The 72,089-nt window shown below is 34.8% G+C and overlaps 1 protein-coding gene and 1 pseudogene across 1 annotated transcript; one reads left to right on the forward strand and one right to left on the reverse strand.

The window, feature by feature from the left end:
* Positions 1-14,884: 14,884 nt before the first annotated feature.
* LOC149799056 (uncharacterized) lies at positions 14,885-39,332 on the reverse strand. The gene is made up of 17 exons (XM_089958034.1): positions 39,186-39,332; positions 37,446-37,509; positions 33,887-33,992; positions 32,425-32,622; positions 29,460-29,589; positions 28,968-29,082; positions 27,915-28,015; positions 26,969-27,110; positions 25,269-25,422; positions 23,555-23,673; positions 22,008-22,128; positions 21,460-21,579; positions 19,718-19,760; positions 18,277-18,442; positions 16,267-16,360; positions 15,553-15,654; positions 14,885-15,230 (listed from the first exon to the last, which is right to left on the reverse strand). The coding sequence occupies exons 1-17, from the start codon at positions 39,208-39,210 to the stop codon at positions 15,138-15,140; spliced, it is 1,893 nt and encodes a 630-aa protein (XP_089814160.1). The 5' UTR covers positions 39,211-39,332; the 3' UTR covers positions 14,885-15,137.
* Positions 39,333-62,644: 23,312 nt separating this feature from the next.
* On the forward strand, positions 62,645-64,322 carry LOC149799057 (uncharacterized; annotated as a pseudogene).
* The last annotated feature ends 7,767 nt before the right edge of the window (positions 64,323-72,089 follow it).

The raw sequence follows: 72,089 nt of genomic DNA on the forward strand, positions 1-72,089 counted from the left end.
GTTCGAGTTGTTTTGCCGCATCCACCAGGTCCATTGAGATATACTGTCTTATATCTGGTTATTGGATCACTCAACGATGGTGCTTTCGACATTTCTGATATTTTATTACCCTCACGATAAAAATCTCTCACTGGAACATCTGCTGATTCTGTGTAATTGTGTAATAGTTCCTTTTTTATTCTCCACGAACCCCATCGTTCATCATTACTTGTAAATTTCATAACAGGTTCTAAATATTTACTTGAAATATAAAACGAATCCGTTGCGACTCTGACTGCGGTCTCAGGAAATCTATTAATCATCGATAATAAATTTATAGAAACATAAGCCAACATGGAAGATCTTAGATGAGTATATTGCGGGGATACGTCATTTATGTAACTAACGATCGTACCTAATTTTGTTCCGTCTGATAAATAAACACTCTCTCGATTTACAAATATATTTTTCGCCGTTGTATCAGCGATTATAAAATCGTACTCGGCATCATCTAGAATTAATCGTGCGTGATGTCTTTTATAATCATATGCACCACCTTGAGTAAATTTACCTATAATTTTTCTACCGAGATCTTTTGCGGTTTTGAGTTTATTAGGAATATCATCTTCGGAAACATCCTTAAACTCGCTAATAACTTCAGAATCTGACATGGGCAACCAAACTTTGGTCTGTGCATGATATGATATAATCGCCTCACTGACCACCAACGATGTCAGTATCATACAATCTAGCATATATCGTAACAAAACTATAGGTGCCCAACGTTTTTCACAAAAATGTCTACGAAACCAAACATAACAAATCTTGTGAAGATTTTCGTTAAACTCGAATGACTCAATACAGGCGAATCCAGTCAGATCAAAATCAGGTAATGGTCCATTAATTGCCACTCGCGTCATCTCGTTTGTTGGGTGACCAAATCTTTCAAAGTACGTAGAACAATCTCCGTATCCCAGAAAACTTCCTGGATAACATGCAACCATATCAACCGAAATAACATCATTGTAATTATATTTGGTATTCCATAATCCGCCATGTCCATATTCGACGCAACTTGCGCGTACGTCCTCGAGTAAATCAAATCGTGTTGGTTTCCATGAATTTCTCTCTCTGGCGAAATGAGCCGCAACAGATGGAACGGTAAAACAATTAGTTAGTAATTTGTCAGTATTTTCCGCGTGCTTGCACTGTAAAAACGTCGCAAAATTTTTCATCTCGTCATGGAGGGATTCTGTTCGATATATTTCACCGTTCGGTTTGACAAACTGATCAAATTCACCCTCCTCATTACTTTTAAATAACCATACCGATACAGGATCGGTTTTACTTATTTCGTTGATAAAATCAAACATACTATCTGTGGGGTAAAATCTAACAGTTCGATCACGTGGAAATATTGTTACTGCGTTAGTCCATGCGTGCGCGTTATGATCGATAATATTTATTGGAGCTCCTTTCGATTTATATTTCGACTGGTACAGTACTTCTCCCGTTATTGTCGCCACAGTTATTGGAAATTTTAATATTTTTCCTAACTCAGCAACATCTTTTATTGTAGCACCGGTATCCTTAACTGAATCAGCCCACGAGTTTATTTTTTCACGCCTTAAATCAGTTAATCCATTTCCACGCATCACGTTTGTAAAGTGTTCTATTACTCGTTCGGCTACACAATTTAACCTTGAAAATTTCATCGGCGCTAGTTTATCAACGTTGGGTTTTTTATTTATCTCATATATTCCATAAATAACCGCTGTTACAGGATATGCTCGCTCATAATACGGTTTGTCAATACCCGTCAGTAGACCCGGTCTGGAATTTTTACTTAATATGATAGTTTTATTATTGCCAAGGACAGGATCATATTTGTCACGGATAATCCAACTACCTGTTTCTGTTAATACAATAAATTTTACTCTGAAGAAATATTTTTGATTGCCCTCGTATTCAGCGATGTAGTTAATGATAGTTGCCGCTCGCTTGTCGTTCATTGTGGCGTCCGTGACTTTGTCGACACTGACTTTGTCAGCTTTCTTGACTCCGTCAGGGCGTATAATCTTGAACGTTGACCATGTATGAGATGCACCATCCGTGTAAAATTCTTTCTTGGCGTCGTGAATTTTCGAGATCAAACTTTTATTTTTCGGATCAACCAAATCTCGCACTGGCAAGTCAGAAGATAATCTGTCAAGGTTGAATTTATATTTAACAGGCCTAGTTTGGGATAATCTCTCAAACTCGTTCATATAATTAAAATAAATATTTAAATAAAGAAAATTATATATATATATATACAATGTCTCAATGCAGATGGTTGATGATCGGCTCAGTAAATCGATGCAACAAATCCTGCAGAAAGGAATTTTGTTGGATGCACTCACAAAACATACGACGAGGAAGTCTAGGACCAATACCATGTCTACGGTGTGGTATTGGAGTGCGAGGAAAAACAGAATTATGTGGAAAGTGCTGCGGAAAACGGTTCAGAGAACTTAAAAGATATTATGACAAAAAAAATAATAGCGGTGAAAACGCTATAAAATCCGTGAGGGATTATATATCAAGATTTCAGACAAACAATGATTTAAACGTATAATATTATTATAATGGAGCAAAATATATTTGTCCCACATCCTGTCATAACAAACTATGAATCAAATATTAATGGTATCATCAGACACTGCAAGTTGAAGAGACAAGTTGGTTATATTAATAATTTTGGTTATCTTAGATTTACAATTGGAAAGAAACATTATCTGTGTCATAGATTTACGTATGAATGTCATAATGGGATGATCAATGACGGTCTTGTTATTGATCATATTGATGGAAATCCTCAAAACAATAATTTATCCAACCTTCGTGTTGTCACATACAGCGAGAATAATACGCGCGGTAATACAGGAAGATGTAAGACAATCGGAAAGAGGGCGGTAATTTCCACAAACATAGAAACTGGTGAAGAAATAATATTTCGTTCAATGCATTCAGCTGCAAAATATTTTGATATTCACTCGCAATCAGTACAAAGAGTGGCAGAAAATATATATAAAACAGCTTTATCGAAAAAATATAAGCAGAAAATCATCTTTCAGTATCAATAATTATCATCACCACATTATTAACTATCATCACCACATTGAATTAATTTTTTTAATTTATGTCACAGTAGGTCCTCCATACACTACTGAATTTTTGATTATATAAAAGGGAGATTACTTTGTAATATATAGTTTTCTTCGTAGATTTTGATTTTTTATGATCGTAATTAGTCAGTTTAACTAATTACATCGTAATTAATTACTCGTAGAAGTATTATTTATGGTTTTTAAATATTTCCCATCACACAACATTACGAGAGATCATGACAATGTTATTGATCCGCAGGAAGCTGTGTGTAGAACAGAAACCTTTGTCATGGTAATCGATCTGCAGGTGTGTTCATGCCACTGCTATTATTGATTCGCAGTCTGCTTAGGAAAAATGCTGTTATAAATACAGAAACTGTTGTTATTCAGAAACCGCTGTTATAAATACAGAAACTGTTATTATTCAGAAACTGTTATTATTCAGATACTGTTATAAATACAGAAACTGTTATTATTCAGAAACCGCTGTTTAGTGTAAATATTGGTTCCTTAGCTATATAGCTAACTATATATTAACTTCCAAAACATATGTTCGTAACAAGGTTTGATAGCTCAATCAGTATGGTATTGGACTGTGACGCTCGCGGTCCAGGATCAAACCCCCATGGCTGACAATTTGTCGGTGGTGTACGCATAATTGCGATTTTTATAATAGTGGGGGGAACCGCAAAACCCCCCCCCCCCCCGCTCAGCAAAATTCCCACCCACAATATTGACTTGTGGGTGATACATATTTTCGTATCACCCACTGGATTAATTATTGTGGGTGGGTTTTTGCTGAGCGTGTATGTTTGTACTGTCCTTAGTTAAGTTATATGTTTGTGCCGTCCAATGCATAATCTGAGCTCGCTAATACACTCGATAGGGGCTCTTCATTCATTGTATATATCCATTTCATTGTATATATCCATTTCCTTAGTTAGTTATATGTTTGTGCCGTCCAATTCATAATCTGAGCTCGCTAATACACTCGATAGGGGCTCTTCATTCATTGTATATATCCATTTCATTGTATATAACCATTTCATTGTATATAACCATTTCATTGTATATATCCATTTCCTTAGTTAGTTATATGTTTGTGCCGTCCATGCATAACCTGAGCTCGCTAATACACTCGATAAGGGCTCTTCATTCATTGTATATATCCATTTCATTGTATATAACCATTTCATTGTATATAACCATTTCATTGTATATATCCATTTCATTGTATATAACCATTTCATTGTATATGTTGTGCTGTCCCTGAAACATCCCGACGAACTCGCTAAACACTCGATAGGTGTTCTAGGGATATTTTTTTTTATTTTAAAGATTTATATATTATATAATGAACCATGAAAATATCAATGATGTAATTGTTGCTATTAAAAAATTGAAAAAAGATGGAATTAATATATCTGATGAACTAAATCCTGAAAAAATAGTTTCTGACTTTGAGATTTTACAAGAACGTAAAACCCAGGGGACACACACACTATCATCTGAATACAGGCTCATGAAACGGATTCAGGCGGCAATGTTTCAGTCGCTAGCTACCGTAGAAGATGATCATGTGAAGGAGTTCGTTCCTCTCTCTGCCGCCGTAGAAAGAATTAAATCGTTATTATCCCACGAGTATGAGGCAAAGAAAACGATTAGTACTCGCATAAGACTATTAAGAAAAATTATGTTAGAGAGTAACTTCGTTACTGGTGAAACGATCCAGAGTAGTAATTTTGAAGATGACTGAGATCTTTGATCAGAAATATTATTTCTGAATTTGATGGGTTAGTTGGTACTTAGAATCAAAGATTCTGATTCATGCAATTTGCAATTTTGATGGGCTACTTGGTACTTAGAATCAAAGATTCTTATTTATTATTTATTTCTGAATTTATTTATTTACTGAATTAATTTGCTTTTTTTTACTGAAATTTAACAAAATTGTACAAATTTCTTAATTTTGACTACCATTTACCCCATCAAAAGCATAAAATTGTACAAATTTCTTAATTTGACTACCATTTACCCCATCAAAAACATAAAATTGTACAAATTTCTTAATTTTGACTACCATTTACCCCATCAAAAGCATAAAATTGTACAAATTTCTTAATTTTACAAATTATTTATTTCTGAATTATTATTTTATTTCTGAATTATTATTTATTTATTTCTGAATTAATTTATTTATTTTTACTGAAATTTAACAAAATTGTACAAATTTCTTAATTTTGACTACCATTTACCCCATCAAAAGCATAAAATTGTACAAATTTCTTAATTTGACTACCATTTACCCCATCAAATTTACAAAATTGTACAAATTTCTTAATTTGAGTACCATTTACCCCATCAAAAACATAAAATTGTACAAATTTCTTAATTTTACAAATTATTTATTTCTGAATTATTATTTTATTTCTGAATTATTATTTATTTATAACTCTGATGGGTGAGCTGGTAAACCCTCCATTACATGAATATCTACGATAAAAGTCCTCAGGACAGAAATCCTTAAGATTTCACATACAGATTTATTACAAGCTCTTCTTCACGTATGTCAATTAAGCGATTAAGGTGGTCTGTGAGTTTATAATTGATTCGTGTTAACATATTATTGTGACACCGTAAATACACAGAATTAGTTGGTTCTTGCACGATTAAACTTCCAGGGGGAACTTGTGGTGTGAACGTGTATAGGATGTATCCTTGCTGAGCTTGATTTGATCTTCCGAGATCTATTTGATAGCTGCCATCGATTACGTCACAAACCAGATTGACCGCGACCGTCGGTGTTATATTAACGATTCCCGGAGATATGTGTCTTCCGCCGCCGTGTGGATCATTATCATGTCTAAGAAGAGCTGCTGGTGGAATTAATTTTCTCCATGCATCGAGTATTTTAGGAAAAAACTCATCAATGACATCACTGACAGATTTTCTTAACTCGGTTACACTATACCCGGGAAATTTAAAATTTGGTACATCGGCTTCTGTTAATTTATATTTATCTAACCATATTTTTGCATGAGTTCCTTCAGAAAATTCTAAACTAAGCATCGCCTGAACTATTCGGTTATTAATATATTCCATATCTGATATAAGCTGATTTAATATTTCCACACGCGTGATGATTTTTTCACGCGATGACGCTGATATGTCAAAAATATGTTCGTTAAAATATTGATTCAGTTGATCTAGTTGTTTTTTACATTCTTGATTGATTTCCTGAAAATATTTAATAATCTCACTCCGATAAATAGCAAAAATATTTGCTCTTTCCCCGGAATTGTTAAAAGCCCATAACTCATCAAAATCGTGAATTAAAACCTTGCCGAGCATTGATTTATTTTTTAAAATACGTAGTTCTTCCCCGTATGATGGATTAATTTCATGATATGATTGTCTATCCGCGACATAATCAGACTTTTTCGGCTCTGGTGGTATCGGTGTTATCGGTGGTGATATTTCAGGCCATCCTAGCACGGATCTTATCGTGGATTGATAAATATCAACAGCATAATCAGGCGAGTTTATTTCAATCGTCGAGGACAGGGTGGGTTCATGAACATTAATTGATATTTTTGATTCTTTTCCCGTTATTGATTTTATTCTACGCGCAAATTCCTCACTGATCTCTTCAATCTCGTAACTGCCGGTTGGTATTCCAACAACAACCCAGTCAGGTGTTCCATCGGGTTTGTTGTTCTTAGCAAATACGAGCGAATTATTTGCTGGTGTACCATTAAATGATTTTGATCTGATATTTGGCCAGCTGTAATATACTCGTAATTGTGCTAGTGCTATTTCTTTTACTGGAATTGCAGTGGGAAAATTAACACTAAATTCAGTATTAATTGAACTTACCGAGATCATCGTTATCTTTAGCGGAGTTGTGTTGGTCACGATCTGCTGGAGTAATTCTGTCATTATTGATACTTGTATCTTTAATACCTTCGTCGTATATTTTGGTTATCATTGAAAATTCGAAATCAGATATAATTCCATCACTGAGACTCGCTGATAACAACGAGGATAATTTCGAGTATGCTACCGTCGCTGTATGTAATTTTATTTTGTAATCGGATAATTTTTCGTTCGTACAAGTACATATTTTTTTTGTGATGATATTAAGCACACCTGCAATAGTTGTTGCTGCTGAAATACAAATAGTTACAGCTACTGGTGCCATCGTTGTCAACGCTGATAATATTACACCGGTTCCAGCAACAACAGCGGATACTGAATAAACAATCACGTCGACGATAACTAATCGTCGTCGATATTTTTTTACTTTTACTGTATATTGTTCGACTTGATCTTTTAACGCCGCCTGCCATTCACGCGCTTGATTGTACCTGTATTGTGCACCGTCCATATATATTTTTATGCAGTAACCAATTGAGGTGTTTCAGCTACAAATTCCAAACACCACCAGAAGGATGTTGCGGTTAATTTCTTATCATCTGCTTCCAGAATAAATATTTCTTCGGTTCCGCTATTTAATACAACAGATACAACCCCGGAAAACCTGTCGGTGGAATGACGCCATGGAAACGTTGTAAATATTTCAAATTTTGCAGCACTAAACACAGACAGCCTGTACACGCCAGTGACTGTTGCGATATATTTGATAGTATTATTTTGCTGCGACCATGTTGCAAATCCCGATGATACCGTGCATACGATGTTTGTGATATGCCAGGGAGTTATTTCAGCTGGAATTTTAATCAGACTGGTTTTATTGATAATCTCAGGAATTCCCGCTGCGATGTCTAGCTGTCTTTGTTTGATCATGCCTAGGTCAGTTTTGATATCAGAAAGTTTCATGTCAATGGCGCGTGGAGTACCGAAGAATTTATCCATGGCATCATCGATTTTTTGAAAATTTCTTCGAAATCTTCCAAAAGCTCCTGCGTGAACGTCATACTCAGCCCGTAACGTGGATAATTTACCGTCTACGGTGCCATAGTTGACGTCGACGTATTTTTTTGTTGCTGCGTCTTCGTCAGATGTTGGATCTCTTAAAACTACTATTTTGTTCCCGTTCATGCTGAGTTCACCCATCATTGTGTCACCGGTGTTTCTCACGCGATTAGCAACACTTTTTGCAATTTCATCTCTGATGGTTTTAAGTGACATACTTGAATCTCTGATTCTACCACCGTCAGTAAACACGGGAATATTATCCGTAACTGCACCAAGTACTCGCCGGACTATATCATTCCATTTGATATTGCTGGTTTTTAGTTTACCATATCGATCCTGAAAAATAACAACTTCATCTGGGTCAACTCCAGCCAGGTTCATGATATCAGCGAGGTCATCCTTAGTCACATACTTCGACAGATCAACGTCGCCAGACTTTTTCTTAACGCGTGAAGAAGATCTTCCGTAAATATCAACCATTATAATAAGACCCGTTGTTTAAAACGCCTTACGCGCAACAAATTGGTTGCTTGTATAATCGTGCACGACTTTATGTGACGGCCTGGATGATTTTGATATAGCGTCGAGTACATTAATTACTTCACGGCCGCATATTGGCGGATCTGTCATTGTTTGTGTGGGTAGCGTTGAATACCAAACTTTGGAACCTCTGGTTGTTGCGTGGAGTGGTGCGACATACTTGATAAATTCAACAGGTGGAGCTAACCCGTATGAATCAAAATAAACAATTCCACGCGGATCAACCGCGTATGATACCCAATGAGTACCAGGTCCAGAACGTTCATCGAGATTAATAATACCTGTTTCTAGTTTGTTTGGTTGTTTCGGTAATTGATCTCGCATAAAAACACCTCTAAAGGCGGATATTTTTAATTTTTTAGCGGCATTAAGTAAATCAAAATTTGATGCTGGAACGTCTAACGAAATGATCCTGGAAGCCTTAGGCCTCTCCCCCAACGAGATCCTGGCAATCTTAAGCCGCGCCCCTTTTTTTGTATCCTTGCCCTGTTGCTTTCTTTAGTGCCATTCCAGCGGCTGTTCCAACAGCACCTAACGCGGCCGCTTTTGCTACGGCTGAAGCAGCTGCAGCTATTAATGCCGGAATGGCCGCGAGTAGTGGAAATATACCACCCGTTTTAACCATGTCTTTGATGGCGCTCGGGGAGAGATGGAATTGAACTCCAGTTTTTGATTCTAGGGCTTTATTGAAATGTTTAATCTGATTATTTGTCAGCGATAATTTGTTTGGACCACCACTAATATGATCTCGTTTTAGTGATATTTTAGTTCCGCATTTGTTGGCGGTTTTTGATTGAAGCTTTTTTACCTGACCAGGAGTCAGAGTAACATTAACATGACTATACGACATTTTTATATAAATAATATTTTTCTAAATAACACGATTAAATATTTTCCACCGGTGCATCAACGACCCTCATTCGACCACTACCACCTTCAAGTAACATGGCTTTGTCGCTAAGTATGACCGCGATCGCTCTGTAGAAGCCGGGAACAATTGGTGGACCGGGTATATCAGGAGGAGGGTTAGTAACATGAGCTCGAAAGTGTATATCAACAACAGATTGTTTGGATAAATCAAGATGTTCTAGTGAAAAATAATAAATCGGATATAGACCTGTAAAATCTAGTTGTGATATTTGCAAACCGGTATCTATATTTTGATCACGTCCCATGAATGACATTAAACGATGATATGCGCGCGCTACATGATTTTGATCAAAATTTAGTTGTATATCCTCGGCTGGTTCTTGATGTCCATTTATCCGTAAGGAAACTTCATTAACTCCAAGGTTATCAAATATCATATGTGAAAGTTGTTGATCATTTATCCGGTTAATATTTTGCAATGCAATAAAAATATGTCGTGGTGCAGAAACACCCTGTTGTGATGCTATATGCCATGTAAATAAGCCATTAATATTGCTTTGAGCAGCATCTGTGGTTACTGTTAACCATGATAGCAATGATTTACCGCCTTGATCCATAAAAGATAGTAATTTTTGTTCCTCAGTAATAGATGGAGTCATTACTGGCATCCACAATGAAAGTTTTGATATATTTACTTTACCAGCAGCAACAACACCAGCACCTCGCCAGATTGCATCATTATCATCACCTTTTCTTACGAGCACAATTGTGTGTTTAACTCCAAAGATGACCTTTCTAACATTTCTGCAAAATCCAAAGATGTGAGATAATGGAATTGCACACGAAAAATTTCTATTATCTCCCGACAGCGCTGATCGGCGTGTTGCAAATCCTAGGTTGTAAGTCGCATTAACGGTTCCTATAATATCAAAAGCAGCAGCTGGTCTGGCTGCGTGTTCAAAGTCAACTGGCTGTGGATCAACTGCAGTATCTTGTGGTGTCCGTACTTTGGTATACTGAACATGATCAGCGTTGTCAGTAATATCCTTGGCAAACATCATTGTTGGACCGGCTGATCTTGTAAAGTCGTCAGAATATCTCGCCAGACCAATTATTGTTGTAGCAACGTCGACATCATTCTGAATTGATTCAATATTTTTTCCATCAATCATGTATGTGGCGCCACTAAATAATGCCATGATCCCGTTGTTGACAAAACCAACACGTAAATTAGCAGCATATGCCGTATTAGCTACAACATCCGTTACAAGTCTACCTTCTACTTCAATAAACGCCTCAGCGGGCAAGAAATATCTACTTGTATCATGAACCTGTAATTCGATTCTCCCTCGCTGATTTGGTAGTCTTGCGTCATAGGAATAAAATTGATAATCACGTACCGACTCGTACTTAAGGACAGGTGCCTCCATATCAAATGCTGGGTCTGATTCGCGCCCGAACATTTTTATTATAGTTACCATTTTTCAAATGATGATCATCGTCGACGAAGACCGCTCCCTGCTATTAAATTTGCTGTTATATTTTTTTCTGCTTCTTCAGATATCGCCGCTAGTTTTTGATTTGCAGCCTGATTTATTATTTTACTTACGTCTGCGGGCATCACCTCAGTACTTGCCAGTTTCACCGGTGGTTGTTGTTTTCGTCGCAATAATCGTGCTAGTCTTTCCTTGATCGCCGAGAACGCCTTACCAGCAACATTGACAATTGCACCAGGAGCTTTATCACGAACAATATCAATAGCCTTCATCGATAATTGTTTTGCAACAGGTGCTACTTTTGGAGCTATCCTCGTAAATAATCCCTGAATAACATCACCAAGTCCATTTCCGTAAATAACACTATAGATTGGTAATCGTGAGTTTACCGCTCTAACCTGTGTGGGTTTACGATGATTATTATGCACAATCATCTTATTTTATTTACCATTTATCTAATCGCGGTGACTAATCATCAACGAGCTCATCAATAAGTTCTCGGTAAACGCCAATATCCATGATACCACCTTGAAATAGTCGCCGACAAATATCAGCTGCTTCATTGGTTATTTCTGGTGAATTATTTCCGGCACGTTTTCCTCCTATGAGAACTTCTAACCGTGACACGTCATTGAGGATATTATCAGGACAAATAAAATTATTTCCCAGACCACTGCCAGTAGCTCCTTCTTCTTCTGATTTCTTAAATAGTCTTAAGGGTGATCTTTTTTCCGTTGTTTTCTTAAATAGTCTTGAGGGTGATACTTCTTCTTCTTCTTCCTCACTTATTGTTCTGAGAGATTGTGATACTTCTGATCCTTTTTGTGCAAGATACATGTCTATGTTTCTGCGATAATCATTATATACCTCATCACTAGAGTAAACTCTATCTTTATTGTAATATATACGATATATCCATTTATACCAGATTTCAGGATCACTAATACGAGTGGAACTATATTCAGGTCTTAAAAGTTCTTCTTTTTTATTAAAACTTTCTACTGCAAGTTTTGATAACGTATTAATATCCTTAATTTTTTTTATGAATTTGATACCCACCTTGGTAAATTTATTGCTCAGCATAATCGTTCTTCCTTCATCATCTTTCATATCACCTATCTCAGCACGAAGTTGTCCAATTTCTTCAAGTATTTCCTCACCAACAGGTGGAGGCTGAGCCGCAGCTATTTCCCTGGCTATGCCAGGTGGAAGATCTCGTAAAATCTTCTTTGCCTGTTTAGTTCTTCTTGCTATTTTTTCAGCCTGCGCCGCAGTTTGTTTTGATACCGGAAGAAGATCTTCTTTGATGACTGTCGTAACTTTCTCAGGAGCTGCAGTGACGGGCTTAAACAGTTTTTTAGTGTCCTCTTCGTACTCAACTCGTGCTTCTTGCTGCGCTTGTAGATTTTTTCTAAATGAGTCTTTGACAGGAAGAAATTTTTTAATTGCTTCTAATCGTTCTCGAGCTGTTCTTGCAGTATGAGATTCTGGATGTATCATTTTATTATAACATAATAATTTAATTAATATCAGCAGAAGAGGAGCAGCAGAGAGGGGTGATGATAAAATTAAATTAAGTTAAACAGATATCATTAATATAATGAACAACTGTGCGTGGCTGCGTCAAGGAACCACTAACAATTGTAATAAAAAATGCCGTGGAGAATATTGCAAGAAACATAATTATCTTATAAAGAAAAACCTTCATGCTGGTCCACGAAGTTGTGTTGGATGTAACAACGGCGTTAGAGGATTATATCAGATTTGTAAAAATTGCGGTGGAGATCGATACAGAAGTTTGATGAACTATTACAGAAAAAGAAAGAACATAAATCCCAAAATAGAAAAACCACCATCAGAACTTGAATATTACTTGAAACATAGAACAAATTCCCATGATTCAGATGAAGATTCCCATGATTCAGATGATGATTCCCAAGACTGATAGCAGCAGAGAGGGCTCGTCTACAATTCTGTTTGGGACAAATAATAATGGTAGACGCGGTAATTGACCTCTATGAGTGGTCACTATTTTTTTTGGTAAAACACAAGGGTGACCACTCCCTTAAGTGGTCTGTTCACCCTCTCTGCTGCTAATGGTGACATAACGTACGGTTCTATCCCATTACGATGTTTTTCATCCAACAATAAGAATGGTATAGAAATCAGTACCCCCTGTAATGAAGAGATATATCACGGTTCGATCCTAAAATCATGTTTTAGGAATGGTATAGAAAAGTTAAAAGCCTTTTTAACAACGTCTGAAGGAAGAACGAATATTTGCTCAGAAACAACAAAAACAAGAAGGAGGGAACAAAAGCAAGAAGAGGAGAAAAATACACATGAAGAGGAAAAACAAACGCAGAAAGAAGGAAGAAAAAATGCAAGAAAGGGAAAAAGAATGCAAGAAGAGGAGAAAAAAAGAAGAAAAGAGGAAGATTTGAAATGGACTGAGTGCAAAACAGTATGTCTGCATACTGGACATTTCGACAGAATTAATGTTTCTAAGAGAACTGTATCAAGTTTATTTGGCGAAACCCAAGTGAAAGAGACCTACGACTACTTCGACGATTACCATCACTGAGACACCAGCATCGACAACAATTATTACCACCACTACACCAACACAGGAGTATAACTTAGGTGTAGTGAAGGTTTAAAGCAGTTAAAGATAATGATGTCAAGTCCATAAGTTTGATTGATTTTGTTTTGATAACCCAGACTGCCATTTTCATTGTCACTTAATTCTCCTCAATGATTGTCAAATCAAACCAAACTCAAATGTCTGCATTATAAGGTGTTTGCAAGTATGAGCGTGTGAATACCTATTCTCACATTCCTTTGAGTGCATGATCGTGTTTTCCAGTGTTGAACACAGGGACAGGATCGCTCTAACCTACCTGACTCGTGATCGTTATCCTGACACGCATACATGCTGCCGCAAACATAAAGCACACAAAGTAGCATATCATCACGATTTACATCATCACTTGAACATCCTGTTAAACTAATAAACATGCACATCGATTTCAACACATTTAAGAACTAACACGAACAGCGGTTGAAGTTAAGTGTCCCACAAACAGGCGGTTTTGCACTGATCGACATTAACGACATGAAAGATTTTTGTAACTACTGCGAGCCTAGCGCATACAAATTAGCGAAATCTTCCGATTTGCATTATCGTTAACGTTAGACAATAAAAAAGATAAACATTAATTTTAACATACTAACACGAGTAGTGGTTATAGTGCCTCACAAACAGGCAATTTGACCTAGCTATATGGGCAGCTTCTTTAATCCAATTTTGAGTTAAAAAATGTGTTTTTGTAATTGTTGTTTTCTTACAAATTTATGTTATTATTAGAAAAAAGATCATTCTATATTAAAGTTTAATCGAGGCCTATTTTATTTTGTGTTTGTTCTTCTGTCTCCATTAATCTTTTGGATACTAGAAGACTTGATTTTTTGACCTGTTCACATTTTGTCTCCAGTACACACGTCAGTTACTGTGTACTGCCCGTAGCCGTTTAAACCACTGTTCCTTTAAAGCTAAAATGTGTTGACAAGTTATTCAAATGTTTTACTTTTTATCTCAAGGCAGAGAATTTTCAATGGTTGTTTTGTTGTTTGAAAGTTAATAAATAGTCACAATGTGAGATTCGTAATTCGACACTCAATTTTCGCTTCTTAATCTAAGAAAGAATCTGTATTAATCTTCAGTGAAGGATAGGAAACTCAACCCTAGTGATAAAAATCGTGAGTCAAACACCCGGAAAAGCCTCGTATCTGACTCAATATTCTGACCCTCAGGTTATGCATATAATGGATTATATTAATCGTTTATCAGGTTTTCTTTCCCGTCTTGTCTTTGATTCACTTGCATACCTTTGACGACAATCAACTAGCTGCTATATCTTTCCATTGACTTTTATTTGGTTCTCTTCATGCAGACACAAAGCAAGCTTCAAAATAATAATAATAATAATAATAATAATAATAATGATAATAATAATAATATAATCTGCGACATGCAAATTACAGCCATCTGGAACACTTCTGACTTCAAATATTTTATATTGGGTAAGTACAAATTTCAAGTGTATCAAACTGATGAGTCCTACACAGAAGACATTCGATTCAGTGGCCCCATACTTCAGTCATATCAAACTGGACAAGTCCAAAGTTCAAACATATCAAACTGGGCAGCTCCAACGCCATTTCTGAACATGGCGTAGCAACGAGCAGTTTTGATTTCCTGAAGAAAAAGAAACAAAAGACACATAAAACAAGGTAAGCCTCAAATATTCGTTTCTATTTCTATTTAATGCTTCCTTATATCACATTGCAGGGATGAGTGACGATGCTTTAAATGGTGCCACTTACTGTAGAATTAATATCACTATAAAGAACACGTACCTATACTCACCACATAATTCACCCCCACCCAGAAAAGCTTTGATACAGAAAGCCTTGAGTTAACTAAATAATGGTGTTAATTAAGTATTGCTTTTGTCATACCTTACAGGTCTGTCGAAATACTGTAGAAGCATTTTCATGCGTAAGCAATAGTTTCTTACCTTTGTTTCTGTGACTTGCAACGTCACACTGACCCATACATTTATAATGGAGTTCGGGTTAAAAGTGGCGGTCCGTCCCCAGTCATGTGTACCATCTGATAACTGTATAGAGTTTTACCGAAAAGATGAACAGATAAGAAATTAATAAAATAATTTACCTTTTATGAATAAATCAGATATTTGAACTATTCGAAATATTTATATCATAAAATAGAAATCATTTTTAAAAAATTAAAAAAGTATACGAGGTCTAATTACATATAGATATGCTACGCTAGCTTGAAGTTAGCGTTATATTCCAGAATTTTTACAAACAATGGCAATACACATATCAATAAATTAATCATGCCCAGCCCTGCAAACAAAATCTTTTTTTATTGCTTGCAATTAATCTTAATATTAAACTTCTTACAAGAATTGAGAAAAACAACCTCTTTATGCGTAAAGACTATAGTTAGGGCAAAATTTGTAGGTCTTTGTTCGATTCTTTCAAGGAATTCTGTTCCGCTGTTATCTGTTTCGTTTTGTACAAGCATATTTCTTCACCTTAAACATATTTAAATAATTATTGAAATGAATTAAATTTCAAAGTGCAGATCTGCAACTGCAATATATTTATAAGAAAATATTATCTGTCTTCGTTTCTTTCTTTCTTATATGCTCAAACGGAACGACGTAAACCGCTTATACGATTTGTTTTACGAGATTAATTACCGTTATATCACAATATATACTGTAATCAGCAGGATTAGAAACAGAGATTGCACCCTGGCGTCTGCTCCAACCTTTCATGATGAACTTCTTTGTTCTGTAATAATAATAATAATAATAATAATAATAATAATAATAATAATTATTATTATTATTATTATTATTATTATTATTATTATTATCATTATTATTATCACACAGTATGTACATTTTACATGAAGCGTGTGCAGTTTAATATTTTTGATATTACTAAATGTCACAACATATCAATTTGTGTGATTCTGATTGGTTCAAATAAGCACATTAAATCTTTGCGCGGTATTCTCTTTACCTATTGGCTGTGATCGTAGGAAAATGTTCATAAACCGGCCTTTTGGAACTTTTTCTGTTTACTAATAGTATAAATATTTTAGAGCCATTTTTCGAAATTATTGATGATACGGAATTTTGAGAAAAAAAAGTCACGTCTTTCTGAATATGGCGAATTTTTCTCAACTGTGGCTCGCTACGTCATGTATTATCACGCTGCAAAACAAAAATGCGTTAAACTCCAAACAACGATAAAAGCATCAAATACAATAAAGGGTATTGGTCCACCGATAGCGTCCATGAGTGGTGGGGTGGGCGGTATTCTGTAGCAAGGAATTCGCCCTATATAAAAGAGTGGTTTAAATGTTAACTTCTAGAAGCAAATAAACTCACCTCTGTTCGTAGAAGAATGTAGGCATAAACCGGTCTCGCAACTGACAGAACGTTAGGCCTATCAAGCCACCATATTTTTAAGCGGTAAAATAGCTCAAACGATCTAATATCTCTTATATGATGCAGTTCCCATCGTCTCCTGTTCCAAATCAACTAATGGAAATATCCGGTTACAAATACATTACAGTAAGTATGGAATTTAATCGTCCAGTAATAATCATTTCAAATGAGTATCAAATAACCACTTGTACTGAAAGTGACATACCTTAGGTATCAACATTGTTACATTGGTAGTCTGACCTCAATGACTCAAACTATGTGACAACACACGGAACTTCCATACACATTCTGTGTTGAGAAGCGATGTTATCTGAGTCGATTGTTCCATTTATCGTGAAGGACAATTACTCATTTAATTCTAATTTATAAAAAAAAAAAATCTGTTTGAAAATGTATTGTTTATAAAACTGCGTAAAAGAATCGACAATAGTTTGGGACAACTTTGTTAAAAGCAATAAATAATATGTACGTCATTTGAGTTAAAATGAACGAAATTATTTCTTCTTCTTTCTATCTATTTCCATGGCAATAAAATTTATGCGATAAACACAATATCAAATGGGTCACGATTTAATATTGAATTTATGAGACTCGTTGAATAATGTCCAGAATTTGCGAGCCTTGACTATAGATGGCATACATTTAAAGGCAATAATAGAATCCTTCTCTTTGGCAATTGTTGTAATACAAGTGAGGAGACGGAGGAGGAACAGGAAGAGAAAGAATTGGGAGGATGACTTTTTTTTTTTTGTTCTAGCTACATCAATGACATTGGTGTTTGCAGAAAAGGGATTATATATTTTTGGTAGCTGTAGTTGTAATTGCAGGAGATGCTGTAATACTAGTAGATGAAATGATGTCGAAATATTGAGCCACGTGTCAGTAACAGGATATCAGCAACAGCAATGCAAGCAACAGTAGCATAAACAAAAATAAGACTGCAAGCATAACAATCAGAAGCAATATTGTACAAGTGTTACGAATATGAAGATTGCGACAAAAGAAAAAGAAATAGTTGCTAAGCAGGCAGGTATCACAGCTATCAAATACTAAAATTGGAGAAAACGCTCCCAGCATCAAAGCGAAATAGAAGTAGTTGGACTCAATTGCGGAAACGGTAAAGGGAGTTTTGATTGCGATAGTGGTCAAAGTATATGTTTTTGAGGTACTAAACATTGAAGCTAACAGTGCTGGAGATTTAGGAAGGCAAAGAAGATCCAGAAGGAATTATGTGGTAATAAGAAGACATACCCTGCTGCAAAAGTTATATCCTGATAAGCTCCGCCATTGGTGACTTCTATGTAATAACTTCCTTCGTGTGCTCCCGATTGAACTCTGAGAAATCCAACACCAAAGGAATACCAACTACTTGGATTGTTCTCAAAAGACCAGTCCGGAAGATTTGCTTTAAAGCAGCCTGAAAGCAAGGTAATGAAATAATTTCTAACATTCATTACCTTTTAAAGTTATTATTTCATCTGACTGTCTCAATTAGTGGTCCATGCGCTGTTGTTTCAATGTTTCAGTCTGAATATAACACACTTATGTTACGATGAGTCAGTCCTTGGATAACACGATATTATTTCAATGTGTCAGTCTGAAGGCAACACACTCATGTTACGATACAGCACGATATTATTTCAATGTGTCAGTCTGAAGGCAACACACTCATGTTACGATACAGCACGATATTATTTCAATGTGTCAGTCTGAAAGGCAACACACTCATGTTACGATACAGCACGATATTATTTCAATGTGTCAGTCTGAAGGCAACACACTCATGTTACTATACAGCACGATATTATTTCAATGTGTCAGTCTGAAGGCAACACACTCATGTTACGATACAGCACGATATTATTTCAATGTGTCAGTCTGAAAGGCAACACACTCATGTTACGATACAGCACGATATTATTTCAATGTGTCAGTCTGAATATAACACACTCATGTTACGATGAGTCAGTCCTTGGACAACACGATATTATTTCAATGTGTCAGTCTGAAGGCAACACACTCATGTTACGATACAGCACGATATTATTTCAATGTGTCAGTCTGAAGGCAACACACTCATGTTACGATGAGTCAGTCCTTGGACAACACGATATTATTTCAATGTGTCAGTCTGAAGGCAACACACTCATGTTACGATACAGCACGATATTATTTCAATGTGTCAGTCTGAAGGCAACACACTCATGTTACGATGAGTCAGTCCTTGGACAACACGATATTATTTCAATGTGTCAGTCTGAAGGCAACACACTCATGTTACGATACAACACGATATTATTTCAATGTGTCAGTCTAGTGACAACATATCATTGGATCGGTGTGTCAGTCTGCGGACAACATATTACTGGCTCAGTGTCCGTAGACAACGCTGCTTTAATGCATCAGTCAGTAGACTGTTTATTCAATGTGTCACTCTCTGAACAAGATACCTCATGATTTGCAACTATTAAGTACAATACTACAACTAAGAATGCAAACAGCTGTTTGCGCTGGAATAACTGTCGCTTTTTGCACCCACTATTAGTAAGATGGTAATGTAAGATGGTTCACTGATTGGGAGAATTACAAACAAAGTAACAGCAGTGTTTTCGGAATGCTTATAAAAACGAAAGAGACAATGTATTAATGTGTACGAGAAGGAAATACGTTAATAAGTGATTTGACGTCTTACCAGTAGGACATACAGAGTTGCTTCCCATTGCTGTGTCTGTAACCTGTACAAAAGAATTAAGTGGGGTGAGGAAACGAAAGTGTAAATCAAACCAGCAAACTTTGATGCGAGTAGACATATCGCGGACTAAATTCATTTGATATTGGTTCAACTGAATTTTTTTAAAGCTCAATTTGAACTATTTATTGATCATCGAAACAGAAAGCAAATGCCCTTAAGAATTTCATGACCTTATCATAAAAATGTCTGACCCTACACAAATGGGTAAGCTAAAATGAGTGCCAAGTAAATTTGGAAAACTGTAAATATTTATCGCAAATCTAACTTGAGTTACTTATATGGCTCGCAATGCTAAATCTCCAGACTTGTTACAAAATATCAATCTACAGCGTCATCGAAGCTCTCCTCCTCCAAGCATGGAAGACTTTGACTCCACGGTCATAATCCAAATCCGTTCCAAATACAGTATGTGTTTTCCTGCTTTCATGGTATTTATACAGTTTGGCTAAAAATCACTCCAGCATACTCTTAAATTGAAGACGTCGGTACATCTTATCTTTGTGTATTTGCTTGACACGTTCCTGTTCAAGACTTTAAAAGGTATTTGACTTGATGAAAACTTGTAGTTGTTTGAAACACTTTCATACCTTACAGACTGTAATCTATACCATACAGTCTGTAATCTCTACCTTACAGACTGTAATCTATACCTGACAGATTGTAGTGTATTCCGTACAGACTGTAATCCATGCCTGAGAGATTGTAGTGTATTACGTACAGACTGTAATCTATACCTGACAGATTGTAGTGTATTCCGTACAAACTGTAATCTATACCTGACATATTGTAGTGTATTCGGTACAGACTGTAATCTATACCTGACAGATTGTAGTGTATTCCATACAGACTGTAATCTATACCTGACAGATTGTAGTGTATTCCGTACAGACTGTAATCCAGACCTGAGAGATTGTAGTGTATTCCGTACAGACTGTAATCTATACCTGACAGATTGTAGTGTATTCGGTACAGACTGTAATCCATATCTGACAGATTGTAGTGTATTCTGTACAGACTGTAAGCTATACCTGACAGATTGTAGTGTATTCCGTACAGACTGTAAGCTATACCTGACAGATTGTAATGTATTCCGTACAGACTGTAAGCTATACCTGACAGATTGTAGTGTATTCGGTACAGACTGTAATCCATATCTGACAGATTGTAGTGTATTCCGTACAGACTGTCAGCTATACCTGACAGATTGTAGTGTATTCCGTACAGACTGCAATATATATTGATCAGACTATAATCTATACCCGAATGTTTTTTCTCTTGGGGTATCCAAAAGTAGATATAACATACCTACGTTTATCAGTAATCATCTTAACGTTAAACTGGCAAGCTACCTGACACATCTGTATCGTAAGTTCTCAGACAAAATGTGCAAAATACCGACATATCATTGTTTTGGCTTTCATCACTTTTTTAAAGGTCGTAATAGAAATTTAATTACTTTACAATTATCATTCCCAATGCAATGCTAAGTCTATAAATTATTTAAATATAATTTAACCTCTGTCAGCATAAGACAGTACTACAAGAATGCATCTAAAACCTAAACATAGTTTTCTTCTAGATATATTAAAGTATAATTTTGCTATACAAGCTATGTTAAAACGATAAGAACGAACTACACTGGGAAATGCATAAGTCATGACACCTTTCCACAAAATGCATACCTGTATGGAATGTTGTAAGTAATTTAACCTCAGAGAAGTGTCCGGAACGCCCGTGTTAGCCAGCAAAATGTTGTATGCTTTGTTTGCAGCAACCACTTTGTCGGATAATTCCAAGTATGCCTGCAATATGGAAATGATTGCATAGAAACGGCATTATGCTTCATGTTAAGTAAGAGGTCAGGCCTGACGTTCAAAACAATCAGGTGCATATTTTGAGGCAATTCATTAACGTTTACTGTACGGTTGACGGGCCTGTTTTTGCTTCAAGATTAACATACTAAAGACAATTAGATTTTAGTAAATGTGCACATGCAAAACTTGCATTAGCATTGTCAAATAAATTATCTCGTAATAATCGCCTGAATGCAAGCTTGTTATAACTTTAATAATATACTTTATAACACTCGAAATCTTTCTTCCTCTTTCGAATTCTAGTGATTCGGAAGCAAAAGATGAGAAGAGTGAACATTTCAACACAATTATATGACATTTTATTTAAAAAACACATTCAACTAGTTTGTTTGATATTAGTGATATCGTCATATCACCTTGTATGATCCAGCAGGTGTACCACACGGCAGTAAAGCGCTTCCAGTAATCACGTGATCGGTGCCTGGTAGCCATGTTCTTGAATCGCCAGTGAATAAACTTTGCGTTCTATACAAAGTACTGCAATATTAAATTGGAAAAGGTTTGAATTTTCGTAACAAATGCCAGTAAATGATTTCATTTGTAATACAATCAAAACTGGCAGAGTTCGGAGTGAACATCCTTCAATGATTTCGACACTTACAGGTAGTTATATGTCTTTTAAAAAATATTCATTTTCACACTGAAGGCTGTTCTAATTTTGTCTGTTTCTGTATCGACAGCACAACTGGCGCCATTTCCTACTTAGAATTTTTAAAATAATTTTTGACATTTTGTATCTTTGTTGGCTAAAGGTAATTTTAGCATATGGGTAAATCGTACTGAAAATACGTTGACTCGATAGTCAATGTACCTCGTGAATAAACGTTCTCACGAGACTCGTGTATATGACAACCTTTTATTAGAGATCCAATTTCAAAGATTTTGTGAAAAACAGAAAATGCAAATCTAACATCTTCCATTAAGACTGACATCTCTGCAACTGAAAGAGACCAAGTGTTTCAAATCAACATATTGTTAAACGACTGATTAAAGAGTTCTTAACGCAAACACGGTAAATAAAGTACAACGAATTGAAATACAGTTACATTCTTTTTCTGCTGAACTTTTCTCTTCTGCCTCTGTAGTTTCTTTCTTATAATTTCTTGATGCTATTACACTGTATATCTATTTATACTTCAAGGATTATGACCTAATTAAATTTTAGAGAACTTTTATATTTTATTTTTTTTTTACTTCAAAAGCATTATTCCATTTGCTAATGGATGGAAGACATACTATCAAAACTTATAGAACCACTGAGGTCCAAAGTGAGCATTTTCAATGCATTATTGACTATAGCATTTGAAGGAATTCGGAGCAAACGCCTATACCAAGTACACAAAGAGGTTGACTACCAATAAATATACAGTGGCTCGGTTTAATCTTTATTCAGCAGTTGGTAATACATTGTTTAACGAGCTCCATACATTATATCTGAACCAAACAAACGTAAATAGTTTTATTTTTTAGATGACGAAACACGTAGTCTTTTCAACAAATCTTAGGAAATCGCTTGTTTAAAGTCAGGCTTATAGTCTTGCGATTATGAAACAATTTCAGATATGACAGTCATAAATAGCATGATATGATCACGATATATTGTTATAGTTACGATATCATAAATCGAAAAGGAGTTCATGGAACGGGGTGATATCATATATTACTATCTGTATTTGCTTTTCCTTTAGAAATAACCCGATACTCAATTAGTATAAAAAACACTAATCTTGCAATTTTTACTTATAACTATGGCTATGTGAATGGTATTTAATTTGAAACGCCTGTATCTTATTCCCTGGAACTTCATACAAAAATGCACATTCAATTTCATGTCTTTAGGCTGTCGCTTTGCGTGATTCACTCAAGACTTGTACTAATAATTCATATCATTTTATACACTTACCCGCTGGACGAGCTAAGAACTATGTTAACATCATATTGTCGGATTGGTGCCGCAAAACCATCGTTGACTAATGTAATTTTTGCACATATTGTTCCATCTGTAGTGTATGGCACCACAATCTATGATGATAGTAAAAATATGTTGACAGTGCATTGTATTTCAACTTATTACTCGTATAATATGTTGATGGCGAAACTGCATCATATCGAGTGTGTATGCGATATCAGAATATTTCACTAGACGCGAAGCGTCATTGGTGATCCGCTGATGTCACCTTCTAATCGGAGAATATTTAGTTTTCCCGTACTATAGTGAGTATGCTCTTAGCATAAACCTTCGAAGAATGATACCTAGTGGGTATTTTAGAAGATATTTAAACGTTGGCAAAAAGATTGTTGGATCTTTTGTTGCTGTACGAAGTTTGAAATAATGCATACTTATTTGAACAGAACTTTCGTTTATATTCCATAAATAATTTTAACTTCTCGAGATTTTGTCGGGGTGGTTTTGGCATTCATATGACGTCATAAAAAGTTCCAGTTCATCGAACTGTAGTAAAGCAGAATTGGTTGGAATGCACTACATGGTGATATTAATGTCGATATCAGATTGTCAAAAAATGACAAGTTGTCGCTATGTAAATTATATGAGCTAGACAATACATATCCCGATATAGATCGTTCAAAGCAATTTGAATGGTTCTATCGATACATATCCCAATATAGATCGTTCAAAGCAATTTGAATGGTTCTATCGATAAATGTTAACTAGCGTACAATTTCCAATGTTAATAAAAGATACAGAATGCTCAGTATATCTATCATGTAAAAGTATATACCATAAGATAGGAAATGCGATAGTAACATCAGCTATCACCAGTTTGTACAAATTTAATTTCAGACAATGGTTAAGTTTCTCTTATCGAAAGCTAAATGACTGACCGATTATGACACATAGATTAGCATAGTGTACAGTATGTAAAGATTTACTATGTGTATTGTACTATATTTTTTCTTATTTCAGCATTGGATTTAAAGGGATCCCAGTTATTAACATTACTGAAATTACAAGCGAGATCGATTCACATTTTAAGCTATAAAGAACCAGTGTCCCCGTCCAACATTTTATGAATGCGGATAGCTTTACAATACGACCAAGTTGTTGTTGGAATAAGTGTGAAACGTATTAATGCAATGTTAGTCCATTTAAAAAAAACAAACTATTTTGCACATACGTCATTGCCTTAAAGTTATTAAACTTTTACTTTGATATAATTAAGCTAAATATAGACGCCCCTCCCCCTTTTGAGGTAAACGATCACGCAATTAAATGTGTCCTTCATAAGAGAAATGCCCTATTTTCTAAAATTTTCAAATTTATTAATTTTTAAAAGGAGCATGAGATGACATCTTTAGAGAGAAAGTGGAAGGGGCATTCCTGAATAGCCTCTTAAGAATGCGGCCACCTTAGTATGTGAAACGATATCAGACCGTTCCTAAATGTCGCAAATTTTGTTTCCACCTGACAGTGTTTGCTCGCTATGAAAAATACGTTGAATGTTTACTGGCAAAACGGACACCTTTAGTAAGAAGGCCAAAACATACACAGATTAAAGTATTCTCGAATACATTTTGTGTTTTTTGTTCGCATTTTATGGTGTTACACACGCATCAGAGAAATAGTAAATAATGTTTCTTAAGTGCTGCATACTCACAGATTTCAGTTTCAGCCTATATCCCAACTTCTGATTAATCGTAGTAAAGCAGCCGTTGTCTTTCCAGTACTGGATGACCATCTGGTTGTACAGGATGTTCATTGAAGTCCAGTGGAACATCTGCAACTCGCTCAGAGCTGTGCTGCATTGGTGCCTAAGTGAAGACTATTATCTTTATTTAAGTGAACAACTATAAAAAATATTAAAAAATGAATCAGACAAGGGGTCACATTGACACAAAACTGATATTTCGTGCTGGCACAATTGCTGTCAGTCGACTAGTTCATACAGAAATTCCATTGTCCGGCTGACCAATCTGATCACCCATGTTGGTGTTACCTATTATTTTGTTTCCGAATGTATGTCGCACAAACGACCTGTCATGGACCCATAAATTCATTACATGGAGATCGATCAAGAAGTATATCGTGGACACAGTGGATGACAAATACTGGATGAATTAGATATATATTTTCAAATCTTGATAACTTTCACATGTTTCTCCATTTTTCGTGAACTTTTCACCACATACTTAAATTATCTCTGTCATTTATAAAAAAAAATTTCGAGGACCCCCTACAATTTTAATGGAGTAAGTATGCATATTATTGGATATGTCACGTCAAGACACGCATATGAGGCATGCAGGGGTCGGTCCGATTAGTATTTCTCTATGTGGCTTGAAAATTGCATGTGTGAGTGAGACCAATTGTCTATTTCTGTGAACGGTTCATAACGTAAATTAAGGACAGGCTTATCTTTTCAGTCAATAATTGATAGATTATATAGACAACATAACACTGCAGAACTTAAAGATGAGATTTATTTTCCAGTCAAAAACTTCAAAATACTACGTTCCAATAAATGTATGTTTAGTAAAAGCAGTAAAATATTTAAAACCCTTTAAAATCCGTGACATCTACAAGCGCATTTATCTGGATGATGAACAACGAAAATATTCCAATCTCAAGAGTTATTGCAGAGGAATTAATAGAATGGAATCAACATTCGTCTTTACAGTAGATATTCCCTTTATATTTCAATCTCTCTTCCTGTATTTATTGACATGTCATGTTCTGTCCCGAACTTTCAGTCAGTAACGACTTTGAATTTGAATATATTCATGATGAAAGTTGTAAATAAAAACTAGAGATAACGTGCAAAATAAAATGTGGGTTATAGTGATATATCTATTTAAGACTGATACCCACAACTGTGGGTTATCGTGGAATCTATATTTAAGACCAATATACACAACTGTGGGTTATCGTGGAATCTATATTTAAGACCGATACACACAACTGTGGGTTATCGTGGAATTTATATTTAAGACCGATATACATAACTGTGGGTTATCGTGGAATCTATATTTAAGACCGATATGCACAACTGTGGGTTATCGTGGAATCTCTATTTAGACCGAGATACACAAATATAGGCTATCGTGGACTCTCACTAAGAAAAATACATAAATGTAAAGAGTAAGCAGCAAAATGCGCGTCAAATGCATTATGAAAACATATTAATATGTACACTGTAACTAAATGCAATCGATCAATAAATACAACATCAATATTGTTGTTTGCAGTAACATTTCTTACAACAAATTGAGTTTTCTACATGCTTATTCCTTAACTTTGCATTGTTCAGTATTATATTATCTTCCCAATATTCTGTGATTATTATGATTCCTATATTACCTGGACTGACTCGACAGAGAACAAGTCTCTCCGGCCATGACCGTGTACTTGGTGTCCTCGCTGAGATAGGGGTACTCAAATGTCTTGTTCTGATAAGTTCCAAAATCAGAAGAACTGGCCAAGAAGCAATCATTGTGATGTCCTTTAAAAAAAATAATACTCTGATTTACATTTGCCTTTATAACATGTTTTTACTCACAATTAGAGATGCAATGAAGTGCATTGCACCTAGGTAATGAAATAGTCAGGTCCAGTTGTAACTTATGATCTCAAGCTGAATTCATGAAATTAGGATTTTTAAGACAAAATCTTTTACATGCTCTAAAACCAGTGATGAAATCTGCAGTGAACATGAGAAAGATATTTTGCATTATACTACAGTTAGCACATACTGCTTTTCTATCTAAGACGTTGAACTAATCCGTGTAAAAATAGGAATTGGTCGAGTCTTTCTTGTGAAGAAAGGTCACTGCGATGAAGCGTCACTTTGTGTAGGTTTACTTCCCTTCTACTAGCTCTAAAGCAAATCTACAGTAGAGTCGCAAACTTTGTAAGGGACTAGATTGAAAATCTTCATTTGAGGAGAACATTTAAAAGCTTTAAGAAAACGATAGATGTTTAAAGTTGTGATTGTATTGCGCGAATAATCAGATGACAGTTGCTTTTTAAAATTATTAATATTAAATTGGCTAGAGGATAACCTTCTGAAAGAAGGCAATTTTTTCCTAAATAGAACTATCCAAAGGAGGCTCAAACTGGCAGATCACAAGCAGAAAAACTTAACTCACAAACACCATTTAAAATAAATGTTTCGACAACTTGCGATATTGTGATTTTTGTATTACTATCTATAAACAATTACTTTCCACCAACGGTGCTAATAAAACCAATGGCAAACATAGTAAGTAGGTAGAAGCATTTGAAAGCAACCTATGTACGAACTTACCAACTCTTGACTTTGATGTATGGTTTTGTACATCAGTATGCATGGTTGGAGTTAACCCAAATATGCGATATTTATAACTGGGTGTCCTCACTTGGATTTGTCTGGGGAAAAATAGATAAATACATCTGAAATAACATAATAGAATCGCTCGAAAGCATTCTGCTAAAATTATTTCCTTGGAAAATGGACTTTGCAAGTTGATAGCACAGAAAGTATCTTGTTAGGACAACAGAATCATAAAACTCTGCAATCACCCTCCTTTCTTTTCCTTTTTAAAGATTTAATTTGGCAAATGGTGAATCTTGCAGTTGTTTCAAGAATAAGCGAAATTCTATTATCGAGGTAAAACTAGCTAATTAAACAAGTTTATTTCTCAACAAATTATAGTATCATTATATATAGATATAATGTTGGTCTCACCGTTAGCCTATTTACTCAGTCTTTTAGCGGAACATCAGAACAAATATTTGTGTACGTGGAAACCATTGCTACTCTCGCTTTCTCACCACTAATCTATTGGAAACAAAAGCTATGAATTGTGATCATTGAGTGACGAAAAGAGAAAATGTGCATAAATTGCAACCACACAGCATTTTGTGGGATTTTGCTCAAACTATTTTTTATTTAGTCATAGCCATAAGACACGTTACATAAGAAACTGGTTTCAGGTTATGACAACTTCTGTCACTGTAAAGGATGGAGCTGGCTGGTCTGGAAGGGTCCAACATAATACTATTCTACAATATTTCACAACAATCTTGGGGATTTACGATAGACAGTAAATTAGTAATTTTTGTAATCATTTTACCATCAAGCAATTCTAACCTAATTAATTTAATTTTCGTTTTCAGACGCATACTATATTCACATCATTATTACTAAAATGTCTGCCCTGTCAAAAATCGATGAAATAGAACCATCACAAACGAGTCATTTGATGAAAATTAAAGTTAATATATGAATAAGCAGGCGATAGTGTCTGTTATTCAACCATATTAATTGATTTACGTTTTTGGTTTTGCCATATTAAAATTTCCACATCTACAAGCTTACATTATGTCTGGTACTGCCGCAATTAGAGCATCCAACACGTCCTTCCGATCTTGCAGATTTTGCGCACTAAGACCATTCCCAGGAACACCGAAATAATCGCTATAGTACCACTCACCTGCAAATGATGGGAAATGAATACACAAAATAAAGTGGACACGATACGTATTGAACAGTAATGTTTAACATCACAAACGTAATGTACGATTCTTTTCTTAATTTTTGGACATCTCAACTTAGGCGAAGTTGCATAGTTTCTGCCCTTGTACACGTTTATCTGTTTTTAAGAATCACGCATAAACATGGATGCAAATGAATTCAGATATAACGTATACATATTAATTAGGAGTGTCATTATTGAGACTTAACGTATCCGAAATATTGGCAACCTTCTATGAAGTTTTAGGTCAAAAATATTCATTAATTATTTTATACCAAAAGTAAAACATTAATCACATTGGAAACAACAAGAAAGGGAGTTAAGCCTTAACTCACCCCAGACTCCGATGAATCCTGCTTGCAGCACTGCTACCACACCCTGGTAGTCACGGAATATAGGCTTCAGGCTTTCAATGTGGCTTAATATTGTTGCTTTGTTCCCATCCCCGTATGGAGGTGCATTGTTCTACAAACGAAAATGATCCGCATTGTTTAGTTAGTTTGCATTACAGGAGATAAGCCTTTCCCGGTGATCACTGTCACAACGGTTTTCAATTTGGTTGATTATTTTCTGGTCCATTCATTAGAAAATTGTCCTTAACATTTGCTGTTTATATCTATGTTTTTGTAACTCCTGGTACAAGATTGTATCTAAGTTTTCTAATTTTTATTCATGGCTGTATATTGGAGTTATTTCTTATTATCTTTAGTTAGATTTTGCCATTGTGACTAGGGTTTGTTTTAGAAATAATAAGAGCGTAAAATTACAAGGATCTGTAAATAGATGCTTACGTATGCTTTGACTATTACTAATAATAATCTTAATAATAAAAAGTTAGTGACAACATTGGGTTAATTTCTTGTTGGCTGGTGGGGTGTAGACGGTTCCCAAAAAACTAAGTAGTTTCCAATTGGTTGAGTTAGGTAGAATAAATAGTTATTTTGAAACATTAGAATTAGTAGCATGATCTGTCACGTGTGGGTATGTTGTGAAATATAGTCGTAATAGAAGACATATTTAAGGACAGAACTGAGCAATCAGATTTCATTCCTACTTTTTTTGTATTTACTTTGTGTCATCAAGTCTGCAGACGTGGTTTATGTTGTACTTATATATTGTTTTAGAGGAAAAACATTTGTTTGCCTGTTCAGTGAAAATATAGATTACTCTTTTTTTGGAACTATTGCAAATAATTCAAAGAAATTCTGGACAATGCCATTTTGACAACATCACGATTCATGGCGGACCAGCACATTTCTGGTTTTGTAATTTATTCTGAATTTTTCATACTTTGGACTTTCATAGAACTTTATCAGGATTTGTTGGATTCACTTTATAAATACTGTACGTTCGTCTCAAATTTTCATTTATAATGTTGAAAATTAAACTGTTTGTTAAGTTTTACTTTCTGTTGCTTAGGTTGTTATCATAGAGTCATAACACATTTTATGACAGGTACAACTAAAGTAATATAAGCCAATTCCATACAGACATTTTGAGTTTCATTACGTTTTAACATAATCAGCTAATACTTGGATCTTACTGCATTAATTTATGATAAAAACACCACAATATTAACTAACCTATACATTTTATATCCTTTATATTATTTGCATTCAGTTTCCTGTCATGAAGAACTGAAATTGTAATGTCGTACATCTCGTTATATAAAAGAAGTCCTGTAATAGTTTTCTTGCCGCTGCCGCCACTGTCTACATCGCCGCCAACACTCACAAATATATAGCTTACTTCATGTCCCTTTCATGCCCAAAGAAAGACACACATAAAAAGGACAGGGCAAAGATAAAAAATTGGCAAGCTTACTCTATTTACTTAATAACGATATACTCAGCAAATATAATTTTGCAAGATGTAAATATCAAATTTAAATATTGTGTTTTGTGTTAATATTTTTTTTATGTATCTAATACATCTGTTTGCTTTCAGTAGGAATGCCAATAACAGGTTGTATTGCCTAATAATAGTAACAATGTGCTCTCTGTGGCTGAAATAATACAGCTGATATGGTCAGGTTACCTTCACGTAGCAGCCAGGGAATCCTTGTAACTGTGCTGCGAAATCTACAGAGCAGAACCGGTGTAATAATTCTTACAATAAGCTTGTTTATAAACTATTGAAGTATGTGACATAAATTTAATAACACATCAGAAAAGAAAAAAGAAACTTGAAAATTCATACAGAACTGTTTCCAAAAACAACCAACAGATCGAGTATGCATATATAGTGGAGCCTCGTTAATGCGGACACATTCGTTCCCAGCGAATATGTCCGGATTAACGAGTTTTCCGGATAATTGAATCATGCACATTTTTTTATTTTACGATATCATCACACCGTATATATGTACATGTATATGCTAGCTTTAAATGTAATGTACTCTGTATTCAATAATGGTTGAAATAAATTAATGAATACATCTATTAATTTGTGTTTATTTCACATTATTATAACATGTGCTTGTACGTACATATACAGTAAACGGAAGTTTAGACAATCAACACATCGAACACATCACACTATGTTCATGTACATGTATGTACTGTACATACATTTATTATGTCAATTTCCTGAAGAAGTCTGTAACCTTTGTTTGCCTGGATTCTTTGAAGCCCTATACTGTCCACAGCTTAAAAATGTCAACTGTATTTGTACAGCAAACAATAAACTGTGATTGTTACATACAATTTGTAAACAACAAAGAGGCTTAATGACACTTTTAATTTATTTACCATATGTTATGTCAAAAAGCGTGGACGATTTGATCCCAGTGTGTTTATTTAATTATTAACACCCCCGTCGGCGACTAGCTAAAACAGACATTGTTTATACAATCGCTGGTTACAATATGGTCACGCTACTTAGTTATTGATAGTGGCCATAGATTCTCAAGGGCTTCACTACTGTGTTTTATGTATTATTCTTCTGATTGTATTTTCACATACGATTTTTCGAATTTTCTTATTTTTGGACAGATTATTTCCGGATTATCGAGACAAGTTTTAATGTAATTTTACACTTTGGTCCCAGATTTTGATTTCCGGATCCGGAACGCGGATTTCTTGATTAACGGAGCAAATTAACGTTTAGGAATTCCGTTCCCGTTGAATTATGTCCGGACAGCGAGGTTTCCGGATAAACGGAGTCCGGATTAACGAGGCTCCACTGTAATTATCTAGACAATCAAAATCTGGGCAAAACTGAATTCCACGCCCTGTCACAGTGCAGCAGAAGGAATTCACTTATGTCGCAGCATTTGCAGACCATAGAAAATATACTTACATATGTAACAGTATAGCTGAACCTCAAAATAGCCAAAACACCTGCAGCCTTCACAGCTTCAAGGTCATTCCTTATATGGCTCAGAACCGTTGACGTCAAATTCTTATTGACGTAATCGTCAAGGACAATATGCCTGAACACCATTCCCACGGTGGATGGACCACCGTTGTTTTTCTGCTCATTAACAATGTAGGTTTTCTGAAAGATTGCATTGGACCATATATATATATATATATATATATATATATATATATATATATATATATATATATATATATATATATATATATATATATATATATATATATATATATATATATATATATATATATATATCAGCAGAGCGACAGCACAGGGCTGGCGTTAGTGTGCCGATGACGATAAGGTACTTTCTCAAAATATAACGATACATTATTTCAAGGGTTTCCGTAAAATGTGAATAGCAAAACAAGTAAAGAGGAATACTTTTAACTGATGGCATCAAGTTTAGGTTTCAAACCTTAAACTGCATAATAATAATTCAGATATTTGATTTTTCTATTTTTCATCTCAAACATGAAGACATTAGTGCCATAATTAAGGAATCGCTTGTGTGAATTCCACATTTAGGAGAAAATGTCGCCATCCCTCCATTCCTTTAAACTATGCCATAAATAGTAATAAAAGTTCATGAAAATTAAAACTGATGGTAAAAATGTTACATTTAAATCTGAAATTTAATTTTTTTCTTTTCCTTCTGATAGTGTAAGATGTTGAAATGGCTCAATCAGTCTTGTCCAGTGGTTATGTTCTTGTTTTTTTTTTGTCATCCCATCACCTCTATATTAAGGAAGGCTATACTTTCATAAATACGGGCGTATCAACGTGCATCCTATACGATTTTAACACAACATTTATAGATATTTGATATCCAGTCTAGATGACGTATTGATGCAGTGGTAGAGTTTCATTGAAGTGTGACACTCCATATCCTGAGAATGAAGATAAATATTGAACATCATGTTCATGGAAATCAGGTGATACATGTGAAGTATTACAACTATTAAATTCACTTCATGGTCGTTCCAGTAATGGTTTCTAAGAACAAGAACAACAATATTAATAATAATAATAATAATAGTAATAACTTTCCACAAAAAAATGTCAGCTTTTTAAATTCTCCATAAGATAGCATATTCATTTTATTAAGACGGTGGATATGCAAATTCATTGATAGATGTTGATATTAAATATTAAATCCGTGTCAATGATTGATAAATTGTTACCGGTTACATCACGAAGGTGGATATGTAAATTCATTAATGCATACATATATTAAAGATTAAATAGCTGGAAATTAGGGGCAAAGTGTTTCTTGTTACATTAGGAGGGCGGATATGCAACTCCGTTGATACATACGGATATTAAAGATGAGACCACTGGCAACGACAGAGACTGTTTTAAGTTCTATGAAGCATCTTACCGTCAGTTCATTGTAGTTGCTCGTTCTTACTTCAGTATGAATGTAGAATCCACGAGCAGGGTTGGCAAGCAGATTGGATGTAGAAAGGAAAGTCTTCGAAATGTATCTGTCACAAGTAAAGCAGACCATGCTTACCTTCATAACCTGAACGATTAAAGTTAATAAAATTATGCCACTGTACACAATTAATTTTCCATTAAATTACATTCAAAGTCAGTAGTAATAGCAGGGACAGAATCACAATAAGAAACAAATAGTTTTTGTGGAAGAGGCATATTTTCAAGACCGACCGATACCATTGATCTTCATTCCAAACGAATGTTACAACTGTAAATATTGTCATTAACTAAAAAGGCGACGACGGCTGCAGATTTCGATTCGGTTTGAAGTCTACTTTTTAAATATGTTTTGTCGACACTTGTTCTGTATATGCCCCTATATCTACATCACCTAAATATCTGCCTACCTACCTATTTACCTACCTACTAGCATGCATAAATAATAGACTAAGTTTGGGGTTGATGTCAAATCCACATTTTGTTTTCACCTCAGAGATATATTTATGCACAATGGTGATAAGATCAATGGCCTTTTCAATAATTTGTGTGTTCATGACACACTGTTGGTTGAAATGGCTTGGTCGGACTCGCCTGCCGGGCTTTGGTTTCAGCTACCCACTTAAGAGTCGGCAAATGTTGACTTTTGTTTTTGATAAGCAACATTTATTTTTCTTGTTAACGCATGCGCAATCAACGTATGGCAATCTGTACACCCTACACAGAAATAGTGTTTTAAAAACATGATTAAATAGTTCAGTAACCTGTCTAAAACAGAAAAGTAGGTATAGCACAAAAAGCATCAGAGAGGACCAGGGCAGGGGAGGATTTGTGGGCCCTAGGAAAAATTATCCAATAGGACCCCAATGAATCACAAACTGAATCAACGGTGGACCCCCTGACCGTTGTGGTCCTGAGGAATTTGTCTTACTCTGTCCGCGGTCCTGGATAGGACTTACAAATTTGTATGATCCATTTTTGAAAGGTAAGGGGTGGGTGGACGATTTTCGTATGTGACCAGAATTACAATTTGTACAAATCTACGTGTATTTAGATGACTCTTCAAGACTATATACTCGCGAAAACATGAGGACTTACAAATCTCTTTGTTCCATATAATTAATTTCATAGTGGATGGATGCATACAGGTGAACACATCATTATTAATGCCAGCGTAATCAGATCCCAAGCCCAATCCGAGAAGCCACACGAGTTGCACGATAGTACTGTAGCAACTGGCCACACGAGTTATTCGATAGTACTAAAGCAACTGGCCACACGAGTTACACGATTGTACTGTAGCAACTGGCCATTGCATATGTATAGCAGGATGAGTTAACTGATCATTATTATCCTTATTTGTTCATGAAGTTAGCAAATTAGAGAGAGAGAGAGAGAGAGAGAGAGAGAGAGAGAGAGAATGGCAAATCTTTGAGGAATCTGCTTCAAATGTGATGAGCCGCCTTTGGTGTTCATTGTTTGCTGCTAATTAGGAAAGTTAAATGATTTTCGGATTATTCATTACCATGCAGTCATAAGAGAGGAGCGGGCGGAGTTTAGATGAGAATCATGATGCAGTAACATCAAGCAATATATACTCATTTATTGTTAAAAAAATACTTGATGAAAACGTATATTTCAACTCTTATACTTGTGTTCTGGCATATTATTGTTTACTACTATCTGCGGCAATCTATATTGACAAATGTTCTATTCAGATAAGAAGTGTAGGTCACTATAGTTGACCTACGTTAAATGCGAGTGACCGTACCGGATGCAGCTATGGGGTAGGTTTAGCCAGTTAAAACTAGTATCTGAAAATGATCTATACGTTGTTTCTTCCTAAATTCCTGTCCATTTCATGCACAATAACTAAATCATCAACTGTGTCGCCGAATCGAAATATCGAGAAAAGGTATTACAAATAAATTAATGATATAAATAAATGACATTCATTCAGCATATCAACAAGCCCAAGTTATGAATATAAAATCTCTTGAAAATATACCTAGCAACTATATTTGTAATAATGAATAGGGACGAATCGTCAAGGAACAAAATGAATAAGGTCAAAAGCGACTGGCAAGCTAAACCATCTAGATACATTCTACTTAATTTCATGATTATATGTATGTTAATTTAATGATGCTTCAAGCCTATTTTGGCTGCGATGAAATTAAGTGAATTTTATTTGAAGGTTTTCAAGAAATGAGTCAAACAGACATGTAACGATCATTATTCTGGTATTAAGTTATCAATTGCTTAAACCAAAAAAGAAACGCATGTGAGATGTGCTCAGCGCATAGAGCACATACATATGGTATCAAACGAGCGGACATGCTCGTTCATCCTTATTACAAAGGTATGTTTACGCTTTTAATTGCAACACATTAAGAAGGATGAGCTTTTGCAATGACTGAAACAGACAAATGATACAAGGTTTTGACATGAAGGATAATTTATTATACGAAATAGTTTTCAAAACTATATGACAATGCTTTATTATTTAAATGACAAAGTAATTTAGATGTTCAACGCAACAGTTTTATATCTTGTTTCCAACCTGTAAAAGTTAAAATCATTCAAAGTGATCTCATCGGGTACTATAGAGGAGATATTACCCGTTCGAAGATATTTAGTAAAGAAAAAAGGAACCAGAGTACTGAACTTATCACAATCTCGTACAATTCAAGTACGATCTTATCACCAGCGTGTGCAATTCAAGCACGATCCTATCACCAGCGTATGGTTTGAAGTACGATCTTATCAATAGCGTATACGATTAAATAAGAATCTTATCACCAGCGTGTACAATTCAAGTACGATCTTATCACCAGCGTGTAACATTCGAGTTTGATTGTATCACCAGCGTGTACTATTCAAATACTATCTTATCACTAGCGTATACAATTCAAGCACGATCTTATCACCAGCGTGTACAATTCAAGTACGATCTTATCACCAGCGTGTACAATTCAAGTACGATCTTATCACCAGCGTGTACAATTCAAGCACGATCTTATCACCAGCGTGTACAATTCAAGTACGATCTTATCACCAGCGTGTACAATTCAAGTACGATCTTATCACCAGCGTGTACAATTCAAGTACGATCTTATCACCAGCGTGTACAATTCAAGTACGATCTTATCACCAGCGTGTACAATTCAAGTACGATCTTATCACCAGCGTGTACAATTCAAGTACGATCTTATCACCAGCGTGTACAATTCAAGCACGATCTTATCACCAGCGTGTACAATTCAAGTACGATCAATAACTTTTATATGAAACATATTGTTATTTAAAGTACATTTAAAGTATGTCTTAATTTTACTTCAAAAATCAAATTCGTCAAAGTGAAATGAAGAAATAAAAACTTAACATGCAAATTATGATTGTTTCCTCGAGGCCATGACCAAATATTGCTTTAAATAATATGTACATTGAATAAAGAAAGAAAATAGTTGTTGAGAGTGTGGGGAGAAAAAGAAGGAGCATACCCGGAAGGCACAAGAGACATATCTGGACACGAGTTAACATCTCTGTTTTGAAATACCACAATCACTGAAAAAAATAAATAGCTAATTACGACCTCATATATATATATATATATATATATATATATATATATATATATATATATATATATATATATATATATATATATATATATATATATATTCAAGTACGATCTTATCACCAGCGTGTACAGTTCATGTACTATCAATAACTTTTATATGAAACATATTGTCTTTTGAATTACACTCACTTCCTATATGGCCTTTTGTTTGCAATTAAAGTATTAACATTAGATACCTTTAAAAGTATGATCCCTTTATCAACGCAGTTTGCATAAATAACACATATCACTTTTATGGACTTTTAACATGTCTACAGCTAATCAGCATGTTTCTTTCCCATGTGTATATCACTAAACGATTTAAGACACCTAACACTATCCAACCCAAAATTTAAAAAATAAAATCTAAAATGAAATAAAAAGAATCAAAGCAATGATTCTGCGGAATATTATGTCCCTTTCGTAACTGGTGTTGTGACGACACAAATAATTGCTGAAATAAAGTAGTGAAATAAAATGTAAAGGTTTTTATTTCATGTAGATTACAAACCTATGTATTGTTACACAAACGTGGTACGTGTGGATGATTTTTTGTTGTAGCCTTAAATGGTGAGGGACACATGGGAACCAGAAAAGACACTGCCTTTGGATGGGTGACAGAGAAGCATGGATATTTAGTACTCATGGGGCGCAGAGGTACAGAGTGAGCGCGTTAACACTGCGATATCAAAGCTAAAGCAGGCGCATGTAATGGTACCATCCGTGGGCATGATGTTGTTTTGGTTTTAACGCCATTTCTCAGCGAAAAATATACATGACACCCAGTATAACTAGTCGAAGAAGAACCCGGGGAACCCCAAGTAAGAAACACCGACCATCGTTAATCCTACTGAAGCTCTCTCACATGCCGACTTGGCCGAGCCCGAGACTCGAACCCACGAGGTGAGAAGTGATATGACAGTGATCGGAAAAAGCCAGCGCTTAGACAACTCCTCCACCCGGGGTAGCTTGATAAGAGCTGAAAAAATATGCAATAGCTAAGCATTTATCACTGGATCAATAGAGGTATATCATTGTGATCTATATTTGCCAGATATAAGTACAAATACTGAATTGGTATGCGTTGATTAAATTTCATTTGATTTAAACGTATACAAGAAACGGAGCTCAAAGCAAAAATCTCCAATCAATCGTCCAAGAAAACAATGTCAATGTGATCTACTTTGGCCAGAGATGAGTATCTCTTCTAAAATGATCGTATCTATTACGTTTCATGACCATGCACTCAAAACGCTAAGAGAAATGTTGAAGTTCATACTGCAACAGTTAGTTCAAATTACACAAAACCTGAACGCAAAAGTTTGACATACATTCCTTGCTTCCACCCGAAAGCACAACCCTGATTATCTTGGCATCAACCTACATATTATATAGTAATCTTGCTGCAATGTTTCACGGGAATACAGCGAATAATAATAATAATAATAATAGTTATATGAATTTAAGATAGACCGTCACCATCACCGTAGAAGTATCACCCATATCCCGCAATTGCTTTTGATAACGCAGCCTAGACAAAACTAGATATAATTTAAAATAACCAGAAAATGACGTTACTAGATGACTTCACGTGCGTTTCAGTGCTGGACATACAACTTACCAAATAACATCAGAACAAGTCCCATGATCTGATCTTAACGTCACATCGAGGACCCGGGTCTAACCTTTCTTCTATCCCTTGCCTGATAAATATGGACTTGTTTTAGATCACCGATTGTTTTATTACTTTCCTTATCTATTGATGATAACTTACACAATAATGGGTCATTCTATTATAAAAAGGGGGTAACCAGTTATCTTTTCATTTATTGATGTAACTATTGATCAAAATGCATGTGTACTAGATACGAGGATTGTTAATTAGTTGGACTGTAATTACTTTATTATTCAAAACAATAATGCCAGAAAGTGAATTTTATTTACAGTTAATTCGATTCTTACAATCAGTATCATCTAGTAATATTGAGATCAACCAGTACTTGCTACTGACGTGAGATCCGGGTTCGCGTCAATAACCCATGACTCTGAGGTATGTCGGTACAAATCACGCTATGTGCGCAATGCGTTTTATTTACATCTCTACATGTCATTTGACTTACTGGAGGCATCTTGAACCTAATACTCGCACCGATGATCAGAGCTAATATCTGCTTATTTAAATTAGTTCCATTAACAAAATTTCTTTTCTTCCATGTCTGCTTCTGTTGTTGTCCTTGGTGTTTGCTTATGGTTCTTTTTCTTAACAAATAATTTCCCTTCGCTTGATATCAGTTTATACTTGTGATTTTGACGGGAGATAAATAGAGGAAAAATGCTATGATGTTATGTATGATGTTTCAAACATAAAACAAACTGAATTTATATATAGGTTGGTTGTGTTTTGCGAAACACCAGCACATACAAAAACTAACTCGTCCGTAGGTAACAGGAGTAAAAATGTTCTTGTCCAGGGACACACCGTAGGGGCCAAATCAGCGTGGTTAGCCACTATGTATCTTATTGTCATGATTTACAAACTGCATGCCATCAACATTGTGTCTAATATAAAATCAAACCCACGATGACCTGTACTACTTGATCAGACTGTGTGTCACGACTTACATCAAACTGTGTGTCACGACTTACACAGGTCAATCAGACACTCGATACTAATAATGAGACTAGTCCTGACTGTCGGTATAATGTGTTACAGTAAAATCTTTGGGATTGACTGCATCATTCGAATACTTGCGTAAGAAAGAGGAGAGAAATAGATGCACTTTAAAGGATTGTCATAAACAGCATTGGTTCTTTATGATTTCAATATTGTGTTTTCTATTAGACAACATGTATGGTTACCTTCAATATCATTGTAGACTTTACTGGTAATAATCCATGTATGTCAGCCATAATAATACCACTTTTTAGACACCAGGTGAGATCTCAGCAATGATGATTATCGTCTATAAAAGCAAGCAAAAAATGCACATACACACAGACACATCATGTACAGCATCTGCCACCCAGAAAAAGTTTACAATACTTCCGTGGCCGTGTGTAAGTCCGGGTAGTCTCCGATCTAGGTCTGAAGAGACTAGTTCTTAATCTGGAATTGTGGGTGTATGCCCCCACAGTGGTGAAGAGCTTGTACGTGTGGTCATTTCAAATGATGATGCAAGTTTCATAAACTTCTATCTTTTGGAAGTCTAGGTGAGCTAAAGAGTTGAATTATTAGAAAAGCATTATAAATTTAAGTTGAAAAGAGCACCAATATAAAATTATATTTATCGTACGAGGTACGCTGATTATATGTTAGTTTCATTGTAATTACTTTATTATTCAAAACAATAATGCCAGAAAGTGAATTTTATTTACAGTTAATTCGATTCTTACAATTAGTACCATCTATTAATATAGAGATCAACCAGTACTTGCTACTGCCGTGAGATCCGGGTTCGCGTCAATAACCTATGGCTCTGAGGTATGTCGGTACAAATCAAGCTATGTGCGCAATGCGTTTTATTTACATCTCTGTCATTTTCACTTACTGGATGCATCTTGAACCTGATACTCGCATCGATGAGCAGAGATAATTGTCATGGAATTGTATAAATCCCTTGATTTATTAAATATATGTACTCGGGTTTTGGTTTTCTGTGTACAACATTACCCGAGGGTGATTTATTTATATTGTGTCAAATATTTCGAAACAGTGAGTTCGGTTTATTCTATACCACACGCGCGAAGTGCTTTCGATGTGAAAAACCGATATTCATCAAGCCCACAGACGACGTAGGGCTACATTGTCTGTGTATAAATACCTCACCGTAGGACGAGTGTGTGTGATTAGGATTATTAACGTAGATTTTAACAATTTATTAGTCATATCGCTACGATGTCCGCAGAGTGGCAGTTTATAGTGATGTCTAAGCACCCAGTCACATTATCCTGACACCAGGCCAACCAGTCCTAACACTAACCTCTTAATGCTGAGCGCCAAGTGAGGTAGCTGTTAATACAATTTTTGTAAGTCTTTGGTATGACTCGGCCGGGGTTCGAACCCACGACCTCCCGCTTCCGATGCGGACGCTCTAACCGCTTGGCCACCGGAGCGGTGTTACCGTAGGACGAAATCTTTACATTACGGATCGTCTTGTCAGTGAGCAGTTTACTTAAGGACTTGCATATCTTCAGCTGTAGAGGTATGTGAGTTATTTATTATTTTCTTATGGGTATTATAGGTTATAAATATCGTACTACCACGTGTTTTGTGGGTATATTTTCTATGTAACTCCGGCTTGCGTAGTAAAATGCAAATATTTTCTGTTCTTGTGTGTGACTTAACAGGCGATCTATTTTAGCAATAAAGTTGCATTTTATTAAGAAACGTTTAGTACCTTCGGATTCTTATCGGACACGGGTAGGGTCATTTCTGAACCTGTTTATTACTTTGTATTGTTGTGCCGATAATGTAATTTGCATAGCTTACCGTATATAACGTCATTACGTGTTATCGCATATGCGTGTGTCATTCATAATACACGGTATTAAATTTATTTTCAGCTGATCAGAGTCGACTTGGTACCAGCTGTAGAGGTGACCACATAAGTTGACCAGAGCATGTGTAAAGCTGACCATAGCAGCCGCAGATGTGACTGAATAGTGTGTTGCTGGTTGGGTACCAGGTGATCGGGCGTTGTTGACTGACTGGTGGGCGCTGGTTGCTTGATTGAGCAAGGAATTGAATGGTGGTCGGTGACTACCTGTAATGCTGACTGCTTGAATGACCAGTGTGACTGGTAGCCAAGTATTCTGGTGACGGAGTGTTTTGTGTAACTCAATACACGTATTCTTTTAGCCGTGGGCTAATTTTGTTTTATCCAGCGTTTCGTGACTGTAAAGATATTTTGTATGATATTTGTCCCATCATTTCATCATTTGACTATATGAGTAAACTACATGATTTTTACTATTTGAGTAAAACACACCATTCGTTTCGCCATGTGAAATTACTCTGAATCATTAACCTTTGACATTGTACTGTGTAACGTCATTTACTTGTATTCATATTTATGTTACATTATTAGGTTCGTGAGGATTGTGTTAATTTGTCCAATATTTTGATCTTATACACGCACGTATTAATCAGAATTCTTTTTTTTTCTTCATTCGAGTCATTCATAAATAAACATTGTATTTTGTCACCATCAACAGTGTTCTGTTTTAAATCCGAACCCAACCCGGTTATTTTGTTACACTAATAACTGCTTACGAGAAATTAATTCCGTTAGTAAAATTTCTTTCCGTCGATGTTTGCTGTTGTTGTGGTCCTTGTCGTTTTTATTCTTTCTGATAGACAATTTAATTTTCTTCGCTTGATATAAGTTTATACGTGTGAGTTTGAGATGGTCGTGATACACTGGCCAGTATGGGTCTGTCTTGACCCAGACATCGTTATACACCGTGAGCGTATTTAACAGTCTTGTTGTTTATAAAACCGTGTTTTAAGCACTTAAACGTGTTTAACATTTGTACTGAACTATTTCATATAAACGTAAAGAAAACAGAAATAATAAATGTGTTCCGATGAGCCTCTGGACGACGTGCTATATGTGGATCAATAGGAATAACAGACTTGACTCCATCATCAAGAATCATTTGAGACGATGAATGACGAAAAGCTATGATATTATGTATCATATATCAGATATAAAGTAAGCTGAGTTTAAACATTGGTTGGTTGATATGGTGTTTTCCTGAATATTAGCACATACAAAACTAACTCGTCCAGAGGTAACATGAATAAAATGTTCTTGTTCAGGGACACACCGCAGGGTCCAAATCAGCGTGGTTTGTACAGAATTCGAACCTGAATTCATTTGATCGCGTTTCCAGCCAGTTAGCCACTATGTATCTTATTGTCATGATTTACAAACTGCATGCCATCATCATTGTGTCTAATATAAAATCAAACCCACGATGACCCATAACACATGATCAGACTGTGTGTCACGACTAATACAGGTCAATCAGACACTCGATACTAATAATGAGACTAGTACTGACTGTCGGTATGACGTATTACAGTCATATCTTTGGGATTGACTGCATCATTCGAATACTAGCGTACCAAAGAGGAGAGAAAGAGATGCACTTTAAAGGATGGTCATAAATAACATTGGTTCTTTATGATTTCAATATTGTGTTTTCTCTTAGACGACATGTATAGGTATCTTCATTATCATTGTAGAATTTACTGGTAATAATCCACGTACGTCAGCCTTAATAATATCACATTTTAGACACCAGGTGCAATCTCAGCAATGAGGATTATCGTCTCTAAAAGCGAGTAAAAAATGCACACACAGACACATCATGTGCAGCATCTGAGACGCAGAAAAAGTATACAATACTTCCTTTAACAGTGCATGAGGCCGAGTGGTCTAGGTCAAAAGACGCTAGCTCTGAATCTGGAATTGTGGGTGTATGCCCCCATAGAGGTAAAGATTTTATGCAAGTGCTAATTTCAACTAATGATACGAGTTTAGTAAACTTCTTTCTTTTGGGAGTCTTGGCGAGCCAATGATTTAAATTATTGGAGAAGTTTCATAATTTTCAGCCAAATGTACACCAACATAAAATTATATTTATCGTATGACTTTATTTGACCAATCCGATGAAAAATGTGGTGCAATGTCTTTGAAATATATTCGGATATATGGTTGGTTTTTTCGTTCATTTGCACGATGTTGTGGAGCAGATCTAATGAATATTCCACTGAATGATGGGCATGCCTCCGAAGGGGATGATGTTCGTCGATCCCGTTTCAAAACTTATATCAGACAATTTGTTCGAAGTCGTCTTGAAACTGAAGCAAAACAAAGCCAAATGGATATGATGAAATCAAAGTTTCATATGTTTACTTAGGAGTTGTAAAAATGGCCCCTAGAGATTATGTTGACTTCAAAATCGATTCCAAAATCACCACCCGCCAACCCCAACCCCCAAAATAAACCCTAAAACAAACGAGAAAACATCACTGCAAGAGGTAAAGAAGGAAATATTAGGGATTATGCTATGGCAAAACAGAGATAAACAGCTTGAGATGAAAGGTCATAGGTATGCAAATCAAGAAAAAGACCTTTAATGGAAGAATCAGTAATATAAAAAGACAAAGTGTCATTCACATTACTGGACTTCAGACTGTTAAAAATTTGTGAATATCAATTAATGCCAGGAGACATAACACAAAACAAACACACACACAAATACACACACAAATCTCTCTCTCTCTCTCTCTCTCTCTCTCTCTCTCTCTCTCTCTCTCTCTCTCTCTCTCTCTATATATATATATATATATATATATATATATATATAGTGGCGTCACTAGGGTTGGTGTCACCCCCGTGGACCCCCTCCCTGCACAAAAATGCAAATATTTTATAATCATGTGCGGTAACTCGTGGTGTCAATCCCATGGACACACACACAAATACACACACAAATCTCTCTCTCTCTCTCTCTCCCTCCCTCCCTCTCTCTCTCTCTCTCTCTCTCTCTCTCTCTCTCTCTCTCTATATATATATATATATATATATATATATATATATATATATATATATATATATATATATATATATATATATATATATATATATATATATATATATATATATAGTGGCGTCACTAGAGTTGGTGTCACCCCCGTGGAACCCCTCCCTGCACAAAAATGCAAATATTTTATAATCATGTGGTGTCAATCCCATGGACCTCCTTTTCGCACAAACATTCAAAAATTGTATAGACAGTAATTTTGGTGTCACCCCTTCTGATGGCATCACCCGGTGTGGTCCGCACCCCTCGCACCCCCTAGTGACTAGTGACGCCACTGTATATATATATATATATATATATATATATATATATATATATATATATATATATATATATATATATATATATATATATATATATATATATATTACGGCTGTTTGTTAGGTTTTTTTCAGTCATAACCTATTCAGCGTTGCCTGGTGCTGGTTGAGGTCAAATGAGCATAGAAATATGCTAGTGATGTTGGTGCTGATATTTATGTATTTATGTACAATTAAATATTAGAAATACGGAAGAGATTGCAGAGAAGAAATGTGTGTTATTTATGATATAAATAAATACTGAATAAATTATCTTGTACTTTGTATCATGTTCTCGCATTTCTTTTTCTGTTACTCACACTATCACAATTACATTGACATACACAGTACTAATTTTAATTCATGACCATACATTTAATGTATAAACAACAGCAAACAAGGTTTTCATAATACACAATTTTGAACAACAGTTTTATCATAGACATAGTTCTATCAGCTAAAGCATGTAAATGAAGATTTAGTTTTATAACATCATTATAATCCTATTGGTGGAGACTTGCACTACCTATTTTTAATTAAACTAACTATAAAACAAAACCATCAAATGAAAATCTGGGCAAATCCTAATTTTGACCAGCTCGAAATTCGGATAACTCAAAATCTGGGCAAATCCGAAATTTGTATCAATCGAAGTCTGATCACATTCGAATTTTGGCATCCTAAAAGAATAACAATTTCAGAGATGGTTTTTATTGGAATGAAATTAGTCATGGTCATTAAAATTTGAATTCCGAATTTTAAAATTTATGTCCGAAGTTTAGTTCTGATAGGAGATAGACGGTTCTGACGTAAAGGCTGTCCGTCTCACTTCTGGAACGATGGGGCAATATTTATACTTTCTGCACCCTTGAAGAACCTCAGATGTTTACACAAACATAAACAAGAGAGACAACCAAGTTTCTCCGATTCCGGTGTTCGAAATGGGAACGCTACCAAATGGAATCAGGTCACAATGAATAGTTCCGGTTCAGTCCTTCTAGTCTATTTTTAGAACAAATTATCCTCTCTCATTTTGGTGGTGATAGAAGAGCTAGATTTATGCATTTTTGGTAGGGATTTAAAGGTAATTGTTTATTCTTGAGAATATGAGCTCAGGGTGTTGTTGTCCGTGTGTATTTCGGCAACTGTCCACAGTGAGTAATAAGGTTTTGGTGATAATCCAGAAGTGGAATCTGTGTTCTGTTTACATGCTGCTTTGTTCACAGTTCAGCTTCTCAAAACATACAGGTCAACCTTTGACAAGAATTTCACCGTGAAGTCAACTTTGAAGGTATTTTAGATTAACATATGATTTGTATTGATTGTCACACAGTAGAAAGGTCAGTACTGAGAAACAAATTTAGAGAATATATAGTAAAATTAATTGTGTTCTGTGTCCTGTCAGTGCATTATTTGAGTAAAGTTTAAATTGGTATAAAATCTTTATTATTAATGATAGACACATGACATTTTAATATGTTATGTATGTTGACTTTGAAAATATAACAATAAATTAAAAAAAAAAATAACTTTAAAAAAAACACATTAATGAAATTTAAAAAGAATATAAAAATAAAAATTCCACTCCAGCGCACATATATAATATTTTTGGGAATGACATTAAATGATATCAATATATATATATATATATATATATATATATATATATATATATATATATATATATATATATATATATATATATATATATATATATATATATATATATATATATATATATATATATATATATTCATGCATCATTTACAAGTTCCAATGATGGATATTTGTCAAATTTTGTCAGAGAAAATGTCTTTGTAACTCAAAATGAGACCGTCATTTAAAATACACGAAGACAAAATTCTAGTTTGTATTAGTCATTCAAACTATTTATTAAGGGTCCAAGCAGTTAATAGATGTGCTTATGATGGGGTGACTTCCTGAGTAACACATATCTGCTTGTATAGTCTTAATTAAGTGTTTATAAACACGGTTATAGGGTATTTAGTGAGAGGACAGTGATGAAAACGTTATACTAGAACCGACTCAAGTTCTCTACTAAATCAATTTAAACTATCTGAGAATGAAATACAGGTTAAAGGGATAAAACATACTTTCCCCAGGTATATTCACCATTGGATGTAAGAAAACAGCAAAATGATGTAAGTTGAACACAAAATGCTTTCCATTTTATTGTTCAGTTTGGTTAAGATATTGACTGTTGTAGTGCGGCATTGTGGCCTATATAATGTTATGGGAATTCTAATGATCCATCTTGCTTTATGCATTATTAATTACTAATATTATTTGTAAACTGACCCTCTAAAGATTACATAAGAAATATACAAACAGATTATTTGAATTTAACTTTGTACAACTGATCTTAACATGGTTACATATCCCACATGAACAAAATATCAATATATTTTAGAATGTTTGGGATCAAAAGTTTACATTCAGTATATCATATAGGCTGACATTGTACCTATAGTGAATCTGTAAGGCTCATTTCTGGCTGTGTGCACTGAAAATATCCCAAAATGTTATTTTCATCATGAATATGCCTATGTATGGTAACATATTTCAATTTAGTACTTTGACAGAGTGCGGTATTGTAGCATCAGCTTGCATCTGATTCCACTGAATCGTTGAGCTTAAAAATTCGCAACCAACACTTAAAAATACACTATATATGTTCAAACAGGTCATTTGAATTATGTTTGCACATTTGATCTTAACAAGTGCATTGTATATGTCCCACATATGCAAATTTCCATCCTTGTTTACAGATTTTGGAGATCACAATTTCACATTTGGTTGATGATATAGGATTTATTGGTACATATAGTTGATCTGTGTGGCCATATTTGGCTGTGTTCACTTGCAATATCCATAATTATTATTTCCCTCACGAATAAGATTGCTTATAGTAATATATTTTAATTTAGTACATTGTCACTTGACTCTCCTGTATAATGGTATGTTCTAATGTTTGCACCAATGATCAAACCTCACCGCCCGAACAATGCCTTAAACTTTATGATACATAGTCTACCTGATTAGTTATTTAACCTGTAAATGGCTAAATATGCTTCTAGAAACCTCATATATGTTTAGGATGAATTTATCACTTTAATACATGGCCATTGCTTCACATTTCTGAGTGTCACTCTGTCAAGTTTAATATTTTTTCCTATGCTTGCAGCCTTAATGTTATTTTGAAATCCCCATATCTAACAGATTTTAACTTCATTTTCCTGCATCTTACTGTTTTCTAAAATAAAGTGAAACATGTTATATCTTTTCAGGTCTAGCCTGGTATCTGGAACAAAGTGTTATAGTTGATTTATCATGGAAGCTCTCGATTATTCTGGTGGTGATAGTAATGTTTCATAAGGACATGTGCTTTGTATTGCCATAAGTGACCAAGATTAGTTCATATCACCACGCTGATATATAGCACCTCAAAAACATGGCTTAGGTATTCATGAGATAAATTAGTACCATTGTTCAGTAAGGTAGATCCTCCCTTGGAACTGTATTTTCCTATCCCATGTTCGCCTTTTGACGATATCGACTTTGAAATGGAATGCATTTTTGCTTAAAAGAACAGAGTAGTGGTCCCATCAGAACTTTAAATGTGATTGCGATATTAGTTATACAAACAACCGCCTAAATACCTGACACAATAAATAGTGAACATAGCACCTGTCATTGCCTTTTAGTGTGTTTACCTATATGCATCTGGACAGGCATATTGAGGTTTGGTGCCAAAATCACTATGAGCTATGTTGCTTCACTACCCCTGGGAAAAAATGTTATCAGTTGTACAGACCCAAACTATCATTTGTTTTAAATACCATTCATTAGTCAACTATGCTGTTTAAAATTTGTCAAACTGAGTTTTAAAACTTGTATGAAAATTTTAATTTTCTATCAAATTTAGTTTTTCAAATTTAAATGTTTAAATTTCCATTAAAATTTAATTCTTCAATATTTTTAAATTTCAAACATATTTTCAGACAGGCCTTATCTTGTATTACAATTAGGGTTTTACTGCGTTGAAAACTATAATTAAGAACGATATATCCAATTTAGTTTTGGTTTCTCAAGAGCACTTGGACCAACACTTGCACCCTGTGGAACACCAGCATTACACACTTTCTGACAGGTGTCACATGTCTTGTTTGTAAGGAAATTCAAGAAGACTTCATGTATAAAGTTGAAATAGGGGTGGCATGTAAATATAAAAGTTTGACTACAATTGGCCATAAAATAATTGGGCCTGTCAGGAATTAGGTCACAATTAATAGTTCCGATTCAGTACCCACGGATGTAGTTCTAGACTAGTTTTAGAACAATTTTTCCTTTCTCATTATGGTGGTGATAGAAGAGTTAGATTTATGCATTTTTGGTAGGGATTTAAACGTAATTGTTTATTCTTGAGAATATGAGCTCAGGGTGTGGTTGTCCGTGTGTATTTCGGCAACAGTCCACAGTGAGTAATAAGGCCTTGGTGATAATCCAGAAGTGAAATCTGTGTTCTGTTTACATGCTGCTCTGTTTACAGTCCAGCCTCTCAAAAAAATGCAGGTCAACTTTTGACAAGAACTTCACCGTGAAGTCATCTTTGAAGGTATTTTAGATGAACATATGATTTGTATTGATTGTCACACAGTAAAAAGGTCAGTACTGAGAAACAAATGTAGAGAATATATAGTAAAATTATTTGTGTTTTATGTCCAAATCAGCATCATTGAATGTTATGAACAATGGCGCCATTACCGACGTTGTGGAGCACGTTCTGGGAGGCAGTATTTGGCTAAAATTTACTTTGAACAAATAAGCCAACATAAAATATCGTCATTTGGCAATAAATAATTATCTAACAGTTACTCGAAACGTAGTGATGAGTTGAAATAATCAGCATAATAGATGAAATGGGTTTACATCGATCTCATCCAAAACGGCCATGTACTTTCGACGAGGGAAATAATAATGGAGAGATAAGTAGTGATTCTTAAAATTATATATTTATAATGATTATACAACATATCAAATTTTTTTATCAAAATCTTAAACAATTATATAGAATATCTTGGTATTAAGAACATTAGTATTGTAAGCGACCTCTACTTCCTGTCTGCTAGGGAGGGTTCATTGAAGAAGTTCCATTCAACAGTAAAGTCAACCAAAATTGTTTAATGAAAGTAACAAAACTAAGAAACTGGAAAGCTGTCACCAGTACATAATGTTCATTGGAAACGACAAATATACTCCTGCAAGGAAACACTCGTTGCATGCACTCTTGTATTGTAACAACTAGATACTGACGTTAAGTTTCGATGTCTTGTTCCTGGATCATTTCAATAAAATGTCTCAGCACATAATAGTCTGTTTCAATGTTAAATAAATTAAATAATGATTGGAAATCATAGAGTGACCCAACAGACGAGAGTTGAAGATTTGCTTTGTATTCGTTTATCACAGGTTACCAATGTGGTGGGAGATAACTGCATGATAATCTGGAAGATTAATTTACTTACTCAAACATTTCCTACGTGCCTCTGCATATTGTGAAAAACACGGACGTTCAAATGTTCAGCGTATTCCTTATTTTACTAGCTTTTCACCTAATTAATGTCCAAATAAGTCAGTGTATTAGTATTACTTTGTCAGTCCTATATTATTATTATTAGTTATCATTATTATTATTTAGCAATTGATATATGTCATTACCTAAAAGCGGTGTTGGACTTCACAGGTGTTATTTCTGGTTTTGAATTTGACCGCGCTCTGCAGTTATCTGACAAGTACGGTCTTCCACTCCAATATATAACCTTCGGTTTTATACCACCAGAATTGGCAGACCGAATCCGCAAACGAATCAGATGTGGCAAACTGGAAAACCTCAGTCTAGTGCAATTCTTGTGATATCAACCACATATGAATAAGGTTCAATATATTCCAGCATAGAAAACATTCCCACATCTTATATCTTATTCTGTACAAAACTCTGAGACAAAAACTTAGTATCCTAATATTTCCACATAGTTTTCAGCAGCAGAACAACAGTTCTCGAATGGATAAACTATGGCAAACCAATGGCAGGGTATAATGATACTAAAAAAATTGCGGTTGCCAGGGAGGTTGCAACTATGCACAAAACAAATTACATTACTTAATAAATCTAACAGTTTTTATATAAATTCAGAATATTTCAAATATTACTTTCGGCATTAAGTTCACCGTGACTTCATCTGATTGTAAATGTATGTGAATCAAATACCTGTAATATGGAACCATCGAGGTCATGGGTCACAAACGAACAAAAATGGCGTCCATAAGAACTTGACTCGATCGTTGAAAACCTGAAACTTCATTTTAATACACGTGTCGTGATGTTCCCATCAAGCAACCACATGATGGAGAAACAAATTTGGTGTTAAATGAAGTAACACAAGCATATAATTTGTGCACGAAACAGTGCTGAATGTAAAATGTCAAACCTTGACAAGCCAATGGTAATATCATGATCAACATGGTAATAGCTAAAACCTATTGACAGAGATTTCCTACAGGCATAATAAATATGGGATTACCCAACTGGTAATTCAGAGTATAATTTGACTCCATGGACCGCAGGAAGCCCGAGAACATGTCTATGAAGTTGCGCATTATCGAACATAGATAGAAGTTATATATATATATATATATATATATATATATATATATATATATATATATATATATATATATATATATATATATGTATCCACCAGGTGGTGTAAAAGATAATTTAACTGTGTTGAAATGACCCATATCTTTAGAAGGAAAAAACAATTGATTCACCCTATGAACTGTTGTATGCTTTATCATACAAAATTCCTTTAATTTTAAGCGTCTGGAAAAAAAAAATTTTCTCCATCTAATTGATTTTTATGATAATTTGGTTTGGGTCCAATCTTTAGTCCTTCAACTAAAAGTGTGTAGTTTCTTAAACAACCTGAATTTGTTTTCTTAGCCTTTTCATTCTCTAATCCATTTGAATATATGGAATCTCAAACTATCTTGTCTTGTGATGTACTTTCTATTAGTTCTTGTAAAGGTTTAACTAGGTTTGTCACCGCTTTTATTTTCCCCCATCTTTAAAGCTTCTGCGGAGGTCCCTAGTGTTTTTCATGATTGCCATTTTCGATTGAATTTACAAAATTCTTGTTTATATTGACTGTTTGGTTTACTGATGTTTTGGGAGGCGCTATATGTTTATTACTGTTCCTTGCCGTAGTTTATTTGGGTTTTCAATACTTCCTTTCTTGCCGTTCTTTCCCCTGCTGTTGGGATGCTTTGTTGTTCTTTTTTTGGGGGATGGGGTGGTTGCTTTTGCTGTTGCTTATGGTTTACATGCTGTTCTCGAATGTATTTTTTTTAACTCGTTGACTTTTGTTGTTTACTCTCTCGTAAATTGTTCAGTTTTACGTCTTTCTCCAGACGTATATTATTTTTCGACGATTCTGCTTTTTCATATACTTCTTGATTAAAGTCAAAAAGACTGTAAATCAGTTTCTTTTTCAGTTCATCTCTAACACTTTTCATCTGCTTTCCTAAGTACAGGGATTTTTTTTTTGGCAAGTCTCTATCATAAATCCAGCGAAAATTTGTATAACATATGGTCTATTGAGTTTTGAACTCTGTATTTACCGGTATTAATGATGGAAATATAAAATTGTTATGCTGATGAATATCATTTATGACGTGGTGTGAATGACGTAATTATTATTTTAAAGTATAAGTACGTCATCCGTTTCTTTCAAAACATTTTGTTACTGCAGAAACATACAGTTAATGCGAAACTAGTTGCACATAATTATCGGCGATACTATTGTATTTTATTTCAATTCTCTCTCTCTCTCTCTCTCTCTCTCTCTCTCTCTCTCTCTCTCTCTTCAAGGATACGAGCGATACTGATGTATTATATTTCAATTCTCTCGATGGATCGAGAGATAATTAATACAAAGTACTTGTGTCGCACCTGCAAATAATCAAGGACTTACAGGTGTATAAGCTTCATTTTGCGACAGTACCAAGGGCGTGGTCAATGTTGACATCTTTGTGTTTCAAATGGAGAGGATCATAATAATACTTGAGGTCTAGATGTTAATGTTTTACTTATCAAACAAGTGCAAATTTAAATAGTAATATGAAACCATACTGTATTAATGAATGATTTTATTATTTTTTAAATGAACAAAACAAGGATACTGTGAATCATGAGCTAAATACGTTTTTACCTTAATATTTTTGTCTGGCCATTTCCATTGATTGGTTAAAAAAAACCCCAAAACAAAAAAAAAAACAAAAACAAAAAAAAAAACACTGGCAGGCTTGAAATCGAGCCAATACCTGCTTAAAGTCTGTTATGCAAGGGAAATAACTCTTATCAGCACGTTAGGATGAAAGTGGTTATCACATTGCCCGTATCAGCTGTGTTGTTATTTGTTTTAAATACAAAACCTCGCTTCTTCATGGTTACGGTTTCCATGTTTACTATTAATTTTGTCCGTGTGTGTTTTAAAATACTGCAAAAAAGATTCCAGTACGGACATTTTAGCTTTAGATTAATCAGTAAAATAAGCATGTTAGGTGTAAATATAGATGTCAGGTCAATTTTCAGGTTCACTTCAGCGGCTGCTTATGTATGTATCTTTATATCATGCAGATGTTGGTAACACATTTGAACTGATCAAGTGTCATACTTTGACATTTTTTAAAACCTCATCATGCCTGCCATGTCCGATCTGTCAGTTTTGTATTGTGGTGATGATAGGGGAGATGGAGACGGAAAATGAGAATAAATAGGGGAGCAGGAGTTGTTGTTGTTGTTGTTATAGGGTTTAACGCCATTTTTCAGCACAAGATAGGCTATACATGGCGGCCAGTATAATTGCTGGAGGAGGAACCCTGGAAAACCCAGGGAAGAACCACAGACCCACGAGAAGCTACTAGCAGGCTTTCCCACGTACCTACGCTAGCCGAGCGTTGGACTCGAACCGACGCAGACAGAGGTGAGATGGCAGTGATCCGGAACGGTGAGCGCTATAGACCAGTCGACCACTCGGGTCCCTCTGGGAGCAGGAGTCATAAACCAATGTACATATATTACCATCGAATTAGTCAGCCAAACCACGATGCTATTGAGGGACCTCCCTACTGAGGAGCATCAATTGGCCTGGGGAGCAAGTGTCTTTCTGCGGTAAAATTAACGTTATGTCCCCCACTTAACCTGTCGATCGGATTTAGTTTTGGCGGGAAAGTGTTGGGGTTATGATGACATTTTGCAACTTAGCAATCATGTCGTAACTTCTTTCTGGAGAGATCTACTTCAGTTGGCAATTGATCAAAATTCCGGTAGTCACTCTCCCGCAATGACTCAAGATCCGCAGCCAAAATTGTATATATGTCTAGATAATAAATAAACTTTTCCAACCATGGCTTTAATTTTGCTATGTTTTACGGCATAGCATATGAGCACGCTTAATATTGGTACACCTCTGCGCTCTTTTCTTCCACCTATTCTGCTTTTCTTTGGATAGAGCAAATTAACTCGAAATAACCTTTTGGTGAGGTCATTACGACCCTAACTAAAAGTTTGGTTAGATTTACTCAGGTGAACTAGTTTTGTCTTGGCAGGTCAATCTTCGCCCTAACTTCCAAATATTGCTCTCGCATCTGTTGTTTTTGTCCACTACATGTTTAACGTCGTGATCGTTTATGTAAGCGAATACATCCGATGTTCAGTACGATCCGGACATGATACAGTAGCTTAGACCACTGTCTACATGTCATTTTAGCACAACATTTAAAGTGGGTGTTAGTTTATTCGATCTTATGTGTACTTGCTGTTGTCATGAGATTTAATATATACACGAACAATCTCGTTTTGAAAACATTTTGATTTTAATAATATCTCGTAAATTCTGGCTTATAAGAAGATTCGTGAAAATAAGTTTATATTGAACTTCGTGCTGGTATTTGGTAACACAAGAAAAACAAACTTATACGCAACATTCTATATTCTGGTAATTATTCTGTTCTTATTAAATTATAAAATTAATGATTTTCATTTTTTTATGGTACCTTGCTTTTTCACTTCTCTTTTTTTATATTTATTTCTTCAGTCGAAATATTCGATTCAGAACAGCAAATGACAATACATCGTAAAAAAAGCATTAAGACTGCTCGCTGTCTTTTTATGGTTTCTAGAATAGTCCATTTCAGTAATAAAAAATGTGTGTCGTCTGCGTCCAATATTTGCAATGTCGAGTTTTAACATTTCGGAAACAAATTGAACAAATGAAAAGGAGGAACCCTTGAATAAACGTGCCCAAGCCGATGTACGTACAACATTTACGGAATTGAGATATATCATAAACGGGGAACTACATCACATATATTGCTTGAAAACATAGATTTACCAATGCAAATATGGCGGACCGTGTCACTAAAGAAACTCCAGGTCGATTCGAAGCGCGAACAAGTTGACAGTGTTTGGAACCCCCTGGCCACAACAGGTTAAAACGTATAAATCATTAAATGAAGTTTCGTGCATTTTTATATCATTTGAGCCTTTTGTTTTCATCAGCTGTAGGGGCTTACAAACAATCGGTATAGTGTGTGAATGCTATATAATTATCTTCTCTACGGTACTGAAACAATAATCAAACTGTATCCTATTTGCTACAATTGCTTTTCTTCCCTGATAATATCCCCATCGTAATCAGACTTGCACTAGTACCAGATATAAATGTTTTGCTATAAAAATTAAGTACATTGTCTTTAAATGTAGTGGTCATAAGAATGGTTTACAAATAGGGCCTTCAGTAATGGTGTGGTATACAATGTGGGCCTTCGTCAGTGGTGTAGTATACAAAGAGGGCCTTCAGTAATGGTGTGGTATACAATGAGTACTCTTCGGTAATGGTGATATAACGAACAGTTCGGTCTCTTTACCTTGTTTTACATTAAGCAATAATAATGATATAGAAATAGTACCCTTAGTAACGGTGAGATATTGTACAGTTCTATCCCACTAACATGTTTTACTGAAACAATAAGAATGGTATAGAAAAGATGAAAACCCTTGTACTGCGTCAAAGTTAAGAACAAGTATTTGTTGAACAACAACAAAAAGCAAAGGTGGAAAAACAATGCATGAAGAGGAAAAAACAATGACATAGGAGGAAACATAAAAGTCATTAAGAAAAATAACGAATGCTAAAAAGAAGGAAAGCAAATTCAAGACGAGGGGAAGACACAAAGGGAAGATGAAGTCTTTGAAAGGGAATGAAAACAATGCAGTATATTTATACTGGACATTTTGAAGGAATTAAAGCTTCCAAGAGAACTGTACTGCCATAGCCGTTTAAACTACTGTTATTTGAAAGCTGAAGAATGTGGAAACGACCTTCAAACTTCAAGAGTTTTCAATTGGAGTTTTGCTGTTTGAAAGTTAATCAGTAATCTCAATGTGAGATATTGGATTCAAGTCTCATATTTTGTTCAGAAATCTGAGAAAAAGAATCCTTCATTACATCTTCAGTGTAGGGTAGGAACCTCCACCCTCGGGATAAAAAGCGTGCATCTTACACTCGGCAAAGTCCTATGTCTGACTCAATATGCTGACCCTCGGGTTGAATTTTCCTACCCTACAATGATGCATATAAAGGATTCTAGTAGTTCTTTATCATGTCATTTTCTTTCCCGACTTGTCCTTAGTTCACTTGTATTCCTTTGAAAACGTCAACACTAGCTACTATTTATTTCCATTGACTTTTATTTTGTTCTCTACATGCAGACATTATCCAAGCTTAATAATAATAATAATAATAATAATAATAAGCTGCGATATACATGTTCCTTCCAACAAGAACACTTCAGACTTCAAATATATTCCACTGGGCAAGTACGAATTTCAAGTGGCAATCTGAAAAGTCCGTACACAGAGCGCTTTCGATTGGGAACGTCCATGCTTCAATCATATCAAACTGGATAAGTCCAAAGTTCAAACGTATCAATCTGCGCAACTCCAACTCCATTTCTGAATATGGCATAACAACGAGCAGTTTTAATATCCTGAAGAAGAAGAAGAAAGAAAGACACATACAGGAAGGTAAGCCTCACATTTTCATTTCTGTTTCTACTTAGTGTTTACTTATACCTCATTTTAGGGAATTATGACAAGCTTTAAATGGTGTCACTCACTCTGGAAGTAATATCAATATAAGGAACACATGCCTATACTGACGAAAAAATTCACCCCAACCCGAAAAAGTATTGATGCACAAAACCTCATTTTAGCTAAACTATGGTGATAATGAAATACTGCGTTGACACACCTTAAAGGTCTGTTCAGGCTTATTCATGTGTAATTATAGGTTACTGCATTTGTATGGGAAAACATTAACGAGTTTTTTTTCGAATAAATATTGCACGACCTTTGGGGGTAAGGTATTAATTCAAGAGAAAGTTCATATTTTCCCATACAAATACTGTAACCGTTTTATTATTTACTCATTTTCTTATTCTACCTAAGGCTTAGTTTTAAAAAAATATAGAAGCAAAGAAATATAGAAAATATACAGAATCAATGTAATTAAATTTATGTGGTATTCCCCCCAAAATACACAACCGTATGTTCATCAATAAACAATAACAATACTAATGCGCAAATAGCACTACCCAGCGATATTTGAACCTCGTCACGCGCTAGTCGTTAGTTTCAAAAGAACTGTCGTTTTGGTCTACTTAAAATTGAAATTTAGAAACATATTGTGAATGAATGCGCATTGCAACATCCCTTCCAGTTTATCTGGAAAGAATGGATTTTAGAGGGCTTTTTAATCAGTCTACTCGATTTTGCTGGTTATGGACTGGATGTATTAGCAGCGTCAATTTAACACGAAGTACATGCGATTTGAGCAGGGAGGGACATGTCTTGACTCCGCAGCATGTGTGATTCTGTTATGTCATTGAATGATTGGAATCATTATGTGGAAAAACTATGAACTATTTCAATTGAAATTATCAAAAGAATACTATGGAATACCACTTTCATCTCATTTTGAGCGCAGTCAGGAGAATGTGATTGTATTTGAAAATTACAGTTCTATTTATGGTACAGCTCATGTAATTCGGATTTGCAGAACTTAGTAAGTACATGTTGGGGATATTCAAGATCCAAAACTATAAGTATATTTTTTGACACTCTTATTATCAACTAAAGAAGACTGGATTATGTTATGTATATTTGACTATTTGACTTAATTTATATTAGATTTGATTTAAATATTTGTTTGTTAGTTTTAAGTTGTTTTTTTTAATATTTTTTTATTCCATTACATGCTGTTGTAATGTAATTTTATTTATTGGATTTGATATTTTCCAGAAATTCAGCTCAGTTTTTCTAAAACCTAATGTTAGAACTTTGTATCTGAAGTTGACCTAGCTCCTAACCTTATTTCGTGATTGGAAGTAAACAACTATGTTTTATTTTTTTTATTCATTCTTAGTGTGGGATTCATAGAGTGAAATCGAGGCTGTACTTGGAGTAGGTGACTTTAGACATGTAAATAGCTTCTACGCCGTTCTCGAAACATGTAGCAATTATTTCGAAATTCTGGTTTTACCGGAGCGTTGACCCTTATCCTGGCGTCTGTTTTGCGCAGTAGCCATATTTAATAGTGATGTTTTGAGAAATAATTTCAGTTGGGCTTTTAAACACTTAAACGTCAAGGTGTTTTCTTCTGTTGTGACCAGTTGGAATTTAATTTTAATTTTTATTCAAATTGGTTTAATTCTAAGAGATTACTTTTCCCTGGAAATACTTGTGCTCGGAATTAATTCTTGGACAAAGGTAGTTATTGAAAGTTACAGAATTCAAACACCAGAATATTATTTTCTGTTGTTCAACAAAGAACTGTTGACACTTCAGTACTATACTAACTACGGCATACGTCATCACCTTCCATTTTGGATTTCGTCGGGACTCGAACTTAGATTCATTAGAACATTTATTACAATGACTTCTACTTTTTAATTCTTGAATTATTTATGGATTTTATTCTTAGAACCGTAAGTTCTTTTTCTCATTTTAACCTTGTTTTTCTAGGGAAAAAATTATTTGTTAAATTTTACAAAACACGTAACAATTACGCCTTGGCACTTGCATCCCTAGTTATGTCATGACCTTAATGGCGTATTCGCTTGTCTAAATACGAAACGTATAAAAAATGTTAACATAAAAATTAAAATTAGCTGGTGTGACAATCCATTCAGCCTGCGGAAATAAGAATTATTCGTTCTCCTGGCTTATTGGCTCGGAGGCCCTACTTTTTCTACCAAAATCCTTCAGTTGCATTTGTTCTCGAATGTAATACTATGGTTTATAAAATGGTACGTCTCTGATAGATATGCGATAACCCTTGGACTCATTATGCTTTTCCATGCAATTTTTATATACCCCAGATACCACTGGTCATAGTCTGAACCATTGCATTTACGAAATGTTACGAACATTTCTCCTAAACAACCGATTAAGTGATCAGAATGTCATTTTCAATACTCCGTCTCTTACATTCGTGAGTTTGCTTCTTTGAAAATTTCATTTGTGACTTATATGAATCGTCGATATCGTTCACTTTATTATCTCTACTTTCAAATAGACGAAGCAGATTTTCAGTTCCTCCACACATAAGTATAATTAATTATAACCTATAGCCACTACTTTATGAGTATACATATTTTATGTACAAAGTAGTTCCTAATACACTATAATATTTTAGACGCACGTTTTGTGCAGTATTAAGGTGTTCAGTATCGCGGAATACTGAACGATTCAGACAATATAAAGTGAAAGGAGAAACAAATGAGTATGTGATAAATAATAGTTTCTTACCTTTGTTTATGTGGCTTGCAACGTCGCACTGACCCACACATTTATAAAAGAGTACGGATTAAAAGTGGCGATCCTTCCCCAGTCTTTTCTAACATCTGATAGCTGTGTATGGGTGTCACGTTGCCTACCCACGATTACATAAGTCAAGAACAAAAGACTTGGTTAGAAGCCATGTATATATGTTTAGACCCCGCGGCTATAGTGGTCCTATTCGTAATTGGTACGAGAGCCAGCTTTGTTGGGTGTAAAAAATCACACGTGGACGTTGAAAGCTTTGTTCAAGAACAAAGGACCCTTATTGGTGTCGTAAATCTCACCACGTTGACAGATGGCTGGAGCATTGTCTGATAAGTTGAATAGAACAGGGAAGAATCGATATCCAATCAGAGTTGAGAGAGGGTGTGGTCACCATTTCAATCCGAATTTAACTGAGTAACTTAGACTAGAAACATGAGTAATTGTGAAATATTGTGCTGGAAATCTAAATCAATAACTCCGAGAAAGCAACTCGTAAATTGGCGGGAAAACTTAGGAAATTCTAAGGAAAGACAAAACTTCGTAAAGGAAGCTTTTAGGGGACATACTTCTGGTGTGGTTTAGTCCCGAGTCTCTAGGAGAGAGACGGAATAGAGACTAGTGGAGAAGTCGATTGTGAATCGAAGGCTAGTCAGAAAGCAGAGTAAAGGAGGAGGAGTAAAAGGGATTGGGGAGGAGGAATTGGAGAAGGAGCAGTCTAGGACAAGGAGTTAGGAGGGAAGTCGATGGATAGAAGAAATTGGCGGGATAGGAGAGATACAGATGAGTAGAAAATAAGGACAGGTGGAAAAGCGATCTCACACTATAAATCAAAGAATGCAATAGGCTATCACTTGGTCGAGAGGAAGAAGAGTGACTGGGAAATTATTATCATTTGAATATTGAATTGTATTAAATTGTTATTCTTTTGAATTTCACCTTTTGTGTTCTCAATAATTTAACTGTTGGCATTGCTGACTGGGGGCTCGGAGCCTTACCTCTCTCTATCACTATTTTAACTCCCTACAAAATCGATCCCGGGGTGGGACTTCTATGGTAATTTAAATAATATATCGGGAGCACCCCTCCCCAACCCTTCCAAGCGCCACAGTGTGGTTGTACCGAAAAGATGGAACAGAAGATAAGAGATTAATAAAATAATTTGCTTTGTATGTATAGATCAGATCTTCGAACCATTTGTAATTTTGTATCATAAAATGGAAAGCATTTCAATATATATATATATATATATATATATATATATATATATATATATATATATATATATATATATATATATATATATATATATACAAGGTCTAATAATATATGAAAATACTGCTATAGCTGGATGGTATCCTTATGTTCTAGAGACTTCACTGTATCACAAACGTTGGCAATGAATATATCACTAAATATAGAATAAAAGTATAAAATATACATGCTCCACCCCCCAAAAAATTCAATTTTTATTGTCTGCAATTAATTTTAATATGAAACTTCTTACAAGAACTGAAGAGAACAACCTGCTGATGCGTATAGGAAAGTCAGTGAAAATTAGTAGTCTTTTACTGTTCGATTGTTTTATGTAATTTAGTTATGTTGTTATTTGTTTGGTTTTGTGCAAGGATAGTCATTTACCTTGAACATATTTACATGATTATTGGTATGAACGGCAAAGGAAATATGTTTAAAGGAAATTATTATTTGTCTGTGTTTCTTTCTTTCTTGTATGCTATAACTAACTGACACAAAGCCCTTATAATGATTTGTTTTACGAGATTAATTACCGTTACATAGGAATAGAGACTGTAATCAGCAGGATTAGAAACAGCGACTGCACGCTGGTGTCTGCTCTAACCTTTCATGATGCATTTCTTTGTTCTGTAATAATAATAATAATAATAATCTTGTAACTACAATTGTAAGTACCACTCAACATGTATTAGTAGTGTTATTGGTCAACATGTCAGTACACGTGGTGATGGCAGTAGTAAATACAATGGTGAACATGTTAAATGTCAATACGCGTGATGCTGGTTGTAATGGTATACGTGGAAAACGTGTCAATTAAGAATTATCAGCAATATCAGTAAACGTATTGATGGTAGTTGTAGTTATAGCAGAGATCGATGACGCGTCATGTAAATGTGTTATGCGTATCACATGATACACAAAAGTGAAAACGTAGGACAAACAATGTTAGCAGCTGAGATGTATTCGATAAAGCTAGATGAAATTGACGTCCCAGGAGCTAAATTCCGTTGTTCTGAAATATCACACCATTGAGTTTGTGAGTTGAAACGTTGGCTGGAATGTCGTGGTCTGGCAGTTACCGGAAAAAAGAAGCCGGAATTAGTCAAAATAAGTCGATTCTTTCTTACCGTAATGATTACTGTACTGTAACGTCACTACGAGTTTGTTATTGTAACATTCTTTTCAGGCAAATAACAAACTGCCATCTTTAAACAAGCATTTTCAGTGAACGAACAGCAAACTAAAACTCTTCAAGTCCATGTCGATCTTTATATGTAGCATATTTTGCAATTGACCATTTTGTCATGGGGCTGGGGGAAGCGTGCAAGGATAAGTGTGTCGCGGTGTCTGTGATCAATTACTGTACTAATATTATGGGGCTACTCAATTAGATATTTGTAATTTTCATAACATATTTTATCACAATATACAGTATTGTTCATAAATATACAAACATACAGAAATATTTACATGTAATTGAACAATAAATAAGGACATAATAAATTACAAGGATTGACACAATTATCCATCCTATTGCACACATATATGACATTACAATAATTATTAACAGGTTCTAATATGACTTGGGTCACAGTGTGTTTTGAAATGTTCACAAATAGGTTTGTTGTTTTAACAGCTGAACTTTTTGTTTTGTACAAATAAATAAATGTCTACATTTTAAGATCCTGTACAATTCAAATGCGGTTAACAACTCATTTCCTAACATCTTTAATACTGCACACATGTTATTGTTCTTGTTGAAAATTTATATTGTGCATTAATACATGAGAACAATTTTATTTTTATTTTATGTGTTTGGAGTGTATAGAATCAATTAACACGTATATAGTTATTCATATTGATGGAGGAAAATGGTAGAAATAAAAAGTGAGTGAGGTGTAATCTTCTGTCAGGACCAGTAAGTCTTTAGAAACTGTACCTTTTCTTCCTACAGTCAGTTGGAATAGTTTCCCATCTGTTAATATTCCAAAAAGATTTTATTATGGGAGAATTATGAACACATTATATCAACTGCAAAGGTGTACACATTTAACTCTGCCTCAGATAGTGAAAGTGAGGACAACTTGACACATCAAAACCTATGTTGAAAGGTCGACAATATTTTAAAAGTGGCCATGTGAAAAACTTGTAAGATAATTATAAAGATGACCAGTATTTCTTAAAATCATATGTAATGGCATCATACACGCAGCAAGTTTTGTATCATGTATCAGTAACTCTAGCAACACTTTCGGGAAAAGTAAGGGATGCATCTAGCGACTGTAAAGCGTCCATCATGGCCAGATGCAATCATATTGCTTCTTTACTTTTTGCCTTGGAAGATCATACTTTTTAGTTTGGATATAAGCCGTGTGTATCTACCAGCAAACTTTGTACATGGAATGTTGGGAAGAAGTCCAAACGACAGCCGCAACCATGCCATTCAACATCATACAACAAGAAATTAAAGGCAGATATATTTAGAAACTATGATCCATTATGTGACGCTGAAATAATGAAACAAAGTTTGTTAATTGCTACTCTACCCAATTTAGGTTCAGACAACATGTTATTAGAGATATACTACCCTGATTATGAAGTTGACGTGGAAGTATTATAGGATAGAACTAAGTTTGCCTTACACTTAATGGAAGTATTAAAGGATAGAACTAAGTTTGCCTTACACTTAATGGAAGTATTAAAGGATAGAACTAAAGTCTGCCTTACACTTAATGTAAGTATTAAAGGATAGAACTAAGTTTGCCTTACACTTAATGGAAGTATTAAAGGATAGAACTAAGTTTGCCTTACACTTAATGGAAGTATTAAAGGATAGAACTAAGTTTGCCTTACACTTAATGGAAGTATTAAAGGATAGAACTAAGTTTGCCTTACACTTAATGGAAGTATTAAAGGATAGAACTAAGTTTGCCTTACACTTAATGGAAGTATTAAAGGATAGAACTAAGTTTGCCTTACACTTAATGGAAGTATTAAAGGATAGAACTAAGTTTGCCTTACACTTAATGGAAGTATTAAAGGATAGAACTAAGTTTGCCTTACACTTAATGGAAGTATTAAAGGACAGAACTAAAGTCTGCCTTACACTTAATGCAATTTGACAAAAACACACTCCAATTTGAAGTACCAAATACACAAGATCAGACAGAGTCAGAAATGTGGCACAGTAGCAGATTCTGTAGAATAATGAAAATCCCCAGGCATCTTATGCCAGCTGATATTCAGATCTAGGATTTGAAACATTGTCTAGGTTTATATTAGTGCTCCACATTTTAAATTTAATTTGTATTAATTGAGAAAGTGGGACAACAAAAACATAATTATAAAAATACTGAATGAACAATTTTCAATGACTTGTTCTATTTACAGTGGGTCCATGTATTATAGTTTGCTGTCAATTGTTCATCTTTATGAACATTCATAAGAAAATAAGGTTCTTGATAATATAAGGAAATACAAAACAATGGTATGCAACTGCATTTTTATTGCTGCTTTTATCTTACATCCTTCAACAATGGAAAATTTATACTCATAGTGTATAAAAACTATAAGAGATTTGTGGCACGATGCTATATAAATACATATATGTATGACAGAAAACATAAAAATATAATGAAGTAACTGACATGATTCTCTGTTTTGATTTAGTCTATTTTGAGTATGTAGTTTTAATTCATGTTCTTAGAACATTTTGATGAGTTAATCTGCGTGTATCATTTCATAATAAGCGGGGGCCCCGTGTGGCCGAGTGGTCTAAAGCGCTCTCCGTTACGGATCACTGCCATCTGACCTCTGTCTGCGTGGGTTCGATTCTCGGATTCGGCCAATGTGGGTATGTGAGAAAGCTTCCCAGTAGCTTCTCGAAGGTCGGTGGTTCTTTCCGTGGATTTCCCGGGTTCTTCCTCCACCATTAATACTGGCCGCCATGTATAGCCTATCGTGTGCTGGAAAATGGCGTTAAACCCTACAACAACAACAACATCATAATATGCATTATTGACTTATCCGCACATAAAATAATCATAGCCCGAACTTAATATGATGTCCCTTAGTGTACTCTCCTTAGAAGTGAAAAACTTCTCCAACTTGTAATGGTATATCTTCCAAGTAGATTCTGGCTTTTACGAGGTCTTTCATGAGAGAGCGTGCTTCTTGGCACGAACGGAAGTAGTAATTTAGTGGTTCACGGATTTTGCCGCCTATCGTTATTTCAAGGGGAAATCACTCGTTTGACCATCACTTAGGTCGGCAGATTAATTTTAGCTCCCTTCAGCTTAAAGTATTATCTGGGGAATGGATTTGCGAGGTAGTAATAGCTCTAAGGTATTATGATTGTGAACCAGACTTAACGAAGAAATGGACAACCATGACTATAACCAGTGCATTGTCCTTTATGCATAATTTATCTCGAATCTTTGTAACACGAATATCATATTTCAATCAATTTTGTGTCTTGTGGGAAAGGATCTAGATAGATTAGTCAACCCGTGTCCAATCGAATATTGTTTAACAAAATTAAAATAATATATGTTGAAAACAATAACTAAGTACTATATGGCATTATCTAAATTGACAAATGTTGTACAGACTCAAAGAAAAGTAATTGTGAAGCATTAAAATTAGACACCAGAAGCAACCTTTAAATTTTTAAATTGTAATTTCATTCAGAGGGTACTAAAGTAAACTATTCAAGGTGAACATATAATATAAAATGTATACATATTTAATTCAAAAGTAAAACTGACCCTACAAGCAAAGAAAATGACGGAATCTAAGACATCAACTTAAGGACAATACAAGAGTCACAATTTCAAACAAAGTTAATAAGCTAATCATTCAGATTGAAAAATCTGTGTATATAAAATCTATAACTGAAATCATGTAAACAAAGTTTTCTTGATTAAAAATGAACTACTCTTCACTAGGGAGGTAGTATCCAATTAGTATTCACATGTACCAATTAACAACATGAGATGGAAATCGTTGTATATTTCCCGTTCAAGTGTTAATAAGGTATTTGACGTGATGAAAACTTGTAGTCATGTTAAGAGCTTGCACTTCTTACAGACTGTAATCTATACAGTACAGACTGTAATCCAAGCCGTACAGACTGTAATGTATACTTGACAGCTTGTGATCGATAATATACAGACTGTAATCTACACCGTACAGACTGCATTCTATACCGATCAGACTCTAATCTATAGCCGATTGTTCTTACTCTTGGAATTTCAAAAAGTAGATATATCATATACCTATGTTTATAAGCAATCATCTTTAGTTTAAACGGGCAAGCTACCTGACAGAAATCATTTTTGTAAATTATCAAGTTCTAACACAAGATGGGCAAAATATCGACATATCATTGTTTTGGATTTTCATCCGTTTTTAGAGGTCATGATAGAAATTTCATTACTTTACAATTATCATTCCCAGAGCAACACTAAGTCTATACATTATTTAAATATAATTTAACCTCTATCAGCAGAAGATAGTATTTCAAGAATGCATCTAAAGCCTAAACGTGCTTTTCTTCTATACAAGTTAGGTTAAAACGATAAGAACGATCTACATTGGGAAATGCATACTTCGTGACACCTTTCCACAAACTGCATACCTGTATGGAATGTTGTAAATAATTTAACCTCAGAGAAGTGACTGGAACTCCCTTGTTAGCAGCAAAATGTTGTTGGCTTTGCTTCCAGCAATCAATTTGTCGGATATTTCCAACTATGCCTGCAATATAGAAATGATTGTATACTGATGTCATTATGCTTCACATCCTAGAATTTTTCTCCATCTTTCTCTTCACAACTGAATTCTTTAACATTACTTACCAGCAAATAAAATTCACCTTGTAACTATGGGATTCTTCCGTTTTAATAGTACAACAATTAAAAACAAGATGTAGAATCTTGCAACCGGTCTACAGTACCACAAATCAATCATGGAACCCTTCAGTACACGATTTTTAAACCAGTCTGTTGCTAATATTCACATAAGAGGTCAAGCCTGTTTATCAAAACAGTTACATGCATATTTCTATGCCATGCATCAACGTTTACGGTCCGGTTGGCGGGCCTAGTTTTTCTTCAAGATTAGCATACTAAGGACTGATAGATGTTAGTAAACGTATGCATGCATAAGAAGCATTAGCATTATCAAAGAAATTATCTCATAATAATCACCCAAATGGAAGTTTGTTAACACTTTGATAATGTACTGTATAACACTCGGAATCTTTCCTCCTTGGAATTCTAGCGAAGATGTGATGAGTAAACGTTTCAACAAAATATGTGACATTGTATTACAAACGTTTAATTAGTTTTTTTGAAATTAATGATACCTTAATATCACCTTGTATGATCCAGCAGGTATACCACACGGCAGTCGAGCGCTTCCAGTAATCACGTGATCCTAACCTGGTAGCCATGTTCTTGAATCAGCAATGGGTAAACTTTGCGTTCTGTACAAAGTCAAGCAATATTAAATTGGAAAAGGTTTGAATTTTCGTAACATATTACAGTTGATGATATCAATTATAATATAATCTAAACTTGCAAAATTCTGAATGAACAGCCTTTAATGATTTCGACATTTATATGCATATGCCTTTTTAAAAAAAAGCCTCAGTTTCACATTGAAGGCCATTCTGCTTTTGTCTGTTTACTGTACTGACAGTTAAACTGGCGCCATTTCTTATTCGGAGATATTTTATAATGTTTGACTTTTTTATATATGGTTTTTTGTTGCCTAGAGGCAATTTTAACATATGGCGAAATCCTACAGAGAATAATTTGACTTGATAATCAATGTCCTTCGTGAAGAATCGTTTTCACGAAACAGAGTGTTGGTGACAACCTTTTGTTAGAGATCCGATTCTAAAGTTTTTGTTAAACACAGAAAATACCAATTTGTCATCTTCCATTAAGACTGAGACATCTCTGCAAATGAAAGAAACCTCGTGTTTCTAAATAATGTATTGTTAAAAAAGGTACGAATAATTGAAATACAATTACGTTCTTTTTCTTCTTAAAGCCTCTCTTCTGCCTCTGTATTTTCTTTCTTATAATTTCTGAAGGCCATTACACTGTATATCTATTTAAACTTCATGGATTACGGCCGAATTAAGTTTTAGAGGATATTTATTTTTATTTTTATTTTACGTCAGAAGCATTATTCCATCTGCTAATAGATGGAAAATATACGATTACAATTTATATAACCATTGAAGTCCGAATTAGGGATTTGGAGTGTATTACTGACTATAGCATCCGGGGGCATTCGGAGCAAGCCCCTATCCCACGGACATATAAACGAAGCCTACGCTATACCAATTAATATACAGCGGCTACAGGGATCGGTTTAATTGCTATTCAGCAGATAGCATAAAATAGTTCACGAGCTCGATACATTATATCTGACCCCTTCCCTCCCCCCCCCAAAAAAAAAAAACGTGAACAGTTTTATTTTTCAGATGAGAAACACTTCTAGAAATCTTGTTAAAAGTGCTTTGTTTAAAGTTAGGCTTATAATCTTGCGGTTTTGAAGCAATGTCAGATATTAAACACATATATAGCATGATCTGATAACGATATATATCTCTAGTTACCATAACATAAATAGATAAAGGAGTTCAGACAATGGGATGATATTATATGCTATTGTAAAATATGTATTTGATTTTCATTTTAGAAATAACCCGATGCTCAGTGAGTATAAGAAACACTGTTCTTGCAATTTGTACTTATTTCGATGGTTATGTAAATGATATTTAATTTGAAACGCATGTATATTATTCCCTGGAAATTCTAGCAGAAAATGCACATTCAATTTCATGCTTTTGGGCTGTCGCTTTGCGTGATTCACTCAAGACATCTATTAAGAAGCCATTTCATGTTTTGCACTTACCCACTGGATGATCTAAGAACTATGTTAACATCATATTGTCTGATTGGTATCGCAAAACCATCATTGACTAATGTCAGTTTTGCGCATATTGTTCCATCTGTAGTGTAAGCACCACAATCTATGATGATAGTAAAAATATGTTGACAGTGCATTGTATTTCAACTTATTACTTGTATAATAAGTTGTGCATCATATCGAGTGTGCATGTGATATTAGCATATTTCGCGATGCGCGAAGCGTCCTTGGTGATGCGCTGACGTCACATTCTAATAAGATAAAATATAGTTTTCCCAATCTCCAGTGACTATTCTTTTAGCGTATGCCATTAAAGAATGATAACTGGTTGGTATTTTATAATATATTTAAACGTTGGCAAAATATTGTTAGATTTTTTGGTGCTGTATGAATTTCGAAATAGTGTATAATCATTTGAATAAAACATTTCTTTATATTCCATAACTAATGCTATCTTTTCGAGATTTTGGTGGTAATATCCACGTGACGTCACAAAAAGAAGTTCCAGTTCATCTAGCTGTAGTTGTATAGCATTGGAATGGTGATAATGGTGTAGAGATCAGATAGTTGAACAATGATAAGTTGAGGCTATGCCGATTTTATTAGCTAGAAAATAAATATCCTAATATAGACAATTCAGTGCAATTTGACTAGTTCTATAACTAAAGGTTAACTAGCGTACATTTTCCAATGTTAATAAAAGATACCGAATGTTCAATATATCATTTTTGTAAAAGAATACACCATGAGATAGGAAATGCGATAATAACATCAGCTATCACCAGTTTGTACAACTTTAATTTCAAACGATAGCTAATGTTCTCTTATTGAAGGCTATAGCAGTTGACCAATTATGTTACTTAAATTAGCAATAGTGTACAGTATTTAAAGCTTTACAATGTGTATTTTACTATAGTTGTCTCTAATTCAGCATTAAATTTAAAGGGATCCCATTCATTAGCATTATTGAAATTACAAGCGAGATCGATTCACATTTTAAGCAATAAAAAACCAGTAGCCCCGTCAAACATTTTATGAAGACGGATGGCTTTACAATACGACGATATCAGGCCGTTCCGAAATATCACAATTTTTATTTCTGCCTGACTGTGTTTGCTTGCGATGAAAAATGTGTTGAATGTTTACTGGCAGAAAGGACAATTTTGTTACAGGGTCAGAACATACAAATATATTCTCGATTACAGTTCGTGCTAGTTGTTTGCATTTTATGGCGTTACACACGCATCAGATAATTATTAAAAATTGTTGCCTAAATAATGAATACTCAAAGTTTTCAATTTCAGCCTGTATCCTAACCCCTGATTAATAGCAGTAAAACATCCGTTGTCTTTCCAGTACTGGATGACCTGCTGGCTGAACAGGATATTCATCGAGGTCCAGTGGAACATCTGCAACTCGCTCAGAGCTGCGCTGCATTGGCGCCTACGTGAAGAATATTATCTTTATTTAAGTGAACAATTATAAAACTAAACAAAAATAATCTGACAAAGGGTAAAGTCATATGGACACAAAATTGATATTTTGCCCTGAAACAATTGCTGTCAATCGACTAGTGCATTGTCTGTCTGACTAATCTAATCACCCATCTTTGTGTTACCATATATTTTGTTTCCGAATGTGTGTCACACAAACGATCTGTGATGGACTCATTAGATCATTACATGGGTATAGGTGAAGCAGCCTATCATGGACTCAGTGGATCACAAATACGGGGTGAACTAGATAACATAAATATTTTCAAATCTTTATAACTTTCACATCTCTTATCCATCCTTCGTGACATTTTCACCAAATACTTAAATTCTCTCTGTCATTTATCATTCTTTTTCGATGAGACCCATGAATTGTATAGGAGTAAGTATGCTAATTATTGGATATGTCAATTAAAGTCAAGATACGCATTTGGTGCATGCAGGGGTGAGACCGATTATTGTTTCTCTATGTGGCTTGTGACTTGCATGCGTGAAACCGATTATCGTTTTCTTTTCAGTCAATAATTTATAGATTATATAGAGAATATAACACTGCAGAACTTAGTTTTCTCAGGAAAACTTCAAAATATTACATTAAAATAAATATGTTTAGCAAATAAGGTAAATTATTTAAAACCCTATAAAGTCGTAACATCTCCAAGCACATTTATCTGAATGATGAATATTGGAAATATTTCAATCTCTAAAGCTGTTGCAAGGAATTTATAGAATAGCATCAACATTCGTCTGTAGATATCCCCTTATCACTTTCCTCTCTCTTGTATTTATTTTCATGTTTTGTTCCGCTCCGAGCTTTCAGTCTGTAACGACTTTAAATTTGATGTTCATGATGCAGGTATAAAAAAGTTGATATGTGCAAAATACAATGTGGGTTATCGTGAATCTCTGTTTAAGACCGAGTTACACAAATGTAAGTTATCGTGGAA

Source organism: Sinohyriopsis cumingii, chromosome 5 (genome assembly GCF_028554795.1).
Source record: "Sinohyriopsis cumingii isolate HCF-2022 chromosome 5, ASM2855479v2, whole genome shotgun sequence".
NCBI classification, from domain to species: domain Eukaryota; kingdom Metazoa; phylum Mollusca; class Bivalvia; order Unionida; family Unionidae; genus Sinohyriopsis; species Sinohyriopsis cumingii.

Bases quoted from the DNA above. Each gene is read 5' to 3' on its own strand.
- LOC149799056 (XM_089958034.1), bottom strand. From the start codon at position 39,210: ATGGGACTTGTTCTGATGTTATTTG. The intron at 18,443-19,717 runs GTAAGACGTCAA...CCTTGCTTTCAG, and splicing joins CAACTCTGTATGTCCTACTG to GCTGCTTTAAAGCAAATCTT. The intron at 15,655-16,266 runs GTAATTAATCTC...AACTCTATACAG, and splicing joins GTATATATTGTGATATAACG to TTATCAGATGGTACACATGA.